Source organism: Durio zibethinus, chromosome 17 (genome assembly GCF_047325235.1).
Source record: "Durio zibethinus cultivar Kanyao isolate XHJ-2024 chromosome 17, ASM4732523v1, whole genome shotgun sequence".
Taxonomy (NCBI): Eukaryota; Viridiplantae; Streptophyta; class Magnoliopsida; order Malvales; family Malvaceae; genus Durio; species Durio zibethinus.
Window position 1 is genome coordinate 10075765 of NC_143178.1, and position 67690 is coordinate 10143454.

At 32.8% G+C, this 67690-nt stretch overlaps 1 protein-coding gene and 1 pseudogene across 12 annotated transcripts; one reads left to right on the forward strand and one right to left on the reverse strand.

Annotated features, from left to right (window-relative positions):
* Window positions 1-17154: 17154 nt before the first annotated feature.
* LOC111281629 (uncharacterized) lies at window positions 17155-46235 on the forward strand. 12 transcript variants are annotated; one of them, XR_016329200.1, is made up of 17 exons: window positions 17241-17620; window positions 19945-20035; window positions 20183-20267; window positions 20483-20567; window positions 23588-23657; window positions 24281-24350; window positions 25901-25946; window positions 26094-26343; window positions 26419-26624; window positions 26726-26800; window positions 30008-30077; window positions 30261-30341; window positions 30483-30562; window positions 31102-31287; window positions 31616-31693; window positions 35007-35149; window positions 36433-37254. XR_016329200.1 is itself a non-coding variant. In XM_089746450.1 (15 exons), the coding sequence occupies exons 1-14, from the start codon at window positions 17505-17507 to the stop codon at window positions 31674-31676; spliced, it is 1386 nt and encodes a 461-aa protein (XP_089602576.1). In that variant the 5' UTR covers window positions 17241-17504; the 3' UTR covers window positions 31677-31693; window positions 35007-35146. The 12 variants fall into 12 exon arrangements, 5 of the variants coding, with proteins under 5 accessions (XP_089602575.1, XP_089602576.1, XP_089602579.1 ...); XR_016329202.1 differs by having other exon boundaries at window positions 31108-31287; XR_016329201.1 differs by having other exon boundaries at window positions 31102-31256; window positions 36433-36813.
* LOC111274547 (leucoanthocyanidin reductase-like) lies at window positions 37842-47533 on the reverse strand (annotated as a pseudogene).
* Window positions 47534-67690: the final 20157 nt, after the last annotated feature.

A 67690-nucleotide genomic window follows, 5' to 3' on the forward strand; every position in this document is an offset into this window, starting at 1 on the left:
AACCAGAGGAAGCTTGCACCTTTTCATAACTTGGTTGCCTTTCTATAGCTTGTTGATTGAGGGCGACTAGATCGAGCACTTTTAAAGCCTTTGGTGGGGTTATAGTTTGCAACATTTGTTTGAAGACTTGTATTTGCTTGGTTAAAACTTAAAATTGTTCTATGGTTAGGTCAGCTTGTGTTGAAGCAAGTCAGTCCATGTGTAGGCTATTATGCATTTCAGTTTTGATCAAGATGGCTATCTCTCATTTCTCCAAAGCTCTTTTCCTAAACAGCATAACTTTAGGCTTGACTGATGAATGGAAAACCTCCTATTTAGCTCATCAAATGTTTGTGCTGAGCTTCGATCTGAGGGTATTATTGAGAGAATAAGAGAAAGAAAAAAACAGATAAATACAAAGGTAAAGAGTGTTCCCTACATTTGTACTCTGACACGTAAGTCAAAGATTAGAATAAAAAAGATCGAAAGGAGAGAAATATAAATAGTTAGAACAAAATGGAACTTGGAATGATATTACTTGGTTATCTATATTTATAAGTGAGAGGTAGAAGATTAATAGGAGATAAAAATGATGTGACTGAACTGATGTGATACTAAACACGTTAGGTTAACCTAACATGTCATATTAATGTAAATGTCTGAAATACCCTTGATTGTCTGTTGATAGCCTATCATAGAAGAAAAAGACCATAATGCTTTTTTACTACTAAATGCCCTCAACAATAAGTTTAGAAGAAATGAAAATAAATATAGATACCCATTTGTGTCTGGGTCTAATTAGACCTATTTGTGTTTGGGCCCAATTAGACCTATTGGTACCCGACCTAATTAGGGCTTATTGGTATCCGGGCCCAATTAGGCCCACTTGTGTCCGGGCCTATTTGGGTCGACTCTTTTTATTAACGTCACTATTATTTGATTATTATTATTATTATTATTATTATACTTTTATTTTTGTTTTTTTATTTTTATTTTTCCTTTTTTGGTAATTTTGTGTATATATTTATATTCTTATTATATTATTATGTTGTTATTCTTATTCTTATTATTATTATACTTTTATTTTTGTTTTTTTTTTAATTTTTCCTTCATTGGTATTTTTGTGCATATATTTATATTTATTATATTATATTATTATTATTATTTATTATTTTTTTCATTTTTTTCTCTTTCTTTTTTTCAGTCCTTTTGGGATCTAATCTGCACGTGAATAAGAAAATCAAAATCAAAATCTCACATAGTCATATTTTTTAATGCAGGATCATATCAATGTGATTGCTAAAATTTTGGACCTAAAATCTCGTCTGGACATAATGCAATCCCAAGATTTAAGCCTTGGATTGATTCTTTCTGTTTCCTAAAATTGTTCCTAAGATTGCCTATAAATTGAATTGATTCTACAAAAGATAGACACAAAAATTTTGATAGAAAATTATTAAAAAAAATCTCAAAAATTTTAGGCAGAAATGGGTTCTAGGAGTTTAATTTTGGGATTCTAGGCTCAATTTGAAATTGTGGATTTGATTTTAGGTTTCTAGGTTAGAATTAGGGTTCAGGACGATTCTAGGAGGTTCTAGGAGTAATCTGGGTAAAATTTGGAGAAATCTAATTTTTTCTGGAATTTTTGGGTTTTCTAGGTTTTGTTGAAGAACTTTGAATTTTTCAGTGAAATTTTTCAGTGAAGGTTGAAGTTTCTAGTGAGATTTCGGCAAGATTTTCAGAATCCGACATGTTTTCTAGAAATTGGTGAGTTTTTCAGTTTTTGGTTAAATTTTTTGGCAACATCCCCAAAAACCGGTGAGATTTTCAGTTTTTGGTTGAATTTGTTGGTTAGTTTTTTAGAGAGAAGACAGAGAAAATAGAGGATAGAGAAAGAGAAAGGCTCGGGTAATTCTAAAGAAAATGTTGAGATGCTGCCTTATATACTGCTCCAGAATGACAGCATTTTGGAAAGCTTAGGATCTGCATAAACTCAAGTCAGGATCCGCGCGCTAACTTTGGTACCAACCTTACCTAATCGCAGGTTTTTTTTTTTTTCCATTTTGTTTTTATCTTTTGATTTTATTTTATTTTAACCCTTTTTTGTTATTATTTTTATGTATTTTTTCTCTTTATATTTTTTTTCTAAAAACATAAAAAGAAAAAATTTTATTTCTACTAGTTTGTTTCTAAAAGTCAAAAAATATATTCTTATAAAAAAATTATCTTTTCAAATAAAGTTTTCAAGAATAAAAAAAATAAAAAAATCCCTTCAATAAAAAAAATAGTTTTAAATAGACAATAATAATTTTCATCCTCTAAACTATTGGAGGATTGCTTCGAAGTAAGCCCTACCAAACTATTGGAAGGCTTTACTAATTTTTTTGGAATAAAATAAATTAATAAATCTGACGACGTAGCCTCTTTAGAATAGGACACAAGTCTCTATGAATACTCTTGAGGTGAGAAGATTATCTTAAGTTGCTACCAAACTATTGGGACAATTTTGAGATTAATTTTCAATATTAAAATTATTTGGTAAAATCATAAAAATGGTCAAGGCTTAAATAATTTGAACCAAACTGGTACTATTCTTTGGATGGGTGCTTTAGGGGTGCTACATCTTTTTCCATGCATAGTCGACTCCCGAACTAACATCTATTTTCTCATATCAAAATATGTTTCAGGTAGCCAATCATACCTAAATAAAAAAGATTTGTGGTAACTCCTTTTAATCCATGTCTAGCGATAGGTCCACGAATCTATACGTTATGACAGTATGGTAACTTTACTAGGAATCTTGAGAGTCAAGCTAGTAAACGACTTCTTATTATCTAAGCCTTGCTTAATAAATTTGGAATTATTCCCTTTCATTGCTTATATATGTTTTATTATTTATTTTCCTTGTGTATACCTACTTTTTTATTTGTTCATATTTGCTTGATTATTTATTTATTATATATATACCTGTCATTCATTTGCATGTGCATAACATAAGCCTTCCATCAGGGCTCTACCCTTAAGAATGAGTGAAGTATCTATGCCCTCGTTAGATTTCGTATCTTCGCATGAGCCAACGAAATACTCTCACTCAAATTGAACCCTTTCTGCTTGTAGCTTATGATGGGTGAGGACTGAGGTGTCTTACTAGTCTGTAATGGACCATGATATTGGGAACAATTTGGGGACCTTTTAGAATTAACCCAAATGGCATATAGTCAACCTTAGGAGCCCAACCATAGATAGAGCCTTATCTTTCCACCCTTTGTAGATAATCCAAAATTTAAGGTCATGTTATTATCTTACTTGCTATGTGATGTTTATTCTATGTTTTATTGAAGTGACTAACTAATATCTTTGTCTTTTTTTATTTCTTTTCTTTTTGTGCACATTTATAAACATGTTTACAGATTGCATAGTTTTCCTACCCCAAAGCTATTTCAACAAAAGCTCTCATCGATTCTATAGAACGTCAAGTTTGTACTTTATCTACACTATTTAAATATGACTCTCCCATAGATGTAAGGATGGAATCAGAAAAGAGGTAGCTAGAAAAGAGAGATTGTTTGCAACCTGGTCATGTCCCTACACTATTAGAAAAAGTTCGCCTACTCTTCAAACATAATGATCTGAAAAGCCTATCAAATATATAAAATAGTATGACCCCTTTAACTCAAGAAGTTTTGTGATAAGTTTGGGCATATTACATATCTCATGTCAGTGGAGGTTGATACTCATTTATCAAAGTGATGGTACAGTTTTAGGATCCTTTCTACCGATGTTTCATCTTTAATGAGGTTGATCTAGTACCAATAATAGAGGAGTATTCAACCCTAGTGGGTAAGTATCTACTATATTCATATAGAATATACATGAAAAAAAACAAATCAAGAAGTCGCAGAAAGCTAGTTCAGATTCTAAGAGTGGGAAATGAGACTATAGATTCATACATTTGAGAGAAAAGAGATCATAAGGGTATTCCATGAAAGGTTCTCTGAGATTTCATTATTAAGCATTCAAATGATAATTAGGGAATGAATGCATTTGCTCTAGCCATATATAGGTTGGTCATTTTCCCCAAGGTCTTAAGCCATATTGACATAGAAGTGGTGGATTTATTTGAGCAGATTGAAAGTGGGTGTAATTTTTCACTAGCTATCTTAGCAAAAACCATCAAATCTCTGAATTTTTATAGGCAGAATGACAAAGCACGCTTTATGGGTTGCATACCTTTATTGTATGTATGAATGAAAAGCCATTTCGAATGCAAAAAAAGTGCTTTTACCAAACTTTATTTCTATACTCAGAGTCCGATTAAGAAATTTTGTCAAAGCATTTGGCTAAAAGCAAATACTTAAAAGAAGTAAAATGTCTGCTGCAAGCGCTCACAGCTAGCCAGGTAAAATTGTGACCTCTGTGGATGGACAAGGAATCTATGTTATATTAATGTGGAGATGAGATAGGGGTTCCACTTCTAAGTCTATGAGGATCAACGAGTTATGCTCCATTGATGGTAAGGAGATAGCATGAAGCTAAACAATTTACTCCTATGACTTGCAATTTCAGCTAGTTTGACTATTTATATAGAGAGCTTGAAACTTTTCAGAAGATTGATAGCATGATTAAGGCCTAGAAAAAGCCCAGGAGAGTAAGCCTAGAGCCATTCACTGATAGAGTCACTTAGAGGTATTTGATTTAGAGGAATAAAAGGGATTAGAAGATTACATTTATGTCTTAGGATCATCACCTGCCAGTGGGTCAAGAGTTAGACAAAAAACTTTCAAAGTTAGAGCATGAAATGGAAAAGGAGAAACTAAAACAAGAAATTTTGAATTTGGAGGAAAAAAAAGGGCTAGTGGTAAAATAAAACAGAAAAATTAGAAATTCAAGTCCATAGGATTTTCAAGGAATACAGTAAGGCCTAAAAAACTGCTAAAGAATGGGATGATACCTTTAAGGAGCTAAAGGAGTTGCGACAAGAACATAAGAGACTACATATACAGGTATAGGCCAAAGAAATAAATAACATAGAGTTGGTTCATGAGAATGAAAAGTTGAAGAAAGAGCATGCCCAAATAGAATATGACTTTATGAAGGTTAAGTAGGAGAATCAGATGCTTGTTGATTACATTTTAACTCTAACATTAAAGTTAAATGAATAAAAAAATCATGTCAAAACCCTTACAAAAAGACATAAAGAGCTATCCTATTAGGTGTAGTACGACAAAAGAAAAGGGTTGAAAAGACAGAGATACATAAAGCATCTCACAGCTCAAATAGGTAAGGTCATGATCAAGATAGGTGAGATGGCAGAAAAAGTTGAGTCACTGAGAACTTCAATTACACTAATAAGAGAGCATGGACAAAGGCTGCTAAACTTTATTGAGAAGGCTAAAGATCAGTATGAGTAAGTTAGGCATTTCTATAAAAAGATAGTATTAGAATTAATGTAAAATAGACTCTTATGAAATAAATGAATGTTTTCTTTTGTTGGTTTTTTTTAGGGGTAAATATTTTCTTTTTTTTTTCTTTTCTGTTCTTTTTCATGCATTTGCATCACACTCATTCATTCATTATCATAACATCATCATTGAATCTTCAATTGTGGTACTAAGGTGTAAAAATAGCTACACATCCATACAATACCCAGGCTCAAGCTAGAAAAATGGAACAGGACAATACAAGTTGCCTTGAAAGGATAGAAAAAGCTTAAGAAACACTAAAAAAAAAGTTGAACAAGATTCTAGAAGCCTTAGAAAATGTGAATAGAGGAAAATCGATGGAAGAAGATACTTCACAAGAAGCCACTGAATCAACATATCCTCCAGGCTCTGGTCTGCAACAAAGTTAAACTACCTTGATATTCCAACCTTAACAGGTAATTTTTCCAAAGTACAATTACCCGGAAATGACTTATGCACCCAGTCATGAAAATATCTAGAGTTATGATAATCCTATTTATGCTAAAAAGATAACTAAACCCATTCAACTCCCTACTGCAGATAAAGCAAAAGAGAAAGAAAAGTTACAAATAGCTGTGCCCTTAAAGAGTTCTAAAACTGATCAAGCCATAAGCAGGCTTGAGAAAAGATTGAGGGCTATAAAAGGAATGGGTTTCTATGGATCCATAGATGCAGTGGGACTTTGCTTAGTACTAGACGTAGTGATGCCACCAAAATTTAAAGTATCGGAGTTTGAGATATATGACAGTGCTAAATGTCTTATCACACATATTACCATGTATTGTAGTAAAATAATAGTTCATGCTAGCAATGAGAAACTGCTTATGCATGTGTTTCAAGATAGCTTAACTGGATCCATAGCGAGGTGGTATGTTCAATTAGATGGAACCCGCATAAAGCATGAAAGATCTAACTAGATTTTTTATTAATCAATACTGCCACATTATTGATATGGCTCTTGATCGTTTTTCTTTACAAGCAATGAAAAAGAAAGCATTTGAATCCTTTAAGCAATACACCCAAAGATAGCAGAATGTAGCTGTCTAAGTACAACTTTTTTTTATGAAGAAAGAAATTACTGTGTTATTTGTGAGCATTCTAAAGTCACCTTATTATGAGAGGATGATCAAAAATACGACTAAAAACTTTGTTGATATAGTGATTTCGGGAGAGATTATCGAAAATACCATAAAAAATGGTAAGCTTAAAAAAGATGAGTCTTCTAAAAGAGCACTTACAAAAAAGAAAAGTGAGACTCAAACTGTGAGTCTTGAAAGGCAGTAATTTAAAAACTACCCTCTACTTACCTATCTTACATACCATGATACAGTAAACCATACTTCTATATCTCTTTGCTAATTAATCATTTGACCATCTTATCCACCTTTACCAAGATCTCTTGCTCACCTAATCAGTACTATAAGTAATACTAGAGAACCACAAACTAGGGAAAAACTCATTTTTGATCCTATACCCATAAGTTACATTGAGCTATATCAAGAGCTCTATAAAAACCATTTAATTACTCTTGTCCTTTTTAAGTCGTTTAAACTTTTTTACCTTAAATGGTATGATTTCAATGCTCATTGTGACTATTATTTTGGAGTAGCAAGACACTACTAATAATTATGTGCTTTTCAAGCATAGGGTACAAAGTTTAATCAAGAAATAATTGATAAGCTTTAATACCAGTGAAAGTTCAACATTCAATATCAGTGGGAATCTCTTGCCCAGTCATACCATTAAGCTTTGGATACAGGTGAAAGCATATGAAAAGAAGAGTAGAGGAGCTTAAGATGCCATTTAACTAGCTATATGAAGCTTTATGTAAAGCTAGGATGATACAACCAGTGACTTCAGGTACTTATGTAGAGAAATGCATCTCAAATCAAATATGTAAGTATCATGGTAAGGCACTAAGACATTCAATTGATATCTATAAACAATTTATTGATGAAGTTCAGAAGCTAATGGAATCTTACCAAATAGAGTTATATGAAGAGTTAAGAGCCTCAGAAGACATTGGGGGTGGTCATGATAAATAGGTAGGTGCCAAAACCCATCACTATACGTTATAAGAAGAAGCCACAATCAACTGGGAATAAGTTTATTCCTAAGCTAGTAGCTTTCAAAGTTTCACGTCCATTTTCTTATAAAGATAACAAAACGGTGCCTTGGAAATATGAGTGTAAGGTGGTGACTTAGGGGTAGCAAAAAGATATGCCAAAAGTTGAAACTATCCATATAATAGGTGTAGGAAGCATAACTAGAAACGAAAGATGTTACACTCTGGAAATTTTAGAAAAAAGAAAGAAAAAATAGATTGAAATAAAAATTCTAAAAAAAGATACCTTGAAGTCTATGCCTAAAAAAAACCTATGAGTTTTTAAAGTTAATCAAGTACAGTGAATATTTTATAATGGAGCAATTGAATAAGATGCCAGCTAAAATTTTTCTACTATCACTTCTCCTGAATTCTGAACCACATTACAATGCCTTGTTAAAGGTATTGCATTACGTTTATACGGCCCATAATGTATCTATGAAGTATTTAAATCACTTGACAGGGAATCTAATAGTGCCACATCATATCTCTTTTAGCAATGATGAAATTTTGCCTGAAGGTAAAAAAAGTACCAAAACGTTGCACATCATTGTCAAATATAAAGGTCATATAGTAGCTAAGGTCCTTATTGATAATGGATCAGCTATTAATGTTATACTTGTGTCCACTCTAGCCAAGCTACCCTTTGATATGTCTCATATCCAAAATAATCAAATGATGATTTGAGCATTTGACAGGGCTAGACGAAAGGTCTTTGGAGGTGTTGAGTTGTCTATACAGATTAGGCTGTATGTCTTCAATATAAAATTCCAGGTCATGGATATTTTTTCATCATATAACTACTTATTGGAAAGATCATGGATCCACAAGGCAAGTGCTGTCCCTTTCTCATTGTATCAAAAGATTAAATTTAATATAGAAAGATAACTAGTGATTGTGGCTGAAGAAGAAGATCTACTAGTAACCCAGACCATAAATGCCCTATATATGAGAATGATAGAAGAATCATTGGAGTGCTCTTACCAATCTTTTGAACTTATTAATGTAGTAGGCGAAAGGCTCAAGTTCAGTCAGATTGTGATCAATCAGATGATTAACAAAGGTTGGAGTATTGGGTTTGATTTGGGTAAAAGCCTTCAAGGGATAAGAAAGCTTTCTAAAATAAAAGATCACAGCTGTAGATCGGGATTAGGTTATGAAATGGAAAAATGGTATAACAACATCAGAAGAGTACATAGTGGGCTAATGATATTCCCTTGATTAAATGAAACTTTCATTTATGGAGAATACATGTACCAAAGAGTTAAAAAAAAACACAAAAGAAGAACCAGAATAGGAGGAAGCTTTTGTTAAGTTATCCATTCATATGAATTACAGAATTGAAGGGTCAAAATGAAGAAGCCTTAGTTTATCCCTGCCCATTAGGATATGAATTACAGAATTAGAAGGTCATCCAAATATCTATTGTTTCCAATTTTTCTTTGATATAATCATATCTCCTAATTACTTACGCCCAAAAACATTAGAATGAACTCTTATGTTTGGGCCTTTTATTTTTCATTATGTAAATAGAAGTAAAAGCATGCATTTTGTTCATTTTTTCTATTCTATTCATCACCCCATCAAAATTTCTTGCCAATATTTCCTATTCCATTAATTTCAGGTCCCCAAATGAATATGAATGTAATCATGACAATGATTTAGGGTCTAACTTTGAAAATTCAATTAATACCGATAAACTTGATACTGAAGAATATTTTGAAGAATACACTTTATCTTCAAATTTAATGAGGCTAATTGAGCAGAAAGATAAAACCATTGAACTTTATCAAGAAGTTGTTAAATTGATTAATTTGGGTGATGTCAAAACTAAGAAAAAAGTCAAGATTGGTACTTCACTCTCAGCGATTGATCGATAATGGTTAGAGGATTTGCTCCGGGAGTTTATAGATGTATTTGCTTGGTCCTACCAAGACATGCTTGGACTCAGTACTGAAATAGTGGAGTATAGGATACCATTGAAGCTAGAATGCAAATTGGTGCAGCAAAAACTAAGAAGGATAAAATCGAAGTTGCTATTGAAAATCAAAGAGAAAGTTAAAAAGCAATTTGATATAGGTTTTTTACAAGTGGCTAAATATCTTGAATGGGTAGCTAATATAATACCTATTGTAAAAAAGAATAAAAATGTTCAAATATGTGTAAACTATCAATATTTGAATAGAGCTAGCCTAAAAGATAATTTTTTCTACCTCATATAGATACATTGGTGAACAATATAGCCTGACATTGAATGTTCTCATTTATGGATGGTTTTTCCTATTATAATTAGATAAAGATGGCATCAGATGATATGTAAAAGACCACATTTATCACGATATGATGAATATTTTACTACAAGGCTTTTCAAACTGAAAAATGTCAGGATAACTTATCAAGAGCTATGGTGACCCTCTTTTATGATATGATGCATAAAGAGATTGAAGTATATGTGGATAACATGATTACTAAGTCTCAAAAAGGAGAGGATCATGTGGTCAACCTCAAAACATTATTTGAGAGATTAAAGAAGTTTCAACTCAAACTGAATCAGGCTAAATGTATATTTGGAACCAGGTCAGGGAAGTTACAGGATTTATAGTCAGTGAAAGTGGAATAGAAGTTGACCCAGACAAAATTTAGGCTATTCAAAATTTAACCCCTCCAAGTACACAAAAAGATATTTAAGGCTTCTTAGGTAGATTGAATTATATTTCTCGGTTTATTTCTCAACTCACTCTTAAATGTGATCCCATTTTCAAACTCCTTTGAAAGAATAATCCTAGGGAGTGAAATCAATAATGTTAAGAGGCTTTCGATAAAATTAAACATTACCTATCAAACCTTTCAATATTAGCACCCCTTGTTCCAAAAAAATCATTGATTCTATATATAGTGGTACATGAAGGATCAATGGGATGTGTGTTAGGCTAACAAGATTAATCCAACAAGAAAGAGAAAGCTATTTATTACCTGAGCTAAAAATTCATAGAGTATGAGTTTAACTATTCATCACTAAAAAAAATGTGTTGTGTTTTAGCTTGGACAGCTAAAAGACTCAGGTAATATATGCTTTACCATACAACTTGGCTCATAGCTAAACTGAATCCCATCAAATACATCTTCGAGAAACCATCACTATTAGAAAGAATCGTAAGATGGCAGATGATACTTTTTAAATATGACATAGTATATATGAGCCAAAAAGTAATCAAAGAAAGTATCATTATTGAATTCTTGGTAGATAGGGCCGCTAATGATTATGAGCCCATGAATCTTGATTTTTCAAATAAAGAACTAATGGCCATCTCAAAGTTAGAAGAAGATGATAAGGAGGAGATATGGAGGTTATATTTCGATGTAGTCGTTAATGCCATGGGACATGGGATTAAAGCAGTTTTAATATCTTCAACAGAACATTATTATCCTATTACAGTAAGATTAAATTTCAACTGTACCAATAATATAGTCGAATATGAGGCTTGTGTTATAGGCTACATGCTACTTTGGATAAAAAAATTGAAATGTTAAAGGTGTTTGAGACTCAGCTTTAGTCATTTATCAACTAAAAGGTGAATGAAAAACAAGAAATTCTAAACTCATCCCATATCACAAATACATCTTAGCGCTATGCAAATAATTCAAGACAATTCAATTTAAATACTTACTTCATAAAAAAAATTAGGTTGCAGATGCCTTAGCTACCTTGATCACAATGGTATAGATTGGTGATATTGTAAAAATTCAGCCTATCAAATTAAATATCAAGGACATGCCAATACATTGTGTCAACTTGGAAGAAAAAAAGAATGGCCACCCTTGGTATCATGATATTATGCGATATTTAAAGAATCAGTAATACCTAGATCAAGCAACTAAAAATGATAAAAGAATCTTGAGAAGGTTGGCTATGAGATTCTTTTTAGATGAGAAAATTTTGTATAAAAGAGGCAAAAACCAAGTGTTATTATGTTGTGTATGTGTCTTTGAGGTCAAAAAGATTATTGAGAAAGTTCACAATGGTGTATGTGAAGCACACGCAAATGGACATATGATGGCAAGATAGGTTATGTGAGCTAGATATTACTGTTTGACAATGAAAAAGGATTACATCAATTAGGCTCGAAAATGCCACAAATACCATATTTATGCTGACAAGATTAATGTTTCGCTCAGTGCTTTATATGTTATAGCACCACCTTAACCATTTTTTATATGAGAGATGGATGTCATTGATCCTATCACACAAAAACTCTCAAACGAAAATAGATTCATTTTTGTGATGATTGATTACTTCATTAAATGGGTCGAAGCTACCTCATTCAAACTGTGACAAGATTAGTGATTTATAAATTCATCAAAAGAGAAATAATCTGTAGATATGGGCTCCCAGAAAGAATTATCTCAGACAATGCAAAGAATTTGAATAGCAAGATAATACAAGAAGTATGTATTCAGTTCAAGATCAAACACCATAATTCAGCTTCATACTATCTAAAAATGAATGTGGTAGTAGAAGTTACAAACAAGAACATCAAAGTGATTCTGGAGACGATGACTGAAACATATAAGGATTGGCATGAAAAATTACCTTTTGCTTTACATGCATATCGAACTTTCGTACGCACCTCTACTGAGGTAACTCATTTTTTCTTGGTTTATAGAATGAAAGTCGTACTGTCAGTAAAAGTAGAGATCCCATCCTTAAAAGTTCTAAGAGAAGTGAGATTAGAAGAAGCTGAATAGATTCAGGAACGCTATAAGTAATTGAACTTTATTGAGAAAAATAGATTAACAGCACTTTACCATGGCCAGTTATACCAAAAGAGAATTATGAGAGCTCATAACAAAAATGTTAGACCTTGTCAATTCTGGGAAAGAAAGCTGGTATTAAAAAAAAATTTTCAAGTCAACATGACGATAGAGAAAAATGAACTCCGAATTGAAAAATACCATATATAATAAAAAGAGCTTTTTTGAGATGAGCTTTAATCCTATAAAAAAATGGATGGAGATGAACTTTTCAATCCTATTAATTTGATGCAGTAAAGATGTACTTTGCTTGATTCCAAAAAATAAAACAAAACAAAAAAAGAGTTCAAGTTAAAAACTCGAAAAGACGAATTGAATAAAAAAAAAGGGTTCAAGTTGAAAACTCGAAAGGACGGCTTGGATTCAAAGGGAAAGGTTCGAGTTGAAAACCTTGAAAAGTAGCGTGAATAGAATATAGTATCACATGGGAAGGCACACTAGGGATATTGAATTTCAAAAAGCTTTGAAGTGTTATGGCGTCATGTTTTGATTGAGTTTTTAAAAGAGATATGAGATTTGTTGTCATGGTTATCTGATTATTTGTCTAGGGCATTGCTATCCCAAATAGCTACTCTTGTACATCTTTTTTTTTATATTTATACCATTATTTATAATTTATTGCTTATCTAAATAAGTGAAAGTCATCTTATTATTCTCTCTTAGTCCTATACATTGCTAATACATTTGTCCTTTCTCTTATACCTTGCCATAAATGGAAGAAGTGCATAACTTGCATCCCACACTTTGAAATTAAGATAATGATTCATAATTGAACAAAGTCATAAAAAAATTATGCGCTACTTTAAAGAATTAAAGGAGACAAAGACCAAAGATGAATTCTTTCAAAATAAGAGCAAAATAGCTTCCATAGCCCTCTTGAGGATAAAGATAAATATTCAGGCTAATGAAAGATGATTTCTTTTCCAAAGATGTGCATTCAGGTTGATAAAAGATGATTTTTTTGCCAAAGACATGCATTCATTAGGGTTTTTTTGCTAAAATATGTAGTGAAAATAAATATTCAAGGTAATGAATGATGGTTTCTTTGCTAAAGAGGTGCAGAAATGAGAATACGGATGCCTTAGTACCACAATTGATGTTTCATTTACATTTTAAATAGGACATACATTTGCATTATCCACTCATCTAATCTTGGTTCAGTTTAGATTATTTCTTATGATTCATGGTTTTCATCATGATAATTTATTTTCGACCTTGACTCGGTCCTGGTCATTGTATTTTGGCTTATGGTTTCATTCTGGTCACTTAATCTTAGCTTAGTCCATATCATTTCTTATGATTCGTGGTTTTATCTTGATTATTTATTTTTAACCTCGACTAGGTCCTAGTCACTGTATTTTGACTCACGGTTTTGTTTCGATCACTTGATCTTGACTCAATCCAGATCATTTCTTATGATTCATGATTTTATCCTGATCATTTATTTTTTACTTCGACTCAATCCTGGTCACTGTGTTTTGACTTGTCGTTTCGTCTCAATCACTTGATTTTAGCTCAGTCTAGATCATTTCTTATGATTTGTGATTTTATCCCGATTATTTATTTTTAACCTCGACTCGATCCTGATCATTGTATTTTGACTCGTGATTTCATCTCAGTCACTTAATCTTGGCTCAGTCTAGATCATTTCTTATGATTCGTAATTTTATCCCAATCATTTATTTTTGACATCAACTTAATCTTGGTTGTTGTATTTTGACTCGTGATTTTATCCCGGTTACTTGATCTTTGCTCAGTCTAAATCATTTTTTATGATTCGTGATTTTATCCCGGTCATTTTGACCATTGACTTGATCTTGGTCATTTTATTTTGACTCATGGTTTCATCCCGATCATTCAATCTTTGCTCAGTCTAAATCATTTCTTATGATTTGTGATTTTATCCTGATCATTTATTTTTGACCTTAACTCGATCTTGATCGCTTCATTTTTTCACTCGTGGTTTCATCCCCTGTCATCTTATCTTAGCTCAATGCAGATCATTTCTTATGACTCATGGTTTCATCTCGATCATTTATTTTTAATCTCAACTTGATCCTGGTCACTTCATCTTAACCTATGGTTTAGTCCCGGTCACCCGACCTTAATTCAATCCAAGTCATTTGTCAAACTCGAAGATTATTTTTTATTCAACTCGAATAGAGTGTGTGTCTAGGTCTTTACAATATTCTTGTCTTACAAAGATGTGCAAAAAGAGACAACTATAAATACCTACTTATGTCCGGGCCCAATTAGACCCATTGGTATCTAGGCCCAATTAGGGGCTCATTGGTATATGGGCCTAATTAGGCTCACTTATGTCCGAGCCTATTTGGGTCAACTCTTTTTATTAACGTCACTATTATTTGATTATTATTATTATTATTATTATTATACTTTTACTTTTGTTTTTCTATTTTTATTTTTCTTTTTTTGGTATTTTTGTGTATATATTTATATTCTTATTATATTCTTATGTTATTATTATTATTATTATTATTATAATTTTTTTCTTTCTTTTCTTCAATCCTTTTGGGATCCAATATGTATGTGAATAAGAAAATCAAAATCAAAATCCCATATAGTCATACTTTTTAATGCAGGATCATATCAATGTGATTGCTAAAATTTTAGACCTAAAATTTCATGTGGATAGAATGTATTCCTAGGATTCAAGCCTAGAATTGATTATGTTTGTTTTCTAAAATTGTTCCTAGGATGCGTATAAATTAGATTGATTTTACAGAATACAGACACACAAAAATTTGACAGAAAATTATTGAAAAAAATCTAAGAAATTTTAGGCAAAAATGGGTTATAAGAGTTTAATTTTGGGATTCTGGGTTCAATTTGAAATTGTGGGTTTGATTTTAGGTTTTTGGGTTAGAACTAGGGTTCGAGATGGTTCTGAGAGGTTCTGGGAGTAATTTGGGCAAATTTTGGAGAAATCTGGTTTTTTTCTAAAGTTTTTAGGTTTTTTTTTAAACTTTGAATTTTTTGGCAAATTTTTCGGTGAAAGTTGAAGTTTTCGACGAGATTTCTGTAAGATTTTCAAAATTCGATATGTTTTTCAAAAATCGATGGGTTTTTCAATTTTCGATTGAATTTTTTGACAACATCCTCAGAAACTAATGAGATTATCAATTTTCAATTAAATTTATTGGTGGATTTTCTAGAAAGAAGACAAAGAAAACAGAAGGTAGAGAGAGGCTCAAGTAATTTTTAAGAAAACACTGAGGTGCTGCCTTATATAATATTCTAGAATGGTAACATTTTGGAAAGCTTAGGATCCGCGTGAACCCGAGTTAGAATCCACGCGCTGACTTTGGTACCAACCTGACCCCATCGCAGGTTTTTTTATTTTATTTTATTTTATTTCATTTATTTTATTTCATTTTTAAGTTATTATTTTTATATATTATGTTTTTGGCTTTATATTTTTTTCTAAAAAAAATAAAAATAAAAAATTTTATTTCTACCATTTTGTTTTTGAAAGTCAAAAAATATATTCTTATAAAAAATCTTTTTTTTTTTAAAATATCTTTTCAAATAAAGTTTTCAAGTATAAAAAAAATAAAAAAAATCCCTTCAATAAAAAAAATTAGTTTTAAATAGATAATAATAATTTTCATCCTTTAAACTATTGGATGATTGCTTTGAAATAAGCCATACTAAATTATTGGAAAGTTTTACTAATTTTTTTAGGATAAAATAAATTAATAAATCCAATGATAGAGCCTCTTTAAAATGAGACACTAGTCTCAATGAATACTCTTAAAATGAGAAGATTATCTTAAGTTGCTACCAAACTATTGAGATAGTTTTAAGATTAATTTTTAATATTAAAATTATTTGATAAAATCATAAAAATGGTTATGACTTGGATAATTTAAAACCAAACTAGTACTATCTTTTGGATTGATGCTATAAGAGTGCTATAACATTCTCAATACGTAATCGATTCTCGAACCTAACATTGTTTTCATAGATCAGAATATATTTCAAGTGGTCAATTATACCTAAATAAAAAAAAATTAGTGACGATTTTTTTTAATTTATGTCTAATGATAAGTCTATAAATCTATATATTATAATACTAAAAATTTCAAAAATCAAAATAGAAAGGTTAGTGATCATATCCTAGCAATAAAGATATTTTAGTAAAGGAGGATGAACGGAGAAAATTACAAAAATATATTAAAAAAAAAAAAAGGGAGAGAAAAAATCCAAACACATGGTAACAACTAAAATATAATTAAACCTTTATTCTCCCGTGTAACTCTAACTACAGCCAGATAAAAAGCCAGCTGTCGGCCTTTGGATTTTGCAACACCTGAGCCAAACTAACTCATTTCTTCGACTGTTCCTTTTGATGACAATCTTGTTACTTTTATCCATAAATAACCACTCATGTCTTGCCACGTGTTCATGGAAAACCATATGCTGCAAACCCATTGCACCTTCCTATTACAGTCCCGAAGTCGACCTGTCAGCGGATTCCTTTGTTTTATTCCAAACGCTTTCAGAATTGCAGATATAATAACCGAAAAAAATAAGTCTTTGGGGTAATTAAATCGGTTAATTTTAACTACGAAAAGACAATACGGTAAAAACTATAAAAAATGATAAAATTTAAAATTTTAATTATATATGAATTTATTAAAAATAAAAATATATTATAATTATTTTTGTATTTGATGTATAAATATAAATTAATTTAAAATTTTAAATAAAATAAAAAGAGAGCTTAATGAAGTAGTAAAATATATTAAAAAAATAGAAAGAACAAATCGAGGCATCGGCACGTTGCTTTGGCGTGAACGCAATTTGTTTTTTCTCCAAGGAATAGCGATAGATTAGAGAGTAAATGCGTTTTGCTTTTTACTCATCAATTGGAAAAAATAAAAAGGAAAAAAAATCAGAATTGAAGAGATAGAGAGAGAAAGCAAAAGAAAGAAAATTAACGTAAATGGGGTTATTGGCGCCCATCGAAATCTCCGAAGGAAACTCTTTCCTTTTCCCTTTCAACTAAAGATTCTATTTAGTGACAACTCCAAACAAAATCTACAGAAAAGAGAAAAGGGATCTCCTCTCTTCTGCCTCTGCATATGAATTGAAGTTATTGCTTTGGAAATTTGAAGAAGAAGATGTGTTGGAGACGTGTGTGGAAGTCGGCGCAGGCTTTGGCAGCGCATAGCCTTCTTTTTTGTTTCACGCTTTTGCTCCTTCTTAAGCTGGATCATGCCGTTTCTAACACTTGGTGGTCAGTTTATTTATCTCTCTTTCTCGTGTATTTTTTATTTATTTTTTCATGTTTTTGTTTCAATTTGATTTTGGTTGAATTCGCTTAATTTTGAATTGAACCTTTTTTTAAAAATTACGTAGTCCTTAGAAAGACAGTTTTAGATTTTTTTTTTTTTTTTGGTTCTGTGAGTATTAATTAAAAGTTTTAATTATTATAAAGGAAACGCTTGCTATTGCTGGAAAAAAAAAACTTTATTTTTAACGTTTTAATTTAATATTTTTAAGGAGAGAAAGTGATTTTGCTTGCAAAGTTGGTGGTAGAAAGGGGAGGAATTTTCACAAAAAATGAATTGTTTTGTTGACAAACAAACGATGGATTTGTAGTATAGTTTTGATAAATTAATGATTTTAAAATTAATATAATTTGTAAAGAATATGAGGTTTTCTTTTCAATCTGTAATTGGGTGCATTGGATGGATATTGTTATGTTATTAGAGATGAAATTAATGCCAAACATTTAACATAAACCAAAGGTGCTGAGGAATTGAGGGTTCATGTTGAAAACTAAAGCAAGAAAACTTGGAGATGAATGCCAGAAAAGTCACTTAAAACGTTTGAGGGTAATTTGTCAGTGGAGTTGTTGAACACAGTTACAGTTTGTTTGCCATCGAAACTTACAGTTGCGTGATCTCTCTAAGTTGAAGCTCATTTTGTCTATTATTTTAGCAGAAGGGGATTCTTACTGATGGTTGTACTATGACTCTTTGGGAAAGGAAAAAGCCTCTGGACCAGAAGGGTGGAGGAAGTATGGAATTCTTTTCCACTCTCTAAATTGTTTGTGTGTGAAAATGGTGTATGAGTGAAGGCTTTTTTGGAAAAAAGTGGTAAAATATACTACAAGACAAGAACACAAAGTGAAATTGAATATTATTGGAAATAGGAATTATGTTATGAACTTTCTTGGTAATATTCAGCTGCGCATTGTTAGTATTTAGAATAGTATGAAATTTTACTCTGTCTGGTCTGTCAGTGCTTATTGGATAGCATGTCCAGATATTTTACCATATTATGAATAAAGAAAAACGGATGACGTGCACCTGCTTGCCTCTTTTGTTGTTGCTATTAGCTTCTAAACAACAGTATTATAACAATTCTCAGACTTGGATTCTAAGGTCAATCTTCATTCTTCAGGTGGAACTAGAGGGCTTCCTGTGAAACTATGGTTTGAAGTTCACGTTAGGATCTTGTTGAAATCTCAAAATAAAATTACTTTTTTATTTAATATAGTCCAGTTATGAATGTCAGCTGCTCAAAGCCTCAAACTGCTATCCAGATCAGAAGGGAGAGTGAACTTTATTAAATTCAAGAATATTCAACAACTAGACCAAATATATCATCAAAGTAAAGGAGAGAAGCTACTGTTCTTCCTATCGAGTTTTCTATGCAGTGAATTGATATTAAGACATTCAGAATTGTATAAACTATATTCAAAGTCAATCATTTGAACTTCATAAGTTGGGAATTCAAGCTTTTTGATTTTAACTATTGAAAAATGGTTGGAGATTCAGTATTATTGGGTTTTTTTGCAACTTATTACTGTATTTGTGAATTCATGGCTGAAGAGGGAGGTATTTTTGTTGTGATTGGACAGTAAAGAAAAGCTAGGGGTGTGGGGCACCAGGGATGTCATGTGGATGCTGGTGAGATGGATTAGTGAGGATATCAGATCCAAGGACTGTTCATTTTCAAGAGCTAGTTTGACTTCACCATCACTCTACATGTCAATGGTGAGGACTTGGAGGCTGAGGGTGCTCAAGTTGCTAGGTGGATTCTTTTCATTCAAAGAAGAGCTTGAAGAATTGATCATCTGGCTGTTTGAGTACAGAGCCTTAGGTTTTAATTAGTATTGGATTTTATCGCTGTTGCAGATTAATATTACATGATGGTCATCATCTCCTCAAATGAAACGTGAAATGCTGAGGGTTGTCATGTTCTGCTATAAATCTGGCCTTTCAGCAGAAAGTTTTAAGTTTTCTTTAAGTCTTTTTTTTTTCCCTAATCTTGCTTTTCTTTCCTCCTTTTACTGTTTTGGATCAATTCTGCATTACCAAATGCTCTTGAAGAGCACAGAACTAAAATTTTCATGAGTGAATTAGATTCATTTTCTTCAAGTTGTGGCTGATTCAACTTGAACTTGTAGATTTATGTGCAGTAGTTTTTGATTTAAATGCCAATAAATATGACATCCCATACACTGGGCATATGGATTTTTATCTTTTACTTATCATCTCTGTACTTTGGCTTTTGGTATTAATTGCTTTATTTAATGGCTTTGGATCGCAGGGTAATCTTTTTCCCACTTTGGATGTTTCATGGAGTTGTTGCGGGTGGAAGGTTTTCCTTACCTGCTCCATCTGTCCCCCATAATCGCCAAGTATGTCTAGTTGTTACTATGACCCTCATTTTACTTGAATTAAACTTTGACAAACTAAAACACAAATTTTGTATTTCTGATGTGAATGTTTCAAATTCATAATCAAGTTTTATGGCAATAATTGTTGAGGTTTTTTTGCTTGGACAGTGGGCACCATGTCATGCCATTGTTGCGATACCACTACTCATTGCATTTGAACTGCTTCTCTGTATATATCTTGAGAGTGTAAATGGTATAAAGCCAACACTTTTTTTCCCTTGTTTTCATGTTTATGGGGTTTGAATTTTTTTTTTCATATCTCTTAGTTAGGTTACTTCACTTCTATGATCAATATTTCAAAATTTTAATTCTTAGTCATAGGTAAAGTAAAACATTAAATTGTTAGGAATGTTTAATTCCTTCTTTGATGGGGCTTGTTCATGAACTTTATTAATTCTTTTGTCACAGTTCATGGCGTTGCTGCTATAAACTTGAAGACTGTCTTTCTTCCATTGTTGGCTTTTGAAATACTTATTCTAATTGACAATATCAGGTACTTTAATGTAAAAAACTTTGTAAACTTTTCATTAATAGTCTGTCAAATCATGGACTTTACTTATTTAACTGAACATCATTGCTTGTTAACTCTTTCTTATGCATTTTCTCATTGTTATTGTGGAACAATATAAGGCTCTGATAAATAATGCAGGGAGTCAGATAGTGTTCTCTATCTGTGGATTTGACAGATTGGGTTCCAAGGTACCAATCTGAAATTTTGGAATGTGTCTGTCCTCGTCAACAGTTGATTTGGTCATTTAGGTTTGGCTAAATGCTAAATTTAAGACCAAGTGTTTGGCCTCTTGCTCATATCAGGATCAAATCTATTATTTGTTACAAATTAGTATCTAAATTTTTTGAGATTGACATATTAGGACTTTTTGATCGAAATGACCTGTGAAAGACACACTCTGTGAAAACGCATGAACCATTGAAATAATAAGCTGACATGTTAAATTTTAGCCACATGGCATGACACATGGCAAAATTAATTTTTTAAATATAATGTGCAAGTTTCTAACTTCAAGTTGAATTTTTTTTGTCATCAGGTGTAAAATCTTCAATAGTAATCTTCAATCTCCAAACCTAACCTCTAAGTAAAATCTTCAATAGACAAAAAAATAACCACAAATATTTTTTTTGTGTGTTCCAAACAAGAAGTTTAACCTTTAGACTAAAAAAGGAGGGTGATTACTGACCTCCAGCTCGACAATGCCAACACCGAGGTTACCTTTAATACCCCTTTTAGTCTTCTTCTTCCTTGGCTTCTGCTGCTGGTTACTATTCTTCATTATAGCCATATCTTGATCTGTTGGAGGTAGTATATACTTCTAGACCCATTGGTAAAGGAAGACTCCCCAATTTGAAGTTAGGGAATTTGAAGGTGAAGGGAGGAGCTTAGCCGGGACCCTTGACCAAAATAGAGGTTAGGTCTTGACTCTTGAGTATGGTTTGCAACTCAAAAATCAATTGCTTGCCTTAAGAGCCCAACATCAAAGGCAAAACATGTCTGGAAATAAATCCAAAGAAACCCAAGAGAAAAAGGGACTATATTTGCTTGTATGGAATCTATTACATCGGATGAAGCAAGGTGTTCAACTCCGGATTTGGTGTTGCTGGGATTTGAGATCAAATAAGCCTATAAATCAGGCGTGTTAAGAATTAAGCTTAGCTGCCCTTTGTCCACTGATTTTCTAATATTAAGCCTTTCTCCATGGATAAAGGGATGATGGTACGAAAATTTTGGGGATTTCTGTTTTGGACAGTAAAGCTTTTGAGAAGAGATTTGGGGTTTCTATTTGGTGAGGAAATGAATTTCTTTTTAAATTTTGAACAAAATTTTAAAGAAATATGAAGTCAAGAGGAGCTGAACTATGAAGAACCATCTGAAGAATTTTTAAAGGAATTTGCAGCAAATTTTGTAGAACAAGCTGAAAATTTTTCTTTTTTTTTGTTGTATGTTCTTTTTAATTAATTTTTTTTAATTTCGACTTCCTGTTTTCATTTAAAAAATAAGTATTTTTGTTGTATTTTCCCTTTAATTAAATTTCTTAATTTTTAACTTTTTTATTGACAAAAAGCAGCATTTTCCATGTATGATTACTCTTTAGCATCATGGTGCCATGTTCCATTAACATCTGTCACAGTTAACAAATTAACGGTGCATGTGGTTCAAACTTGAGTTTCCATAAAAAAGTCCTAATATGTCAATCTGAAAAAATTAAGATACTAATTTGTAACAAATAATAGATTTGGTCTTGATGTGAGCAGCAAATCAAACGTTTGATCTTAAATTGAGCATTTAGCCTTTAGGATTTAGCCAAGAAGTGGCGTCACTCGGTCATCAAGAAACAATGTTTACTGGCGTTCTCCATGTCGTTAGACTTGTCTATTTTAAAACTTGACTTCATGTTAGGAAAGGAACGCATCCAAGTTTTTTATTTAATTTTTTTACTATTTAGTTTTATTCAGGGATCAATAACAAATATAGAAGGCTGAGAACAGTAGCATTATCGTCTCATAGGACATAGGCAAATATCCACGTTCACCTTTACCTTATTGTGTATTATAATCATGGGTTTACGTGGGCTGTTAGAATTCTGTTTCACACCTTCTGCATTAATTGCATTAGCTCAATTTGTCAGTAGCTTTGGTGAAAAGCCTTAGGCAAGATGGTGAAAAGTTTACATAAGGGAAAAAAAAAAAACTTTCAAAGTAAAGAATACAAACTATTGCATTAGCTCAATAGTCAGTTGCTTCTAAAAGGTGAAATGCCCTAGGCGAGATGGTGACTTTTAATGTAAACTTTTCAGAGTAAAAAAAGGTATAGATTGAAGTATATAAATTCATGTTAGACAAAAAAAATATTTGCTTCATTTAGTCAGCCAAAGAGTATGACAGCCAAACCGGAAACTAGCTGGTAATAGTGATGAATGGTTGATAAGTTTCCTGAGAGTTACGTAAGAAAGAAGATTTACTGTTTCTGCTAGGCATCCCAGCTCTCATCATTCTTTGTCATTACTGGTTTTACTTTTATATAAGGACCAAAAAAAATTTAGTATGATATCATCATCAGGGGATGAAGCCTGCTGAATTGAATTGTTTGTGCAGTCCCTTCTAGACTGAGACCATTATATTTCAGAAAAAATGTAAAAGCGAGAAAAGTATTAGTTTCTGGTGGCTTCGTGACTTCTGAATGAACGGAAATAGCTAAGTAGTTAGTATTTTATGGATATTATATTTTTTTGCCTTTTGTAGTAACAAGTGCAAATGGAGCCTGCGATGTCTTAGGTATGTGCCATAGGAATATATCAGATTTGCCTTTCTCCTTCTCTTTGTTATGCTTCTCACTTTAGCACTGCATACTGAAAATTTGGATTAGGATTAGCTTCAGCATTAAATGATTGAAATTTGAAGCTTTTTTTTCCTGTCCTTCCCTTGTTTCCTGGTAATTCAATTTTCTATCATGTTCTAAGCCATTATGTTAGTTATTGATGTTATTTTTTTTTTCTTCAGAATGTGCAGGGCTTTGATGCCAGGAGATGATGAAAGCATTAGTGATGAAACAATTTGGGAAACACTACCCGTAAGTTCTACTGAACTCACCAAAATGGTGGTCCTCTTTTTATGGGGTTCTTTACTGAATTACATATTAAGTATTCTAAGAGAATTCAGAATAAAAAAATGAAGATTCTCTTCACATATTTGATCCTGTGGATTCGTTTTGAACCTTAAGCACTTTCAAGCTATCCATAACGTTCAGATTTAAGCATTTTCATGGACAAAGTGGATAGCCCTGCTATTCTTTCTTTTTTTTTCTTTTGGTTATTTTCTTCTTGTTTTTATTAAATATCATGCAGACAATCAAGAAAAACTATAAAAGGCTTTGAATAGAAGGGACTTTGGGGAATGGTGAAATGGATATTAATAAATTGAGTCTATGAATTAGTGGATAAGATTGGAAGTTGTAACCCCTTAGTGCCTTTACTGTTTTTGTTCTCACTTATCAAAAAAAGAAATATTTAGAATACCTTATGATTTTTTTTATGTGTGGCTACTGTGTTATGTTTATGTATAAAGGCAAACATCTGGAGCATTTTGAGAAACTTGGTACTTGTAATAAAATACTTTTATTATTATTTGGGATGTAAGCCTGTCAAGTAGATATAAGATTGACTGTTAATTAAGCTCCCTATTTATGATATGTAGCACTTCTGGGTTGCAATTTCTATGGTCTTCTTTGTTGCTGCTACAGTCTTCACCCCTCTGAAGTTATGTGGTAATTTCTTTAGTCTGTTAACTTTAATACAATTATGAGCAGTTGCACACAAACTAACAAGGAATGTTATGCTTGTCTATTTGAGGTTTATATTCTATTTCTTCATCCAGTTACCTATATCATTCCAGAAAAACACATCACTCTTGTATAGGCAAAGTGACAAATTACTTAATACCATTTTCTGATTCTTTAAAGGTATATGGATTGGTAAAGTTCATGTGGTTCATGACTAGTATTGGATAAACTGGAGTGATCTGTGTAGTTTCTAACTTTCTATAAGAGAGAAACAAAAACAAGAACATTTTAGTCCTGGAGTTTTCAGAAGCTTGAGTGTTTTTCTTCGTAGATTGGATAGTGTATTTTGCTTGAGACCAAATGAAATTCTCAACCCTTTAGGGCAATTTGATACAGGTGATCATTAGTGTGTTTTTCAGTTTCAGAAGCTGTAAATTTTGATACCATCATGTAGACCTAGTTTGCTGAGTTGTCACCTTAGGAGTCATTTAGTCTGTTGTTCTTATTGTTATTGTTGTTGTTGTTGTTGTTGTTATTATGGGATATAAGGCTTAGTTTGTTGTTGTTGTTGTTGTTGTTGTTATCATGGGATAGAAGGCTTAGTTTTTTGTTGTTGTTATTATTATGAGATATAAAGCTTTGTTTGTTGTTATTGTTGTATTATTATTATTATTATTATTATTATTATTATTATATAAGGAATAATCTTGTGGTATTATAAAGGCCTTTGGTTGTCGGTACTTACTGTATTAGGTCAATCATTTAGAGTGATCTCTTTATCAAATCACCATCTTAACTATCCTATTAATGCAGAGTTGGCATGGGTTGTTGGCTAAATTGCTCTATATCATATCAATAAAATTATAAATCCGCCTCCATTATAGAATGGTGTACTTCCTTGCATACTGATCCTTGATTTGCAGTGGTTTTCTTATTGAGATGTTTCTCTAGCCACAACTTCTGTTTCTTTAATCTTCAAAAATTCTATGAAGTCTTGGCCTTTATGAGAGAGAAGGGAAAAGTAGAAGGTATTTCTTCATATAAAGTGGTGCAAACAAAGGGATTCATGAAGATCCTGTTTTCTTGGGGCAATAGCATGTTTGAGTGTGTTTATGGTTGGTACTAGTATACTTCAGAATCAAGTTGTAATATCTTTTTTTTTTTTGGTACATCTAATCTTTCTCTTATCACTCACATGTATGTGTGTGCTTGCATGCATGCATTTTGTGCTTGCATGCATGCATTTTGTGCTTGCATGTTTCCATGCTCACAGAAAATCTGGAAAATTGGGGTCCCAGAATTACAGTTTGGAATCTGCATCACTTCTGAAGCCCCAAAATTTGATTAATCTAACTGCATGAATGGGTGCTTTGGTTCCTTTTTTTTGTTATGACTATTGAAAATTTAGTTGCTAGACTTGTAGTTTGGAGTTTGCAGAACTTTTTGAGGCCATAAATTGATTGATCTAACTTTATTTTTTGGTTAAAATTTCCTTCTTGATTACTGTTTGTGGTTTGCCTCTACAAATATTACAGGTGATTTTGGTGCTCTTGGCTGGTGGGTCTTGTTCATAAATTTTGGGTACACCTTTGTAGCTTTTAATTTCACTCTTTTTTTTTTTTTTTGAGTATTATTTACCTGTGTTCCTGGAAATAGCACCATGATAGTCTGCTTGAGCTTGAGTGACTAGAAAAAGGTGATGAATGCTAACACATTTTTTTCATGCAGTATTGCTGAGAGCTTTGCTTTTCTTGTCTGTACAAAGTGGTCCAATCCAGTAATTCATAGAGAATCCCCAGTATTAGAATCTGGTTCACCTAGCACAACTATCGGATATATTGACTGGAACAGTGGCTTAGCAGGTATGCCAGAAGAAGATCAGCATCTGGATACAATGTGTAGCCTGCAAGAAGTTGGGGGTCACATCATGAAAATTCCAATAATTGGTTTTCAAGTCCTTCTTTGCATGCATTTAGAGGTATGTGTGTTATTGGTGGTCTTGGCTGTGATTGGTATATGTTATCAATAAATCTAAGATTGTTTCAAATTTTAGGGAACACCTCCTGGTGCTAGACATATACCGCTTCCTATTTTGTTCTCTCCTCTTTTCCTACTGCAAGGTGCTGGTGTGCTGTTTGCTGCGTCAACGTTAATAGAGAAAATTGTACTTTTACAACGGTGTGGGGCTGGCACAGGATTATACTTAAGAATTTCATCAAGAGCCCATGATTGCTTGGGATTCTTGCACCGTGGTTCTAGGTACTGATTATTTAGTTTCTAAATAGGCAGACAATTTTGGTAGGCTAGATCTTGCTGTTTATGAATTGACACAACTTAATCTCTGTCTGTCTGTAAATCAGGTTATTGGGTTGGTGGTCGATTGATGAAGGAAGTCAAGAGGAACAGGCACAGCTTTACCATGATGGGGCTTCTGGGTAAGTATAGTTTTAGCTTCTTCTACCTTTTGTAGATGCATAAATTGTATGTAGGTTTTCTTTTTGATTGCTTTTTAACTCTCCCTACATCTTTGAGTGGTGTACATGCCTGTGTCTGAAAAAAAAAAAAGGTGAATTCTGTTGCATAATGTGGGAAAACACTTATTTACAGCTGGTTGTAATCTTGTAATCTGTATATTTATATTTGTATCTCTAGAATTAAGTATTTGTATCCCTAGAATTAAGGAAGATTTAGTTTCCTAGTTTAACCCCTAGTTAGTTGTATATAAACCTAAGATTTTGTATAATTGTATATAAGCAGTTTTTCAATATACATTCAGTTTTCACATTGTATCAAAGCTTTAGGCTCTTCTTGGGAAGAAAAATTTTCAGTCTTCATTGCCGACTTTTTTAGGCCTTCATTGCCGAATCTTGTTTAGGCCTTCATTGCCGAACCCTTTCAAAGAAAAATATCACTATCACCCAATTTGAGGAAATGTTAACTGGGAAAATCACTGGAGTACTACAGATGTCTCAGAAACAAGGAGAGTTCAACAGGGAAGAGATTGAAAAGCTGAGAAACTTATTGAAAATCCTTGAAAAGCCTACTATGGTATGTTCTTTGGGTAAAGTTTTTAGTTCAGGTAAAGCTTCCGGTTCTCATGGATTAAATGTCTCGGCTAAGCCTATTACGAGTTCTTGGGTCATTGACTCAGGAGCCACAGACCACATGATTTTTTGTATAGATATCAGATTAGTAGACAATCCAGGAACATGAAGAACATTTTTTAGAACAAACGAGTGATTAACTTAAACATCTCCTAATCCTGCCATTGTGGTAAGTGAACTATCAGCAACAACAATTTTCTTGTGAGCCTAAACACTATTTCTGTTCCAACTACATTATTCGAGGCATTATCCAGTGAGAAATGGAGGCAAGCCATGAAAATAGAAATGGAGGCCTTAGAGAAAAATCAGACATGGGAATTGGTAGAGTTGGCTAAAGGAAAAAATCCAGTGGGGTGTAAATGGGTTTTCACTGTAAAATACAAGGCAGATGGTACTATTGAAAGGTATAAAGTCAGGTTAGTGGCTAAGGGCTACACTCAGACCTATGGAGTGGATTACCAGGAAACCTTTGCTCCAGTTGCCAAGATGAATACAGTTAGGATTTTGTTATCATTAGCTGCAAATTACAATTGGCAGCTTCAACAATTCGATGTAAAGAATGCTTTTTTATATGGTGATTTGGAAGAAGAAATATATATGAAGGTTCCACCGGGATTTGAAGGTCATCTAGAAGCAAACAAAGTATGCAGGTTAAAAAAGGCTTTATATGGCCTTAAACAGTCTCCTAGAGCTTGGTTCGGGAGAATTGCCAAAGTGATGCTAGCAATGGGATATAAACAGAGTCAAGGAGATCACACATTGTTTATCAAGCACTCTGATTCAGGGAGAGTCACAGTTCTATTAGTATATGTTGATGATATAATTGTAACTGGAGATGATGAAAAAGAGAGAGAATCTCTAAAACAGTGTTTGGTTAGAGAATTTGAGATAAAAGAGCTAGGGAGATTGAAGTACTTCCTAGGAATTGAAGTAGCTCACTCACGGCATGGTATTTTTATCTCACAATAGAAATATGTGATGGATCTTCTGAAGGAAACTGGGAAGCTTGCATGTAAACCTGCAAATACCTCTATAGATCCTAATCATAAAATTGGAGAAGCTAATGAAGATGCTGCTGTAAATAGAGAGATGTACCAAAGATTAGTTGGAAGACTCATTTATCTCTCACATACTAGACCTGATATAGCATATGTTGTGAGTGTGGTAAGTCAATTTATGCATAGTCTTAAAGAAGTGCACCTACAGGCTATCTACTGTATATTGCACTATTTGAAGGCCAATCCTGGGAGAGGTATCTTATTCAAAAGAGATTCGGGGTTAGTTTTAGAAGCATATACAGATGCTGATTATGCAGGTTCAGTAACTGATAGAAGATCTACCTCGGGCTATTGCACTTTCTTAGGTGGTAATCTTGTGACTTGGAGGAGTAAAAAACAGAATGTGGTGGCAAGATCAAGTGCTGAAGCAGAGTTCAGAGCAATGGCTCAAGGAATTTGTGAACTACTATGGTTAAAGATTATCCTAGAAGACTTGAAGATCAAGTGGGATGGACCAATGAGACTCTACTGTGATAACAAGTCTGCAATAAGCATTGCACACAATCCTGTGCAACATGACAGAACAAAACACATTGAAGTAGACTGGCATTTCATAAAGGAGAAACTAGACAGTGGGTTGATTTGTACACCTTATGTATCAATCAAGGGTCAACTTGCAGATGTGTTGACTAAAGGTCTCAGCAGTGCAACATTTCAAGAAATTATTTTCAAGCTGGGAATGAAAAACACCTATTCACCAGCTTGAGGGGGAGTGTGGGAAAACACTTATTTACAGCTGGTTGTAATCTTGTAATCTGTATATTTATATTTGTATCTCTAGAATTAAGTATTTGTATCCCTAGAATTAAGGAAGATTTAGTTTCCTAGTTTAACCCCTAGTTAGTTGTATATAAACCTAAGATTCTTGTATAATTGTATATAAGCAGTTTTTCAATATACATTCGGTTTCCACACATAATATTCAAGATGATAATGACGAGGCTATCGTAGTAATTAAGAAAATTAATAAAAAAAAAAAAAAAAAACTGACCTTTTGACATTGTTGAACCCTATTGAATAAAACTGAACCACGCTACATTGAACATCAAGGTTTTTGGCCTTTTAGTTTTTGTTTTTATTTTTGGGCAATTCTAGTTTGAGTGAGTTTTGCACCTTGATTGAGGACTCAAAAAGATGCAAACCAAGGAATTGAACATGTTGTTCATTTGAGTTTTATTTGATTTTCTTTTATTTTTGGGGGGCACTGGAGCTTCCAAAACATGCTTATGGTTTAAAGAAACTAAAACTCAAGAAAAGACTGTAAGAGAACGGCGCAGATGACAATTTCATGGCGTGGCAAAACTTCTTTTCAGTGTTGTTCATTGTTATTAATATTTTTTTTTCCATTTTTAACTGATCGTAGATTCTGATTGCTTTTTTGAGTTTACTCTTAGTAGTCTGGCTGTTGGATTATTCTTTAGGCTCTCTCACTAGTCACTACCTTTTTTCCTAACCTTTTTCATTGGACTGCTCCATGCAGGTATAACACCTTCTCTGGTTATCCACCTGAGATAGTTAAGAAAATGCCTAAAAAGGATCTAGCTGAGGAGGTGATTATAGTTTTCATACTTTGTAGTTTGTACCACATTTTCTTACATGTTTCTCTTCTCTTTCATGTGATGTTATGGTTTTTCTTTTGACCTTGTGTCAGTATGATATGCTTGCAATTCCAAGAATTTTAATGATCCTGCTCCTGCCTGTACATATATTTTATATGGTATGTTTCATTTCAGGTATGGAGGCTTCAGGCAGCTCTTGGTGAGCAAACAGAAATCACAAACTTTAGTCAGCAGGAGTTTGAGAGACTTCAAAATGTAAATTATCAACTTACCAATGTGACTATGTAGTGTGAAATAGTTAATTGTCAAATTCTGCATTATAAGCCTAATGAAGGTGGATTGAATTTGTTCTATTGTGCATTGCTGATGTGTGCGTATTCTTGATGTAATGTACAGGAGAAAGTGTTATGTAGGGTTTGCTTTGAGAGAGAGATTAGTATGGTTTTGCTTCCCTGTAGGCATCGTGTTCTTTGCAGGTATAATACGGTCATTCTGTTAATGTGATTGCATTTTTAGATGTATCTGTGGGAAAACACTTATTTACTGGTTGTAATCTTATAATCTGTATATTGATATTTGTATATCTTGAATTAAAGTATTTGTATCCCTAGAATTAAGGATAGAAAATTAGAATAGACAATCCTTCTATTATAGGATCAGTTTTAGGAAGATTTAGTTTCCTAGTTTATCCAGTAAGTTTTTGTATATAAATTTAAGGTCTTTGTATAATTCTTTAATGAGCAGTTTTTTAATATACATTCAGTTTTACTTTTAGTTTTTCACACAGTTTTATTTCTTAGTTTGTTCACATGGTATCAGAGCTTTAGGCACTTCTTGGGAAGAAATTTTTTTTCAGCCTTCATTGCTAAAGTCTATTTCAAGCTTTTATGGCCAAATCTTGTGAAATCTTTCAGTCTTATTTTTTCCTTCTTTGGCTTTCATTGCCTAGAATCATCTCTAGTTAAATCTTTACTATCAAAACTCATCTTAGTCCTGAGAAAGATAATTATGCTAGAGACAGCAGAATTTGCCACTACTACTCGAGTTGACGAAGTGACAACTAGTAAAACCACTGGAGTACTACAGAAGTCTCTGGAACAAAGAGAGTTGGATAGAGAAGAAATTGAGAAACCAAGAAGCCTATTGAAAACTCTTGAAAAACTTACTGGGGTATGTTCTTTGGGTAAGGTCTTTAGTTCAGGTAAAGCTTATGGTTTTTATGGATTAAATGTCTCTGTTAAGTTTATTATGAATTTTTGGGTCATTAACTCAGGAGCCACAAATCATATGACACATTTTTCACAGAAGTTTAGTACATATATTGTGTGTTCGAGGAATAAAAAAATTATTGTTGTAGATAATTCACTTACTACAGTGGCAAGATTAGAAGATTTTTAAATTAATCCCTCATTTGTTTTTTAAAAATGTTCATGTTCTTGGATTGTTTGCTAATCTTATATCTATACAAAAATTTATCAGAGACATGAACTGCAATAGTGATTTTTTATCTCTCCTAATGTGAATTTCAGGACCAGAGTTCAAGGAAAAGGATTGGACTTGCCAAGGAAAATAATGGCTATACTATTTTAAGACATCAAACAACACAAGTAATATCAAGAATAGTTTACCTTTTTCATTTCTTTTTGAAAAATCTCATAAATAAAGGCAAAATCTGGTTTTTATCATTTTTGTCTTGGACATTTTTCTTTTGGAATTTTGAAAAACATGTTTCCTTCTTTGTTCAAAAGATTAAATGTCAAAAATTTTCATTGTGATGTTTGTGAACTTGCAAAGCATAGACGTGTTTTTTTCAATTTGCAATAAAAGTTCTATTCCTCTTTACTTGATTTATAGTGACATGGGGTCCCTCTACAATTCTTAATATTTCTGGTGCAAGGCAGTTTGTTTCTTACATAGATGATTGTACCAGGGTCTTTTGGATATTTTTACTTAAATCCAAATATATGTGAATAGTGTGTTTTTAAGTGTCCAAAACATGATCCAGAATCAATTTGGAGTGAAAATCAAGAGATTTAGGTTTGATAATGCAAGAAATTATTTCAACGAGAGTTTATCTACTTATTTCCAAAATGAGGGGATTATCCATGAGTCAACTTGTGTTAATACTCCAGAGCAGAATAGAGTGACAGAGAGGAGAAACAACCATATACTGGTCACAACCTGAGCTTTACTTTTTAAAGCAAATGTACCTAATATTGAGGGAAGTTGTTCTCACTACCACACATTATAAATAGGTTACCTTCAAGGGTTTTGGGATTTAAAACTCCTATGAAACTAGTCTCACAATTCTATCCTAACTTTAATATCACAAACAACTTCACACCTAGGATATTTGATTGTACATCATTTATTCATATTCACAGTCATAATAGGGAGAAGTTGGATCCTAGAGTAATTAAGTGCATTTTTATGGGGTATTCATCAACTTAGAAAGGGTATAAGTGCTATCATCTTTCTGCCAAAAAATTGTCTGCAGATATTACTTTTGAAGAAAGTAAACCATTTTTTACTCAACCTTATCTTCAGGAGTAGACTTTATTCATGAAAGATAAGGATAAAGACTTCTTTTTGCTTGACTTGTCCTCTTCTTCAACATTTTCACCCATTAATTCTTCTTAGTCTAAACCTGTCTTTTCTGAGTCCAAGTCAAACACTAAATTTAAGTCTAAACCCATTCCAAACACAGAAGATGTGATAAAAGATGATATTGTTCTTGATTCTATGAAGGAATTACAAGTGTACTCAAAAAGGAAAATTTCATATCCTGAACTAGTGCAAGTCCAAGAACTTGATCCTAATTCTGGAAATGAGGTAACTACAGTCTTTGACTTTGTTTCTCAAAATGAGTATGAATCTCCTAAAACTATAATTAGTGATTATGATCTAACTATTGTCATTAGGAAAGAAACCGAAGAATGTACCAAGCAATCACTATACCCAATCTCTAATTTTGTGTCATTTGAAAAATTCTCACTATCCCATAAAAATTTTCTTATGAGCCTAAGCACTATTTCTATTCCAACCACATTATCTAAAGCATTATCTAGTGAGAAATGGAGGGAAGCCATGAAAATAGAAATAGAGGCCTTAGAGAAAAATAAAACATGGGAACTAGTAGAGTTGCCAAGAAAAAATCCAGTTGAGTTTAAATAGGTTTTCACTGTAAAATACAAGGTAGATAGTATTGTTGAAAGGTATAAGGCCAGGTTGGTGGCTAAGGGCTACACTCAAACTTATGACGTGGATTACCAAGAAACTTTTGCTTCAGTTGTCAAGATGAATACAGTTAGGATTTTGTTATCATTGGCTGCAAATTACAATTGACAGCTTCAACAATTTGATATAAAGAATGCTTTTTTACATGGGGATTTGGAAGAAAAAATATATATGAAGGTTCTACTGAGATTTGGAGGTTATCTAAAGGCAAACAAAGTATGCAAGCTGAAAAGGGCTTTATATGGCCTTAAATAGTCTCTTAGGGCCTGGTTTGGGAGATTTGCCAAAGTGATGTTAGCAATGGGATATAAGGAGAGTCAAGAGGATCACACACTGTTTATCAAGCACTCGGATTCGGGGAAAGTTACAGTTCTGTTAGCATACGTTGATATAATTGCAACTGAAAATTATGAAAAGAGAGAGCCAGAGAATTTGAGATAAAAGAGCTAGGGAGATTGACATACTTCTTAGAAATTGAAGTAGCTCACTCACGACATAGTATTTTCATCTCATAATAGAAATATGTGATGGATCTTTTGAAGGAAACTGGGAAGCTTGCATGTAAACCTGCAAGTACCCTTGTAGATCCTTATCTTAAACTTGGAAAAGCTAATGAAGACGCTGCTGAAGATAGAGAGATATACCATAGATTAGTTGGAAGACTTATTTTTCTCTTACATACTAGACCTGACATAGCATATTTTGTGAGTGTGATAAGTCAATTTATGCATAGTCCTAAAGAAATGCACCTACAAACTCTCTATCATGTACTATACTATTTGAAAAATAATCCATGGAGAGGTATCTTGTTCAAAAGAAATTTGAGACTGGTACTAGAGGCATATACAAATGTGGATTATGCAAACTCAGTAATTGGTAGAAGATCCACTTTTCTTAGGTGGTAATCTTGTGACTTGAAAGAGTAAAAAACAGAATGTGGTGGCAAGATCAAGTGCTGAAGTAGAGTTCAGAACAATGGCTCAAGGAATTTGTAAACTACCATAGTTAAAGATAATCCTAGAAGACTTGAAGCTCAAGTGGGATGGACCAATAAAACTCTGCTGTGATAACAAGACTGCAATAAGTATTGCACACAATTTTATGCAACATGATAGAACACATTGAAGTAGACCGGCATTTCATAAAGAGGAAACTAAACAATGGGTTGATTTGTACGCCGTATGTATCAACCAAAGGTCAACTTGCAGATGTGTTGACTAAAGGTCTCAACAATGCAACATTTCAAAAAATTATTTTCAAACTGGGAATGGAAAACACCTATTCACTAGCTTAAGGGGGAAGTGTGAGAAATCACTTATTTATAGTTGGTTGTAATCTTGTAATTTATATATTTATATTTGTATCTCTAGAATTAAAGTATTTGTATCCTTAGAATTAAGGATAGAAAATTAGGATAGACAATCTCTCAAGTATAACATCAATTTTAGGAAGATTTAGTTTCGTAGTTTACCCACTAGTTAGTTGTATATAAACCTAAGATGTTTGTATAATTCTTTAATGAGCAGTTTTTCAGTATACATTCAGTTTTACTCTTAGTTTTTCACATAGTTTTATTTCTTAGTTTTTCCATAGTATCCAAATAAAGTTCGATCCTTTTTGCTCTTAATTTTCATATTTCTTTTATTCTTTGGTGTTATGCTAACCAGTTCCTTTGCATTGCAGTACCTGCTGCGAGAAGTGTAGAAAATGCCCAATTTGTTGTGTCTCCATTGAGGAACGCTTACCTGTATACAATGTTTAATTTCCAAGTTGGCAACCTTTCTGCAAAAATGGTAGTGCATGGCAAATATCAATTAACTTAACAGGTCAGTTGTTTTTATAAAGTTTTCACACTGGAGAGTGTTGCTTGTATGAATTGACATGAGCCAGTATAGAGATTTAGAGAATGAACATGCTATAATTACCACAAGATTTTCTCCCCTTATTTTCTTTTTAACCTTAGGAAATGTAAATATATTTCCTGATAGGAATGGTCTTCTGACCTGGGGTTGTAAGACATGTCTGTTAACTGGATTAATAGTGCAGATGACATGTTTTCATGCTTTTTCCTTTTTTGGGGAAAAACTGTAGAATTAATTCCACTCTCCAGTATAGTCATTATATTTCCTTTAGTTAGTTCTTTTGCAAATAACTTTTTCCATGCATTAATAAACAGGTTAGAAATTTTGTTTTAGTAGGCTTATATGGTAAGCACCATATAAAAACACAAATATTATTAAAATAAAGTTTTAACAAAATTTAAATTGTTTAAAATATAAATGTTAGAGAAAAAGAACCTCGGCAGACTGTCTAATTACTGTAACATAATATTATTATGATGATGGGATATTATTATTATTTCATAATCATCCATATTAACATAAAATATGAATATATACTGAATAGCCTCATATCTAATTGATATCTTCAAGCAAATATTTCTCAACATATGTAACTAGACATATATTTAACCATTTATTAACCATTCAATTATGCACTCAGGTATTAATAATTAGTTTTGTTATAAAGAAGACCTTTATCTACAATTGCAGTTTCATGTGGTAGAATCAATTTTAATATTAGAAGCAATTAACTAAATGTAAACATAGAAATTATTCAGACATGTCAACAAGTAATTTAATTACAGAGAATATGCTATAAAATTCAATACTAAAAGTTACTTAACCAAAATTATTTTGACTAGTATCAAGTCAAATTGTTTTTGTTGCCTCAAAATTGAATACAGTTACAATTATTAATCTTGTAAAAGCTATTTCAAAATATAGAAACTTCAAATATGTAATGGTACTTTAACTGAAAACAAACTTTTTGGGTATTATTTAATTGAAGAACAAAGAGAGTTTGAGGGTCCCTGAGTAGTGGTTTAGAAAAGGCAAAGAACAGGCAAATAGGTAAACATGGTTTTGAAAGTGCTGTCAATAGGGCAAATGAATGCCAATATTGACCTATTCAAATTTCCCAGTGAAGATTTTAAATGGTTAGAATTTGAAGTGATCGTGGATATGACTTAATTTTTTTTTTTTTAATTTTTTTATTTAAATTTTGATGGAGTCAACGTGAACTATCTATTCTTTAAAACTTAATGCAGTTAGTTGACTCCAGAAAGTGGCTTCGCTCTACATCTGATGACATTTGGCTTGCCTTAATTGGTTCTTCTCCACTCTATCTGATTTTGTGGAATATTTAACTCCATTAGCATGGACAATTCTAAGATTTATATTAGCCTCAACACAAAATTATTAAATGGTCTACTTACACAACACCAACAATAGTTCACTTGAAATTCTTCTAATTCTTTCCATTCCACCCAAATCCTGTCCATAGTCTCAATCCTAGCAACTCTGCTCAGAACCTCTCCTAGGGATTTCCTTCTCATGTATTTGTCTTTCAACAATTTGGTTTTGTCAAGAGCCACTCAACATAAAACCTTTAAGTTATTAGGTGAGAATTCAAGAATAAATTTTAGTCATTAACATGCTGCCCTCTTGCACATGCCCCATTGGGTTGAAAACTCATATGTTGTTCTGAAATTTAATATTTGGTTGCATATAGATAGTTGAGGTTCTAACTTTTGATCACTTTGGTGAGAAAGACTAATACCATGAGAAGAATCAAAGGACTTAAAAGCCTAAGCTGTTACTGTTAGGTGAGGTGAAAATAATTTTATTCACCAAAAGTTTTGAATTGGCAAATGTGTCCTACCTTATCATGTCATCCAGAATTTCACACATCAATTTCAGATTGTATATTATTCACACAGGCAGTGTTAACTATGTTCTTGCATTGCGGGGCCAACCCCTAAAAATTTTAGTTTGTGGATCTCTTGATTTAATTTTGCCTACTGGACCAAGTAGATCAATGTCCTTGGATAAATTTCGAAGTGCTTGATGGTTTGATGGATGCTTTTGACTATCTTCAATTGCCATATATTTTCAATCTGCTTTTTATATCAAAATCAAACGGAATTGTCTTGTTTATAGTGATAATAACTCTGGTTTGCACTGGAAACTTAGCGCATCAAATATCCCAAAAACATTTCATTCACATGCTCGAGGCATAGGGGATTTGGAAGAGTGGTCAGACGTTCCTTTCCTTGTTAAAGGGAGCCAATAAATGGATGAAAATGAATATAACACTAACCAGATTGTGCTGATATGAGATTACTTAAAACATTTGTTGCTAAATATGAGATTACTAAAATTGAAATTAGCAAGATACCATAGAAGTCATAAAAGAATTATTGATATGAAAACGGATAGAGTGAGATCTCTCACGTGCATATCGTCGTGATAGCCATATGCTTCGGGTTTAGCAGCGGGCACAATTATGGCATTGTTGCTAGCTGGCTTGCTCATTGCTTTGGCATTATCGAATAGCTTCTTGGCAAAGTCGTCGAAGCACTCAGAGATAGTTCGAAAAGGAGTGTCTGGATAGAGAGAGCGGACTTCAACATCAGTAGGCTTGTCCAAGCTCAAGGTTTTTTGGCAGCCATTTTTGAAAAATATCACGAGTTAGCGCAGCAACCACGCTCTGTGGAATCCGCATTTCTGCACTGTTAGGCCAGAAAATTAATGCTTAATGGGGCCATCCTTGAAGAAATCAGGTTACGTGTACCAAAACTTCTAAGAAATGTGAAATTAAGATAAAACCTTCGGCCCTGTGGAGCAGAACTTCTGTAATGGTGACCCTAGGAAGCATGCAGCCGATCTTCTCCTCCAATAGTGAAGCCATCTCGTTCATGTTTAGTAGGATGCTTGGAGGCTGAAAATGGACAGTTTTGTTGAGTGTTCGATCATCGTTTATGCACATCATAGTGAACTTTCCGATATCAGTTCCCGCCACAAAGTATGCTTTGCATTCAACACAATATGGTTGAATTAATGCCTATTTAGATAATGTAGACGAAAAATGATGAACAAACGAGAACAATATTTATTCAAAATTCTAAAAATGATGGTGAATTGCACAATCAAGTTTCCTTCATTAAAACTTTTGGTCATAGACTTTATTTTTACTACTAAGATTTAACGCAAAGATGCTGCCAAGTATGTGCATGCAAAACTCAATTAATTCTTTTTCGTTTGTTTGTTTTTCATTTTAAAAATAGCAAACTGTTGAGGAGTAGGTTGGAACTGGGCAGTGCCGCTCTCAATGACTGGTTTGCTCAATTATTAGAAGGGTAGTGCTATTTCTTTGACCAGTCCAACGTCAGAAAAATCAAGAGCAACATCCCAAGTCCAATATCTTTGTTCTAATAAACCAGTAAATCTATTTGGAGGCAATAAATCTGACGGTGGTCGTGTCTTGAGAATAAACTTTATATACCAATTAGTTGGGATTTCTTCTCTTTCCGATTAGTTTTTAAGAAAGAATTATAAGTATTATGATTTGAATTTAGATTTATTGAATTATTTTTTAAAAGAGATTATATGAATTAATTGAATTATGTTCCACACTATTTAAAAAAAAAACAAATGAAAATTGTAAATATTTGTCATTTTTTTTTTAATTTATTAAATCATACTCAGTTTGAAAACCAAAAATCATAATTGACAGGATCAAATGTTTAAATTTACCAAACTCAAACATGACAATTTCAGTTCTGAAAATTTGTATTAACTCTGTTTTAATGTGATGTTTCAAGCAGCTAATAAATGCCAACTCTTTGCGTTGGGGGTTGAAAGGAAGCAGAGGTTTAGATAAGTGTTAGGAGAGGATGCTCATGTGATAATGTGCTACCTAACCCAACATATCAGTCAATTGCCTCTTTGCTACACTTGACAATTAAACTGAGTAACCGACTAGTGGCTCAACAACAACAAAGAAGAAGCAAATATCATTCTATCAGCTTGGGAATGTAAGGGAGAGGTTCATTGATTCTTACGACTTTTCCTCTTAATTGGGCCATTAAAATTAGATCCCTCAGACACTCACAAATTTTCCAAGTAGCCAAGCTGCAAATCCTATGAAGAAGTGGGTTAAACTCCTACAAATTTATTAATGTAAATCATTAAACATATTCTTTACCTATTTCTTTTCGGCATTTAAGAAAAAAGTGTGGTGCATATATTTATGGTATTTACATTTTGACTAAAACTTTTTACCGATAAATGATAATATGATCATTGATTTTTATGATATCATACTGTTTATGCATGGTAGAATTTTTTTTTCTTTTTTCGGATATGTGTCCGTTCCTTCAAATTTAGTAGAAATATCCATTATGGCTATCCAAGAAGGTTCAAAGCAAATTTTGGAGGAAAAGTCACTGAGGGAGATATGTTTTGAATGAAATAATTGCATTAAGCAAATTAAAAGTAGATATCATTATATTGACTACTAAAAGGGTTGGGAAAATATTACTTGGGCAGATTTTTAGGTTTGTTTTAGGCTATTTTGAGGAGAAAAACGGCTCAAGATTTTTAAGTAGAAATACTTAGGTAAAATTAGTTGTTTTTTAGTTAGATTTCTTCAAGATTTGTGGCGCTTGACTTAAATTAAGATTGTTAATGCCGAAAACCGTGACCGATGGCAAGTGTCAACCAGCAGCCAACGGCAAATAAATTATGTGAGCTGCTGGGCTAGGACCATTTTCAATATGTTTTCTTTTTTCACTTTATAACACTTTGACTAAGTGCCCATTTTTATCATTGTTTGTCCATTTATTTACTTACTGTGTTTCGGGATTTGCAATATTTCAAAAACTCATGTCCCTATTTCCTGTGACCTAAACTCTCACAGTCTCTTCCTCTATCAGAAAAAGCCAGCAAAATGGCGAGGGAGTAGTAGGTAGGCACAGAATGCACTAATTTACTTTTAAAAATATAAGATTGCTAAGGAGATCTGCCACCCAAACTAAGAAAATTCACCAGTATTTATCTTTTTCAACAACCCAGAAAAACCACTAATTAACTCAAATTGTTTGCTTTGCCAAACTCAACCAATGACAAGAATTATATAAGTTGCAGGCAACATTCATTTCAACCATTCAAAACATTTCCCTGTTCTCAACTCTAAATGAAAAATAGATTAAACTCAAGTAAACAAATACAAGCAATCTATGTATGCCTTTGATACGATAAGATAAAGTGTTATAAAGTGTACATATATATATATACACACACATTCATATACATATATATCATATATATATCATATATATATATATATACATATATATCAGAGACATTAGCTTCAAAAAGACACCCATGTGGGGGGTTAATTATTTAATTACTCAAATGAAAGATTAGGGGACATTGAATTTCTTGAGAAAACTAAAGTCTCAGGGTCAAGGCATCGATCCTTCTTATACCATTTGTCTATACTATATTGTTTTCAATTACCAACCACATTAAAGTCAAGATAAAAAAATAACAAGAAAGAAAGAAAAGCAGGCTGAGGTACCTTTCACAGTGCCGCTGAGGTACCTTTCACAGTGCCATCACCGTAGATTTGGAACCTATCAAGGGGTGGGAGCACATCTGCTGGGTAAGTGTTGTCATGGTAAGGCCAGGCAGCAATGGAATTGTAGCATACGGAAGTGTCAGGAATCCCAGACATCTCTATCTGCCTCCTTATCCTCCTCTTTTGGTCATACATCGTTAGCGCTGGCTCCACTGGGTCAGCCCAGTCTATGTCGTGCCCGAATTCTGACGGTAAAAACCTCTGCAAATATTTCAGGCTTTGATAAAAGATCACAAAGATAATGCTAGCTATAGCTTCAATTGACATTTCAAATGAGTTTTTATCTTAGGTCGGTTTATAGGATAACAAAGTATGAATGTTAGTTGTTTTTTGTAGCATACACCTAGACAGTGTCAACATTCTTAATAGCCCCTGTCAGATTGAACTGGTCCAAGATGCTCTCCCCTCCCACTGTAGATATTACAACTTCTATCTTATATTCTCTCAAAACCTTCTCCATTAATTCTTTGTCCATGATAGAACCCTGTTACAACATTTTTGACGCTCATAGTTTTTTACAAAGGATATAAGAGTTTGAGAATAAAGGAAAAAGTAACCGGTCGAATTTATGTATATATATATATATATGTGTGTGTGTGTGTGTGTATGTATGTGTAAAAATGTATGAAAACATAAAGATAAGTATGCATGAAGAGATGTTGAGGAAGAATAGTACATACATAAACAATGGTGGCTCCTTTGTCTTGAAGAAACTTGATGGTGGATGCTTTGGAGGGAGAGTTCAAACGAGACCGGACCATGATGTATGTAGGACGGCCTAAGTCTAGGCCAGCTTCGGTAACGAACCGGCCTATAAACCCACCCAAACGGATAACTATGGTCCTACTGGTCTGCGATACATTTGGAGAGGAACCATTCAAGTTTTGTTAATTTCATAATGTTTGGTTTTATTTTAAGCTTACAAATTTAGGCGCATAAAGGCAAACGGAAATAAAAATTAATAATAACAACAATGGGAGAGCGAGGAAAGATGCGAGTAAAATTCATATCGACTTGTGTTTAAGTAGAGGTAAGCACTATACAGCAGACAGCCAACGCAATGGCGCAAATTAATTGCAATTGTAATAACATCTGCCTACACATATAAATCCAATTTTTATTAGGTAGTTAGTAATTTGAAGAGAGAAGATAAAATTATAGATAATGAGATTTAAATTTTATACTTGTCAGATGTTTTAAACTTTATTTTCATTAAATTTAAGTAAAGGTGAGTGACATTTTTTTAATTAATGACAACCTTTCAAGTATTTATTTAACTCATTACTTCTAAATTGTTTCCTTTTTTAGTTTTAGAATTCGTTTCCGGAAACGTAATAAGAAGCAATTATACCATATAATTTTTTGGGAGCAATTAATTTATTTATACTGGTTATGTACTCATTGTACAGTATTATATATTTTTTATTATTTTATACAGTTAAATTTCGTGTATAAAAATATGGTTGTGTCTATTATTTTGTAGATTAAAAAATTAAGGTCCGTTTGGTTTTAAAAAATAGAACCATTTTCTATTTTTCTTTTCATGAAAAATAAAAAATATAAGTGAAAATATGTTCGGAAAATAATTTTTAAAAAATGAAAATTTTCTTAAGTCAAAATTAAAGAACACAAAAAAAGATGATTTCATTGTTTTCAATGAAAACACTTTGGAGAAACGGAGAAAGTGAAAACACGGGGATTTAAGAATTTTTGCCATTTTGAGACAAAAAAGCAAATGACATGGGTTTGAGTTGTGCCATCCACAAAAATGCCTTTTTAATTTCGTTTTGGTGTTGTCCCATCTTCTTCTTATATTGTTCTCTCTTCTTCTGCTCTCTATACTCGACTCAGAGCCCCCAACAGAGTTTGTTGCCATCTTTTGTCTTTTCTTTTTCACTGGTTTTCCATTGCCTTTTCCTCTTTGTTCTTTTAAAGTAAGTGGAAAAATTTAGTCATCTGAACGTTGAGAAGTTCTTTGACCAAGAGTTATGGACCAGGTATTTGGGGTTGGTAACTCATCTAGAAAATTTCTTATAAAGCAAAATACAATCCAAATCCAATGTCTGAAATAAGTAGTGAAAAGCTTCGGCATGAAATGAGATGAATTTCATTCAAAATTCCCATTTCAATGGAATATTAAAGCTTTTATTATTTAGTTGAATCCCCTATTTGGTAGGATGTTACTTCTTCATTTCTGTAAAGGGACCACACTCTTTCATTTATCTCTTTCATAACTGTGAATCTTATTTTATACAAAGCCATGACAATTCTGATAGTAAAAATGTACTATGGCTATTTAAAAACAACATAATAAGAAACAAACAGCTTACTCGTTTCAACATGCAGTTAAAAAAAGGCTTCACAATTTTAACAACTTATCCTGATCAACTAAAACATGTACAATATAAGTTTGGACTCGAGAACAAACATTTATTAGTGTTACTTATAAAAATAAAAATCTCTCTTTGCCACCATCTTTGCAACTCAAACTCACATGAAATGTAACTTTCGTAAGAAGAACCAAACCTATTTATTCAAACTCAATTCACTCTTCGTAACTCAGATAAACAAAGATTTCATAAACAATGGAAGGGCGGAAAAGAGAGATAAGTAAGAGAAGACAAAAGGAAGAGAGGCTCTGCTCACCAGCAACAAAGCTGGTACCTCTGCAGGAAGAAAATATATAGATTGAGATCTTTTTGAAAGTCAGGGAAAGAAAAAAGAAGGGGAGGGGTTTTGCATGGTTGAAAGCGTTCATTATGCTATCCAATATATTATATTTTATTTAGTTATCATTTTTTTTTTCAAAGTAAAGATACGAAACACATTTTCACAATTTTTATGTTTGAAAATAAATTTTCATTTTAATGTACCAAACATTTTTTTAAAAATTCAAAAAACAAAAAAATAAAAATTATTTTTTAAAAATAAAAATACAAATACAAAATATTTTCTATAACCAAACTGAGCCTTAATCTCTCATTTTTTGTAAACACTATAAAAATAATAAAAATAACAAAATGAAAACAAGTAATAGTAGTCAGGGAAGAATGATTGTTAGGTATTGGTTAAGATGTAGTTTGACAGTGATCACGTCCTTAAAGGGTAGATAACACCTTTTCATTTCGGATTTTGGTTTCTTCTAGTCAACTTAGCAAACAACTAGGGTTTCTAGCTACTCAAAGAGTAATTATTAATTCAATATATCGATATTTTAAGTAAACAGTACAATTAGTCTATGAATTTTAAGTGAAATATCATTTAGATTCTCCTATTATCAGAAGTTACTTGTTGGTTTTTATATTTATAAAATCATGTCTTTTTGTCATTGTTTTCATCAATTGAAACATTAAGTGTCATTGGATGTTTGCCGTTGAAGGAAAGATGACCAATAAAGTTATTGCTCCATCTACAACTTAATAACCCTAAAGAAATAAAAAACACAGTGGAAAAGCACTTTTCGAAACACTTCAGGAAAGACCAGGGTCCATCTCTTGTATTCTTCTATGTATTCCCAAACATCGTTACCCCTAGCTAAGCTCTTCAATTAGAAGTATCATTTTCAGAGAAGGAAGTGTTGGATGCAATTATGTCTTGCGATGGGGATAAAGCTCTAGGTCCAAACGGTTTCAACATGAATTTTGTGAAAAAAGTGGAACCTCCTAAAGTTGGAAATCATGGAGTTTTTTCAAGAGTTCTTCAACATTGAAAAGCTCACGAAACGGATTAACGGCTCCTTTATGGCTCTATTGGCAAAGAAATACTGTGTGGAATTTCTAAACGACTTTAAGCCAATATCATTAATAGGGAGCATTTACAAAATCCTATAAAACGCCTTGGCCAATAGATTGAAACAAGTAGTGGGTTCTCTCATAAGTCCCTCCCAATCAACCTTTTTGGAAAGTCGCCAAATTATTGACAACATCCTTATTGCTAATGAGATTATTGACAGTCTCAAAAGATTAGCTAATGGACGTGTTCTGCTCAAGTTAGACTTTGAGAAAGCTTTTGATAAAGTTAGCTGGAACTTCTTCCTGCACATTACGAGTCTTATAGGCTTCGGGAATAAATGGATTGGCTCGATTAAAAGTTATATCTCTTCAACATCAATATCAATTCTGATTAACGGATCCTCAACTAGTCCTATTGCAATGCAGAAGGGTCTTTAATAAGGTAATACCCTATATCCGTTCTTGTTTATAATGGTTGCAGAAGCGCTGAGTCTTCTTCTTAGTAGGGCTGTAGACTTGGAGCTTATTAGAGGAATAAGTGTAAAGAATAGCGGTCAACAGATATCTCATCTCCAATTCATAGATAACACAATTATTTTCTATCAATCCAATTTTGAGCATCTTTTTATGATCAAAAGGATCATCTGGTGTTTCCAGCTAGCAGGGCCTAAAGTCAATTTCTCAAAAAGTGCTCTGATCGAAGTTAACATTGATTCACAAACTCTACTGGAATGGCCTAGTAACATTCATTGCAAGATAGAACATTTACCCACAAAATACCTGGGGCTTCCTTTAGGCACCAATCCGAGGCTAATAACTACATGGCAACCAGACATTGAATCGTTCAGGAATAGGCTAAGTCAATAAAAGAGTAAGCTTTTATCTTTGGGTGGGAGAATTACTTTCATTAAGTCAATTATAGCTAACCTCCCAATATATTTATGTCCATTTTCAAAGCTTTAAGAGGGGTTCTATTAGAATTGGAGAAAATGGAAAGATAGTTTTTGTAAGGAGATTCAGAGAATAAAAAGAATATGAGACTGGTGAACTGGAACTTAATATGTAGAAGTAAGTATTATTGAGCGTTGGGTATCTCTAAAATGCTTCATTGTAACCAAGCCATGTTGTTGAAATGGCTTATGAGGTTTGGTAATGAGCAAAAAGCTTTATGAAAGGTTGTAATCTGTACAAATATAATTTCCCTGTTAATGATTTGTGGCTTGCATCCTGTCCTCCTCATTCACTTTCTCGGATATGTAGTAATATTTAAAACACATAGGATGGGGATATTTTACTAACATTACACAATCTAGTCTATGTTTCTATGCAGGTGATGGTGCAAATATTCATTTTTGGAGCGATAAATGGATTCAAGGACTATCATTGAAGTTGGTTTTCGGAAGGATGTACTATTTGCCATTAATAAAAATGGTTTCATTAAAGATTATGGTGAATGGGACAGGCACAAATGAAGATGGCAGATCCTCCTCCGACGGAACCTTTTTGATTGGGAAATAGAATTTTTGAGGCAGTTTACAGCTCTACTCAATTCTGTGACACTTTGTAACCAAGCTCAAGACTATCTCATATGGGCGTATACGACTAAGGGCGTTTATCAACCTAAATCCTTTCGCAAGTAGTTGGAGAAAGTCACATATATTACTGTCTTTACGGAAAAACACATTTGGAAAGGTATTGCCCCACCCAAAGTAGAAGTCTTTTGTTAGAAAGTTTTAAAAGGTGGCATTCCTATGATAAAAGTGTTGCATAAACGAGGATGCTTGATGAACATAAAAAATAAATGTTCCTTTTGTGGTGAAACGGAATCTATAGATCACCTTTTTGTCTTTTGTAACCTGACATATATTGGGCCTGAAACAATAATTACAACAATATAGAAGTAATATATCGCAATAAATTCATAGTAATAGATAATAATCAATAATCAACAACACAGGAAAAATAAAGTACATACCAAGATTTACATGAAAAACCTTTCAATGTAAAGAACAAAAATCATAGACTATCAGAAAAATCTCTACTATCAACTAATAAATATACAAAGTTTTTCTCTAACTAAAACTAGAGTTAATCAACAACTAGAAAGATAATTAGAAAAATCTCACCAAATAAGTGACTCAACAAATACACCTTGAATTTGTTCATAGAGAATTTCAAATCCGATCTTCACTGTTCAAAACGTAGAACTCTGAGTTATAAATTTATTGACAAAATTTCAGCTCAATTGGACCACAGATCGATTTCTGTTCAACCAATTCTCTCTTCTCCTTTTTCTCTCTATTTTCCTGGCTTCTTTTTTCTCCTTTCTTTTCTTAGTTTACAACGCCACCTTCTTTTTTTCACCTTAAAATAACCTCACCTCTTTTTATTAAGTAGCTAGGGCTCTCTTAAAGAAGCCTAAAAACACAAGGCCCATGGCTTTTGAATAGTAAAAAAACCTGTGAGATTGGATCCCACTTTCCTAACAATCTCCCTCTCCAACCCCATTAAGAGGAGATTCATCACCATAGTAGTTTTATTTAGAATTTACCTTGGCCAAGGAACCCATTCTAATCAAGTTACTATAAAGCTCAAGCTTCTTCTTGGGAAGTATCTTAGTCAATATATCTACTACATTCTCATCTGTGTAGACTTTCTTTAATAGCATCTGTTGTTTTTTAATCACTGAACATAACTGGTAATATCTAACATCAATATGCTTGGTTCTAAAATGGTACATAGCATTCTTACTCAAATCTAAAGCACTCTGGCTATCACAGAACACCGTATACTCTTTCTGATTCAACCCCAATTCAAGAAAAAAAATTTCATCTTAAGCATTTCTTTACCTGCTTCAGTTGCTACAATATACTCAACTTCTGTAATTGACAAAGTAACACATTCATGTAACTTAGACTGCCAAGACACAGCTCTTCCTACAAAAGTGAACAAATACCTTGAAGTGGATTTCCTACCATCAAGATCACCTGCCATGTTAGCATCAGTAAACCCTTCTAGAACTGATTATGAAACTTTATAACTCAAGCACAGTTTTGAAATGCCCCTCAAATATCTAAAAATCCATTTCACTGCTTTCCAATGAACCTTTTTTAGATTAAAAAGAAATTTGCTCACTACATTAATTGCATGAGCAATGTTAGACCGTATGCAAACCATAAGATACATCAAAGAACCGACTGCAAAAGAATAAAGAATACTAGACATAGCTAGTTGCTCTTCTTTAATTACCAGACAAGATTTTTTACTCAAATAAAAATGGTTGGTAAGTAGACTGCTAACTGATTTAGCATGTTGCATGTTAAATCTACTAAGCACTCATTCAACTTGTTTTTCCTATGACAACCACAGCTTTTCAACTCTCATATTCTAGATAATATCCATACCGAGAATCTACTTTGCTAGACCTAAATCTTTCATGTCAAAAGACTTAGACAATTATTCTTTCAACCTACAAACCATATTAGCATCTTGTCCGACAATTAATATATCATCAATATATAATAAGAGAATAATGAAGTTACCATTAGAAAATTTTTTGATATACACACAAGGATTTGCTACCATTCTTTTATAATTATGGTTCACCATAAAAGAATCAAACTTTTTGTACCACTATCACAAAGCTTGTTTCAAGCCATAAAAGCTTTTTTTTAGTTTGCAAACTAAGTGCTCTTTCTTTTTCACTTTAAAACCCTCAAGCTGATTCATATAAATATCTTTCTGCAAGTCACCATGCAAGAATACAGTCTTAATATCAAGTTGCTCAAGCTCAAGATTCAAACTAGCTGCTAATCTTAGTACCACTCGAATGGAACCCATCTTCATAACTGGAGAGAATATCTCATCAAAATCGATACCTGATTTCTGAAAAAAAAAATTTTCCCATCAATTGAGCTTTGTACCTCATTAGCTTGTCACCATCTTTTTTCAACTTGAACACTCATTTATTTTTCAACGACCTCTTCTTTTTCGAAAGTTTAACAAGATTATAAGTACTATTTTTTTTGTAATGACTCCATCTTTTTTTTCATTGCCTTTAACTAGTGCTCTTTATTCAGAGTAGCTTGCATATCTTGAAAGCTCTCTAGTTTTTCCTCACTAGTAACTAAAATAAAATCTAAATTTGGATACTTGATAGATGACATGTGCTCTCTAATGGATCTCTTAGGCTAAAACTCTACATCACCTAATGCCGAAGGTAGCTCCCCTTGCTCAACACTCTCAAGTGGAGAGGATTACTTTTCTTGCTCAAAACTGATTGCATCTGGCTCATCACTAACTGTGACTGGCTCATTCATATCCCCAAGTTCTGTTTCTTAGTCATTTTCATCATCTGTGACTCTTTCTTATGAAACCCTTATCGATGTTGAAACATCATACTTAATAATAACCCTTGTAGTTTTCTTATTTTTCTCGAGATCTGCTATGGTTTCTTTTTTATAGAAGACCATATCTTTACTTCTGATTATCTTTCTCTTCATTGGATCCCATACCTTATAGCTAAATTCTTCACTAGCATATCCTACAAACACACTATGTGACTTTACTGTTAAGCTTTGACTTCTATTTTTTTAGTATATACATGAATACTTTATACCCAAAAATTTTTAAGTGAGAATATGAAGTATCTTTCTCTGTCTACATTCTTTTTAGAATGTCAAAGCCCAAAGGAACTGATGGTGATATGTTAAACAAATAACAAGCTATATTGACTACTTCACCCCATAATGGCTTTGACAATTTTACCATTCTTAACATACATCTAACTTTTTTCACAATGGTGCAGTTCATCCTTTCAACTACACCATTATGCTACAATATTTCAAGTTCTATCATCTCATGCTTGATCCCATACTTTGAACAATACCTTTTAAAGTCTTTGGATATGTATTCTCCACCATTATCAGTTTAAATATACTTCAAAGGTAGCTCTGTCATCCTTTCCACTATAACATGAAATTTTTAAAAATACTGTAATACTTGACTTTTGTTTTTCAACATATACACTAAAATCTTATGTAAAGCATCATTAATAAAAGTAATAAAATATTTGTTACCTCCTAATGACTCAACCTTAATGAGATCACATACATCAAAATAAATCAATTCTAATCTATTTTCTTTTCTTTGAAAATTCTCATGAAAAAAACTCTACGATGCTTACCAAACAAACAATGATCACATGAATTGAGAAACATATGTTTAGTCAAAAAAATGAAAGATTGCCTTGTCAAAATCGGTAACCCCTTCTCGCTCATATGTGCTAGCCTCTTGTGCTATAAGTTTGCCAAAGTATCATCCATAATGACATTTATCTGGTTGCCATTCAATTACATCCATGTCTTATACATTATGCAGCATAGTTTTTTCATTACAACTACTATAGATCATTTGAGAAGTTTTCACTATCCATTCTTTTGTTGACTCTCATATCCTTCCTTATCAAGGATATTAATAGCAAGTACGTTCATTCTCATATCTGGAATGTGTCTAACATCCCTCAAAGTTAACATGCAACCCATGCTAATTTGTATAACAATGTCACCAATCTTAATAATTTATGACATACTCTTGTTTTTCATCTTGGTGTAACTAAAGTCTCATACTTTGTAAGTTGTAAACAACTCCCTCTTAGGAACACAATGATATCCGATTCCTATGTCAACTATCCACTTAATGCTGGGATCACCAATATGATTACAATCACCAAGTGTATAAATCAAAATAACTGAATCACTATATGAATTCATTGCTGCAACATTGCCATCATCTGAACTCTCACCTTTATCATCTTTTTGCTTTTGTTTCAAGATTTTACAGTATCATTTTATATGACTTGTTTTACCATAATGAAAGTACTTCACTTTGTCTCTGAACTTGGATTTATGTTTAGACTTACTATGACCTTTTGAGTTTTGATCTCTGTCAATGTTTCTACCCCTATTCTATGTGACTAGAGTTTGATTTGTAAGGTTGAATCTTTTCACCTTTGTTTCTTCATTAAGCATACTATCATTTATCATCTCTAATGTCACCTTTTAATTATAAGCTGAATTAAGAACAGTTACAACTAGAGTATTCCAGCTGTCTGGTAATAAATAAAAAAAAAATATATCTTCATTTTATCATTCATCTTAAGCTTTATAATAGTCATCTGATTAAATATATCTTGAAAATCACTTAAGTACTCTATAATCAATCGTTCACCCTTGTACTGTAAAGTTGCAAGCCTTTTAACAAGCATAGCTTTATTCATACCTATTTTTCTTTCATACAATGCTGTCAATTTTTTTCACACAGTAAAGACATCTATCTCCTGCGCTACATGATGAAACATGTTGATATCAACCTATTTTCTAATTGTAGTCAGCATTTTTCTACCTAACTTTTTTTAGCTTTCATCTTTCATATGTGCTAGTTTAGTCGAATCACCAAATACTAGCTCGTACAAATTTTTACAGTATAAATGATCGTCCATCATAAACTTTCAAATTAAATAATTTGATGTTATTAATTTTATTATAAAATATGTATCACCCTCAATGATCTCAAATAAAATTTACTTCTGTCTTGAGCTGCTTTTGTATCGATGTCTTTAAATAACCTTCACTTTGATATCACTTGTTAGGCTTGAAACAATAATCACAACAATGCAGAAGCAATATATTATAATAAACCCACAATAATAAAAAATAATCAATAATCAACAACGTAAAAAAAATAAAAGCACACCAAGATTTAAGTGAACAACCCCTCTAGTGTAGAGAAAAAAAATCACGGACCACTAGAAAAATCTTCACTATCAAATAATAGATATACAAAGTTCTTCTTTAGCTAAAACTAGAGCTAATCAACAACTAGAGAGATAATTAGAGAAATCTTACTAAATAGGTGACTCAACAAATACACTTTGGATTTGTTCCTAGAGAGTTTCAAAATCGATCTTCACCATTCAGAATGTAAAACTTTGAATCATAAATCTGTTGATAAAATTTCAATTCAATCAGATCATGGATCGACTTCCGTTCAACTAAATCTCCCTTATCTCTTTTTTTTTCTATTTTTGACTTTTTTTTTCTCTTTTATTTTCTTGATTTATGGTGCCACCTTTTTTTTTCACATTAAAATAGCCCCACCTTTTTTATTTTAAATAGTTAGAGCTCTCATAAGGAAGCCTAAAAACACAAGGTCCATGGCCTTTGAATAATCAAGAAACCCATTGGGCTGAACCCAATTTTCTAACAACATAAAAAATCTAGTGTAAGTGTTGTAATTAGTGAGACATTTCATAACCTATTCCTAGTTCGCTTAATGATTTTCTTGATTCTTGAAGTTACCTTACTGTTAAAAACAACATCAGATCATATGGGATACATTATTCTATAAAGTAGTTTGGTTAATCTGATTCACTTGAAACAAAAAAGTCTTCAAGCAAAAAACCAACGCAATTGACAACATCTTCAACTTGATTTATACAAAACTTGCCTAGTGGATGAGTGTTAAATACCCAAATCTAAACCTTTTGTCATTGATTTGTGTATCCAATTTTCAGAGCATATCCATTCCCCGATGTAAACAAGAAAGCTAAAAGAATGTTGAATGGTCTTCTTTCTTTGAAAGGGTCTACAAAATCAATATAGATGGATCAACTTTTGATAAGCCTAGTCTTACAAAAATATGAGGTATTATCCACGACTAGAGAGGAAAATATTGTTAATGTTTTCTAAAACTGTTAGAGTCAAGGACTCATACTTGGTAGATCTACTAGCAGTAGTCGAAGCTCTCATTATTGTGGCTAACACCAACATTAACCTCTCTCTAGATATTGTAGACACCGAATTTGATCCAGGCCCGGATCAATTGGGCCTGGTTCAAATAAGTAAGTCTATTTTCTTTTTTTTCTTTATTTTATTTTTATTTTTATTTTTATTTTTTTTGTATTTTACATTTTTATTTTATTTTTATTTTTATTTTTATTATTGTTTATATATATATTTCTTTTATTTTTATCTTAGGTATTTACTTATTTATTAATATGTATATATCTTTATTATTTTTTTTCCTGTTAATATTTATGTATATCAGATTATGTATTATTTGTTATTTAATTTTAATTTATTTGTTAATTTTTTTGATTTATCTGATTTATTTTCATTTGATTTTTTTATATTTATTTTTTATATTTATTTGTTTATTTATCCGACTGAAAATTGGATTGGGATTCAATCAGAAGAGTCCATGTTGGATTCAATGATTGAATCTCGATCCAAAGAGAAATTGGGATTGATCATAAACTCTTCTGATCAATCCCTATAAAAGGGATCCTCAAGAACACAGAAAACATAGAAAAACAGTGAGGAAAGAAGCTACTGGTTAAGAGAAAAAGGCATATATAAGAGATTTGAAGGTTAAGAAAGGTTAAGAAGTGTTAGAACAGATTTAGGAATCGAAAACAAATTTTTTGGAGATTTTTAGTGAATTTTTTTCTGGAAATTTTTGGAAAATTTCCAAATTCTGGTGACTTTTTCGACGTACATTGAATTTTCTGGTGAAGATTTCGGCCAAGTTTGAAGTTTTCGACCAACTTCTTAGTTTTTGGTAATGTTTTCAAAAACCTATCAGTTTTTTTATGAACTTTCGACGAAAAACCCAAATTCTGACGAAATATTTCAGAATCTGATGAATATTCAATCGGAGTTTTTCAGGCATTTTAGAGAGAATGGAGAGAAAAGAAAGTAAGAGAGAGAGGGAGAAGGTTCAGTCTGCTGAAAAACGAAGGAATCAGCCTTATATACCCTCTCAAAATGATACCGTTTTTGCGTTAAATAACCCAAAGGATCCGTGCATTTTACCAAGACCCGACCCGACCCGAGCATTGATCTTCTTTTTGACCCGCGCATGTTTTACCTCCTCGAGTCGTTAGTCGAGCTGAGCCGACGTCCTGAGTCACTTTTCTGAGCCGTTTTTCTTCCTTGAGCCAAGCCGAGCCGAGTCGTTCTCCGAGCCGCTCTAGGTTTTTTTTTAATTAATTAATTAATTAATTTATTTATTTATTTGTTTTTTTATATTATTAGATTAGGTTTATTTAATATTCTTTTATCTTTATTTTATTTTTATTTTTTTTACTTTTCTTTATTTTTTTATTATTTTCACTTTTATTTTGTTTTATTTTTTTTAAATAAAAATAAAAAAAAAATTTTAGGAAAAAGTTGAAAGTATCAATTTTTCTTAAAAATAAATTTTCAAAAAAGGGTTTTTTGAGGAAAAGTTGAAAGTATCAATTTTTCTTGAAAATCAAAGTTTTCAAAAAATATTTTTGAAAAAAATTGAAAGTATCAATTTTCCTCGAAAATAAAAGTTTCCAAAAAATATTTTTGGAAAAAATTGAAAGTATCAATTTTTCTCGAAAATAAAAGTTTTCAAAAAATATTTTTTGGGGAAAAGTTGAAAGTATCAATTTTCCTCGAAATTAAAGTTTCAAAAGAATATTTTTGGAGAAAAGTTGAAAGTATCAATTTTTCTTAAAAATAAATTTTCAAAAATAACTTTTTGAGAAAAAGTTGAAATTTTCTTAATTTTTTGCATACTCTTGAGGTGAGAAAATTTTCTCAATTTTTTGTTAAAAGTATTAGAGTCAATTGAGAATAATTTTCAATAATTAATTACTTGGTAAAATTTTAAGGCTCATTGGATAACACAAATTTAAGCTGGTACCATCTTTTGATGGGCGTTGTGAGGGTGCTTTAACCTTCCTCACACGTAACTGAACTCCCGAACCCTATTCTGATTAGTAGACCTGAACCTATTCTTTTAGGGACCCTTAAACTTAGGTGTTCCCTGAAAGGACAGATTCCTTAGGTGACCAATCGTACCTAGATAAAAAAGATTGGTGGCGACTCCTAAAAGTCAATGTCTAGCGATAGATCCCCGGATCTAGATGTTATGACAGCTTGGCAACTACACTGGAGACTTTGAGAGTCAGGCCAGCAAATAATTTATGTTATCCAAAAGCCTAATAAAATTAAACCTTTTTGTATATATGTGTTATTATTCATTCATGTTTATTTACCTTGTTAATTATGTCATTCATATACATGTGCATAACATGAGCTCTACACCCGAGTTTCGTCCCTCTAGGAGAGAGTAAAGTACCTATTGCTTTCGTGAGGTCTAATGCCTCCGTAGTGGCTAGCGAAATACTCCCACTCAAATTGAACCTTTTTCGCTTGTAGCCTATAATGGGTGAGGATTAGGGTGCCTTACTAGTCTGTAATGGACAAGGATGTAAGGAGCAATTTGAGGACCTTTAAATTTGACCTTAAAACCGCATATAGCGAACCTTAAGAGCACCTAACCTATAGATAGAGCCATTATTCTTCCCTTTTAGAATTGACTAAAAGCATATGATTCATCCTTTTTACTCTATGTGATGTTTAAATTTACTTAGTTATTTATTCTTTTTCTGGGTATACTAACCTTTTTCTTTTTTTTTTGCATTGGTTCATACGCATATCATAAAGTTGCATAAAGAACATTTGCTTGAAAAACGGTCTTCAACAAATTTTTTTCATGGACTCCACTGAACGACTAGTTTGTTCTTCATTCGTATTAGCACCTTGTGGGACACCCAATAAAGTAAGGGCCCAGTCAAAAAAGATTCAACTAAAGATGGAAGATTGCTTACCAATCGAGTATGATTCTATTCTGTCTCAAGAAACGTCTATCCTCCTCAAATAGAACAATCTAAAAGATTTGGTTGATATATGGAAGAAGATGAGTCCGTCAAAATAAGAGCAGTTTTGTTAGAGACACGGGTATATAGTACACCTTCTAGCAGTAGTTGTTGATGATCAACTAATCAGAGCTACAACATAATTTTGGGATCCTGCATACAAGTGTTTCATCTTTAATGAAGCTGATATAACTTCCACCATCGAAGAATATTCGATCTTGTTGGGTATACACCTCAAGACTCCTGACAAGATATATGTCAAAAAACATAAGGCAAGATTTCATAAAAGTCTGGCTCAACTCATGGGGATAGACAAGGAAATTATGGATTCTCATACAAAGAAAAAATAAGAACAGGTTTGCCTACCTTGGAAGTTTCTTCATGAGTTTTTGATGCAACATGCCAATGAAGATCGGGGGTTAGATATATTTGCCTTGGCCATATACGGACTGGTAATCTTTTTGAAAGTTTTGGGACATATTGAGATAACGGTGGTTGACTTCTTCGAGAGTGTGATCAATGGTTGTAATCTGTCAACGGTAATATTAGCAGAGACTATCAGATCTTTGAGTTATTATCATCGAAATGGAGGACGCCTCATAGGATGCATACAGTTATTGTACTTATGGATGAAAAGCCATTTTGAACAAAAAAATAGTGCTTTCTCGAAGCTTTATATCCGTAATCGTGTTTCGATTAAAGAATTCTAAAAAAATGGATGGTCAAAATGAAAGTCTAAACAAGAATGGATAACTTTCCTACAAAAGTTAAAAAGTGCCAGGGTGAGATGGTTGGCCCTATGGATGAATCGTGAGCCTATAATGTATCAATATGGGAATAGTACAGTGGTCCCACTTCTAGGTTTATGGAGAGTGACAAATTATGCACCACTCATAGTGAGAAGGTAATTTAGGGAAGAACAGTTCATTCCTGTGACTTATAGGCTTCATTAGTTAGATTTCTCTTACAGTGAGCCAAAAGCATTTTAGAGGATGAATGAAATGATTAAAGCATGGAAAAATCCTTGAAGAGTGAGTCCTGGACCATTTACTGATACAGTCACCCCAGGGTACTTGGTTTGAAGAACAAAAAGAAGACAAGAAATGGTATTCACTTATGAAATCTCTCAACCACCAACAGAAGAAAAACTCAAAGAGACACCATCAGAATTAGAGCTGACAACAAAAGAATTTGAGTCTGAAAAGGGTAAGTTAAAGCAAAAAATTCAGAAGCTTCAAGAAAAAAAAGCCTAGTGGAAAGATAGAGCCAAAAGTTATGAAGTTAAAGTTCACAAGATTGCTAGAGAACGTGATACAGCTATTGAAGATCTAACAAAGTTACACCAAGAGCACAAAAGGGTATGTGTAAGAGAATGGCCAAAGAGATAACCATTGTCGAGTTGATTGAGGAAAATACAAGATTGAAGCAAGAGTATGTTGAATTGAAAGAAGAAAGTACCGAAGCACAGGCAGAAATTAACATGCTAAACAGTTATTTGAGCAGGCTAAGTCAAAAGTTGGACGAACAAAGAGACCACATTGCTGCATTGGTTAGAGAACATAGAGAATTATCATACCAAGTCTGGTGTGGTAAAAGAGAGAACTTAGAAAGGTAGAAATACATTGAGCACCTAACGACCCAAATCTGTAAAAGGGTATGCAAGGCAAGAAAGATGGTGAAAGAGGCAGAAGCAATGAGACAAATGGTAACCCCAATAGGAGAATATGGATAGCGTCTGCTGAACTTCATCGAAGAAGCCAAAGCCCAGTATGAACAAATCAAACAATTTTATGGCTATAATTTTAGGATGATAAGCTCAATGTAGATAAAAGTTTTTTTGGAATAAATGAAATCTTTTAGTTGAATACCATTTTTGAGGCAAATGTTCTTTGCATACATGCATTTTTCATTCATTGCATTCTCATTCATTACACTTAACAAAGTAACCATGTGATAGTCATAGAAATTTACTAATTCTAAGATATGGTACTCAAGGTTCAAAGATAGCTCCATCTAGCGAAAACCCTACCCATCGATACAACATAAGATCCAGAACAAGGTAAATGGAGCAAAAAAATTCTAATAGATTTGAAAAGATGGAAAAGGCATAGGAGAAGATTAAAAGTGAGTTGAGCAAGATTTTGGATGCCTTAATAACCTGAATAAAGGAAAAGAAGTTGAAGAAAATACAAGCCAACAAGTTTCCCCGTTGCAAGAAGTGGCTGACCCTTTATATCCTCTAGGTTTTGGCCCACCTTAAGCCCAGTCTGCTCAAAAGGTCCCATAACAACACTTCACATATCCAACATATCTTGGAATACCGTCAGCTTCCAACCTAGGGCATTTTAATAGCTATGTAAATCCTGTCTTTACTGAAAAAGTAGCAAAACCAATTACTGATCTAGATAATTTAAAAGAGAAGGAGAAAGAGAAGATATGAGTGAAAACTCAATAAAGCTCTAAGATTAGTATGCTAGAGTAAAGGCTACGGGCTGTAGAAGAATTTAGTTTTTATGAGTCAGTTGATGCTGCTGGGCTCTACCTAGTCCCTAATGTGGTTATTTCTCATAAGTTTAAAGTACCAAAATTTGAAAAATATGACGGTACAAAGTACCTCAGAACTCACATCACAATGTATTACCAGAAGATGGCAGCTCATGCTCATGATGAAAAACTCTTAATGCATGTTTTTCAAGATAGCCTTACAGGCTCTACTGCCAGGTGGTATGTTCAGTTGGATAGAACCCGCATTCGCTCTTGGAGTGATATAGCACATGACTTCATCAGTCAATATCGACATATTATCGATTTGGCTCATGATCGTTTATCTTTACAGAATCTGGAAAAAAAAGGCAAACCAGTCTTTTAAAGAGTATGCCCAGAGATGTAGGGATATTGCTTCTTAAGTACAACCTCTTCTGACTGAAAAAGAGACTATAGTACTATTTGTTAGCACTTTAAAACTTTTATATTATGAAAAGATGATAGGAAATGCAATGAAACACTTTGTTGATATGGTAATTTTAAGAGAAATTATTGAGAGTGCCATCAAAAATGAAAGCTAGAAGGAAATGAAGCATCTAACAAGAGAGTCCCGAAGAAGAAAAAAATTGAAACTCAGGCTGTGAGCTTTGATAGACAGTAATTTGAAGGCTATCAACCCTACTCACCACCAGAATATCTGCCCTATTACCCTACTGTAAATAACACTTCCCTTCACCCATACCAACTATTTGTACAATCACCATACCTTCAAACATATCAAACCTCTCATAGACCTCAAAATACCATGTACAATCCTAACACTTAGCCTACACCAAAACTTTCAAATCGCCCAACTAACCCCATTGGTAGTTCACGGGAGCAACGAACTACCTATGAGAAACCTGTGTTTGACCCAATTCTAATGACTTATACAGAATTATATAAGGAGTTTATAATAGTCATTTGATTGCTTCAAGTAAATTGAAACCCCTCAAGTCACCTTACCCCAAGTGGTACGATCCCACAGCCCACTGTGACTACCATTATGGGATTGCTGGTCACTCCACTGAAAATTACACCACCCTGAAACATAAAGTGCAACGGTTGATCAAGGATGGAATGATTTGCTTTGACACGAGAGGAATGACTGCACCGAATGTTAGTGGCAATCTTTTATCGAATCATAATGTGAATGCTATAAGTGAAGAGCATGAGCGTTATGTGAAGGAAAGAGTGGCAGATATTAAGACACCTCTCAGCCAACTGTTCGATGTTTTACGAAGAGCTGACATGATACAACTAGTAAGTTCATATAGCTATTATGGAGCATATATAGCTGGTACTAGTTGTAAGTATCATAATGAGGTAATAGGTCATTCCATTGAGACCTGTGAACAGTTTCACCAAGAGGTGCAAAAACTCTTGGATTCACATCAGATGGAGGTCTATAAAGAAAGAGAAGACTTAAAGAATGTTGAGGTATACATGATTGATAGACCTATAAAACTGTTTTTAAAACCAGTGATAATTCAGTGTGGGAACAAACTGAAGTCAATCATAGATAAACTCATCCTTAGGCTAGTAACTTTTAAAGTCTCAATTTTTTTTTTGTACAAGGATGATAAAGCTGTACCCTAGAGATATGGTTGTGACACTATAGTTCAGGGGCAAGAAGAAGATGTCTCTAAAGCCGATGCTTTCAATATAACTGAGGTATGAGGCATTACTCAAAGTAGGAGGTATTACACTCCAAAAATGTTAAAGAAGGCTAGAAAGGAGAGAGTTAAAGAAGGAGAAAGATGAAATAATCCTGAAATAAAACCTAAAAAAGATCATCCGAAGCCAGTATCAAAAAGAGAGGTTTGTGAATTCCTGAAGCTGGTAAAACATAGTGAGTATTCAGTTGTGAAACAGTTGAATAAAATGCCAGCTCGAATCTCATTATTATCACTGCTGTTAAACTCAGAGCCACATCGAAACACCCTGTTGAAAGTGTTGAATCAGGCATACGTGACATATAACGTATCCGTTGAATATGTGAACCACCTAGCTGGAAATCTAGTCATGTCAAATCACATTTCATTCAGTGATGATAAGATTCTTTTGGAGGGAAAAAGAAATGCCAAGGCTCTGCATATCACAGTCAAGTACAAGAGCCATATCATAGCCAAAGTCCTTATCGATAATGGCTCTGCTATCAATGTCATGCCTATGTCAACTTTGGTAAGGCTACCCATTGATTACTCTCATATGAAGGACAATCAGATAATTGTGAGAGCCTTTGATGGGACCAGAAGAGAAATTCTAGGGGATATTGAGATGCCCTTACAAATTGGGCCATGCACTTTCAATGTAAAGTTTCAAGTGATGGATATCTCTTTATCCTACAACTGTCTATTAGGAAGACCATAGATTCATATGACAGAAGCTGTGCCCTCTACTTTACACTAAAAGATCAAGTTCAATGTAGAAGGTCAATCAGTAGTGATAGTTAAGGAGGAAGACATGCTAGTGACCTAACCATTGAACACTTCATACGTAAAGGCTGCCAAAGAAGCATTGGAATGCTCCTATCGATCTTTTGAATTGGTTAATTTTGTAGGTGAAAGATTTCAAAATCAACATTTTTCAAGGATAGTGATGAGCCAAGTCATCAACAAATGCTAGTATCCAGGACTTGGGCTAGGCAAAAATTTGCAGGGACTTGGGCTAGCCATTAATGCTGTTGAAGATGAAGTGGGGCTTAATCAAGAGGAATGGGTTCGCCTTTATCCATCAGATTATGAGCTGAATAATTGGAGTGCTATCGAGATGCCTGTGACTTTTAAGACTAAAACAATGTAATTGTAACATTCCAATAGCTATTACCCAAGGCATTGGGGTGATCTTTCTTGTTTGGGCCATTCATCATTTATTATTTTTAAAAAAATAGGAAGGATGCATTTTCATTCATTTCTTCTTGTGTCTTTATTTCTATCTTTCCAAGCACATCTTACCAACATATCCCATTTCATTCAATTTCAGGTCTTTAAATGAACATGAAGAAAATCATGATAACAATCAAGATGTTAGCTTTGAGAATTCAATTAACACTGATGAACTTGACAATGAAGAGAATTATGAAGAATATATTATGCCTCCGGACCTAATGAGGATGATTGAATAAGAAAATAAGCCAATTGAGCTTCATCAGAAGGTAGTGGACTTAGTGAATCTAAAAAATGAAAAGAATAAGAAAGAGGTCAGAATGGACACTTCACTTTCATCTAGAGATAGGCAACGATTGGTAGACCTACTTCAAGAATTTGTAGATATATTTACTTGGTTTTACCAGGATATGCCAGAGTTGAGCACAGAGATAGTGAAGCACAGATTACCTTTAAAGCCAGAATGTAAACTAGTTCAGCAGAAACTAAGACGGATGAAGCCTGAAATGCTACTAAAGATTAAAGAAGAGGTGAAAAAACAATTTGATGCAAGTTTTCTACAAGTGGCTAAGTATCTAGAATGAGTAGCTAATATAGTCCCAGTTCTTAAGAAAGATGAAAAGGTATGAATGTGTGTAGACTATCAGAACTTGAATAAGGCTAGCCCGAATGATAACTTTTTTTTACCTTATATCGACACACCGGTAGATAATACAGCTAAGCATTTGATTTTCTCTTTTATGGATGGTTTCTCAGGGTATAATCAGATAAAAATAGCTACAAATGATATGGAAAAGATCACTTTTATGACTATATGGGGAACCTTTTGTTACAAAGTCATGCCTTTTAGGTTTAAGAATGTTGGAATAACATATCAAAGGGCCATGATAACACTCTTCCATGACATGATACACAAAGAGATCGAGGTGTATGTAGACGATATGATGTAAAGTCTTGTGAGGATAAAGATCATGTCACTAGCCTCAGAAAGTTATTTGAGAGGTTGAAAAAATTTCAGCTCAAATTAAACCCAGCCAAGTGCACCTTTGGGGTAAAGTCAGGAAGTTGCTAGGCTTTGTGGTCAGTGAAAGAGGAATTGAAGTCGATCCCAATAAGATACGGGCCATTCAAAATTTGTCACCTCTCAGCATACCAAAAGAATTTCAAGGTTTTTTAGAGAGATTGAACTATATTTCTCAGTTTATCTCTCAGCTTACTTACAAATGTGATCCCATATTTAAGCTTCTCCGTAAGAATAATTTTGAGAAATGGAATGAAGAATGTCAAAAGGCATTTGATAAAATTAAGTAATATTTATCAAACCCTCCAGTATTGGTGTCACCTGTTCCAGGGAAACCTTTAATTTTATACTTAACTGTATGTGAAAATTTAATGGGATATGTGCTGGGGCAGTAAGATGAGGCTAGCTGAAAAAAGAGAGCTATTTACTATCTGAGTAAAAAGTTCACGGAATATGAATCCAAGTATTCTTCATTGGAGAAAATGTGTTGTGCATTAGTGTGGACTGTCAAAAAACTCAGATAGTATATATTCTATCATACTACATGGCTCATAGCAAAATTGGATCGAATTAAGTATATCTTTGAGAAGCCTTCCTTGTCTAGGAGAATCGTTAGATGGCAAGTAATGCTCTCGAAATATGATATTATATATGTGAGCCAAAAAGTAATAAAATGGGGCACTATAACAAAATTTCTTACAGATCGTGTTATTGAAGAGTATGAGCCAATGAAGCTGAAATTCCCTAATGAAGACCTAATGACTATTTCCTAACTGGAGGAAGGGGAGCATGGAGAAAAATGTTGGAAATGTACTTTGATAAAGCTGCTAATGCCTTGAGGCATGGAATTAGGGTAATTTTGATCTCTTCAGAAGAACAATATTGTCCTGTAATAGCAAGGTTAAATTTTAATTGCACAAATAACATCGCTGAATATGAGGTATGTGTCATAGGCTTACAAGCTATTACAAATAGAAGGGTGAAAGTACTGAAAGTGTTTGGAAAATCAGCTCTAGTTATATATCAGTTAAAAGGAGAATGGGAGACAAGAGATTTAAAACTCGTTCCATATCATAAATATATTCTAGAGTTGACGAAACAATTTGAAGATATCCAATTTGACCACTTACCTCGAAAACAGAATTTGATTGTTGATACATTGGCTACTCTAGCTGTAATGATTCGAATTAATGATAATACCAACATTCAGCCCATCAAGTTAGATGTTAAGGATATACCAGCTTATTGCTCTAATGTAGAGGGAGAAAAAGATGGAAAGCTCTGGTATTATGACATCTTACAGTATATTAAGGATCAGCAGTACCCAATTCAAGCAATAAAAAATGATAAAATGATCATCCGAAGATTGGCTATGAGCTTTTTTCTGGATGGGGATGTCCTGTACAAAAGAAGCAAGGATCAAATATTATTGAGGTGCGTAAATAAGATTGAAGCGAAAAAAATTATTGAAGAGGTGCATGATGGATATGTGGGGCACATACTAGTGGACATATGATGGCGAGACAGATCATAAGAGCAGAATATTACTGGTTGATGATGGAAAATGATTGCATTGACTATGCTCGTAAATGCCATAAATGCTAGATATATGTTGATAAGATCTATGCTCCGCCATCTGTTTTACATATTATGGCACCACCATGGCCATTCTCAATGTGGGGTATGGATGTCATCGGTCCAATCACCCTAAAGGCTTCTAACGAGCACAGATTCATTTTTATGATGATAGAGTACTTCATAAAATAGGTAGATGCAGCATCATATACAAGTGTGATATGCTCTATGGTTTGTAAGTTCATAAAGAAAGAGATCATCTGTAGATATAGACTTCTGGAGAGAATTATTTCAGACAATGCCAAGAATCTAAATAGTAAGATGATGTAAGAAATATGTACTCAATACAAGATCAAGCATCATAACTCAGTACCATACCATCCGAAAATGAATGGGGTAGTTGAGGCAGCCAATAAAAACATAAAAAAGATTTTGAAGAAGATGATTGAGACTTACAAAGATTGGCATGAGAAGTTACCATTTGCATTACATGCATATCGAACGTCAGTTCGCACCTCTACTGAGGTAACCCCATTTTCTTTGGTTTATGGGATGGAAGTTGTACTACCAGTGAAAGTAAAGATCTCCTCCTTAAGAGTTCTAAAAGAAGTTGAGTTGGAAGAAGTTGAATGGATTCAAAAACGTTATGAGCAGTTAAATTTCATAGAAAAAAAAAGATTGACTACACTGTGCCATGGTCAGCTATATCAAAGAAGAATGATGATGGCTCATGATAAGAAGATTCGACCCCGTTGCTTTCGAGAATGAGAGTTAGTCTTGAAAAAAATTCTCTCAATCCAGCACGATAGTAGAGGAAAATGGACTTCGAATTGAAAAGGACCGTATGTGGTGAGACGGGCTTTTTCGGGTGGAGTGCTGATACTGACTAAAATGGATAGAAATGATTTACCCCATCCTATAAATTCTGATGCTGTGAAGAAATACTATGCTTAAAAAAAATGAAAAAAAGTGAATGAAAAAGGAGGACTCAAGGCGAAAACCCTAAAAGGGCGGTTTGAGTCATAGGGGTTTGTCTAAGTTGAAAACCTGAAAAGGTAGCTTAGATAAGGAGAATACAGCATCGAATTTAAAAGTCCACTGACATGGAGGTTAGCAAATTCGGAAGAGTTCTAAGTTGTTAAGTACATCAAAGGGTTGGGTTTTCAGAAAAAACTTTGAGATGTGTTATCATGATCATCTGATTGTTCATTTTGGGCTTTGTTCACATACTTATCCTTGTAATTCTCCCTTGGCTGAAATTAACCAACATTTTGCTAATAAGAGACATTCTATTTTATTTTTTGTGTCTTTTTCTGATGACTGTTTCTTAACCATTCATATTCCTTTCTTCTTAGTACCCCGCCGTGGAAGAAATGTGCAAATGCATTCTTACTTTTTGAGTTTGAAATAATGATTGATGAATGAATAACAACATGCAAAGATTTTTACATTACATTGAATAAGTCAAGAGTGATAAAAGCAGAATCGAGATGTTCAGTTTCTGATTAGGACATTGAATCTGAAAAGAGATTTCTTACAAGAAGAATGCGAGTGGAAGAGACAATTAAGAGCTACACTAGCTCGATCTTAGAAGAGTAGTGTAATTAGATCTTTGAAGAATCAAAAGGCTTGATGCCCAAGAAAAAAAGCTTGAGAAACTTCAGTACAATAAATTGAATAGGAATTAATTGGCCAACATTTGCATAGCATACATTGAAATTCATATGCATTGCATAGCATACACTACTTTCAAGAAAGTATAGTGTATAAGTTCAAAAAGCAGGGGTCTTTCAAGATCTCACATAGAGAAGATAGATGTGAAGACATTTTCAAAATTGAGAAAAAAAACTTGTCAGGTAAGTTCCTAATCCTTGAAATATGATGTCTTTTGGTATCAAGGTTGATTTATAAGACCTTTAGGCATAATCTCCTGAAATTCCTTCAAACACAACTTTCAACTCCTTTGGACATGATTGTCAAGGAGCAATTTACTTTCCAAAGTCGTGGTGCCTCTGTTTAGAGGAGCAATTTACTTTTCAAAAGTCATGGTGCCTCTGTTTAGATGAGCAATTTATTTTTTTAAAGTTGTTGAACCTCTGTTTAAAGGAGCAATTTATTTTTTCAAAGTTGTTGAGCCTCTGTTTAGATGAGCAATTTATTTTTTCAAAGTCGTTGAGCCTCTGCTTAAAAGAGCTTTGATAAAAAACAAAAAACAAAAAAAAACAAAAGGTAAAAAGGTCGAGTTGAATCTCGATTAGGTATCTATGTGTTTGCGCAATTTTTGTTTCACAGAAAATATACAAAGAAGGGCAACTGTAGACATTGAATTTGGTCTAGGCCCGGATCAATTGGGCCTGGTCCAAATAGGTAAGTCTATTTTCTTTTTTTTTTCTTTATTTTATTTTTATTTTTATTTTTTTTTGTATTTTACATTTTTATTTTATTTCTATTTTATTTTTATTTTTATTATTGTTTTTATATATTTTTTTATTTTTATCTTAGGTATTTACTTATTTATTAATATGTATATATCTTTATTATTATTTTTTTCTGTTAATATTTATGTATATCAGATTATGTATTATATGTTATTTAATTTTAATTTATCTGTTAATTTTCTTAATTTATCTGATTTATTTTCATTTGATTTTTTTTTATTTTTTTTTATCCGACTGAAAATTGGATTGGGATTCAATCAGAAGAGTCCATGTTGGATTCAATGATTGAATCCCGATCCAAAGAAGAATTGGGATTGATCATAAATTCTTCTGATCAATCCCTATAAAAGGGATTCTTAGGAACACAGAAAACACAGAAAAACAGTGAGAAAAGAAGCTACTGGTTGAGAGAAAAAGGCATATAGAAGAGATTTGAAGGCTAAGAAAGTTTTAGAAATGTTAGAACAGATTTAGGAATCGAAAAAAATTTTTTGAAGATTTTTGGTGAATTTTTTTCTGAAAATTTTTGGAAAATTTTCAGATTTCGGTGACTTTTTTTTCGTACATTAAATTTTTTGACGAAGATTCTGGCCAAATTTGAAGTTTTCGGCCAACTTTCTAGTTTTCGACGATGTTTCCAGAAACCTATCAGTTTTTCGGTGAACTTTCGATAAAAAACTCAGATTTCGACGAAAAATTCTAGAATCCGATGAATATTCAATCGGAGTTCTTCGGGCGTTTTAGAGAGAAGGGAGAGAAAAAGAAGGAAGAGAGAGAGGGAGGAGGTTCGGTTTGCTGAAAAATGAAGGAACCAGCCTTATATACCCTCCTAAAATGATATCGTTTTTACGTTAAATAACCTAAAGGATCCACGTATTTTGCCAAGATCCGACCCGACCCGGGCGTCGATCCATTTTTCGACCCGCACGTGTTCTGCCTCTCCGAGCCGTTAGCCGAGTCGAGTCGACGTCGTGAGCCGCTTCTCCAAACCATTTTTCTTCCTTGACCTGAGCCGAACCGAGCCGTTCTACGAATCGCTCTAGGTTTTTTTTTTTAATTAATTAATTAATGAATTTATTAATTTATTTATTTATTTGTTTTTTTATATTATTAGATTAGGTTTATTTAATATTCTTTTATCTTTATTTTATTTTTATTTTTGTTTTACTTTTCTTTATTTTTTTATTATTTTCACTTTTATTTTGTTTTATTTTCTTTAAATAAAAATTAAAAAAATATTTTTGGGGAAAAGTTGAAAGTATCAATTTTCCTTAAAAAAAAAATTTTTTGAGGAAAAGTTAAAAGTATCAGTTTTCCTTGAAAATCAAAGTTTTCAAAAAATATTTTTGGGGAAAAGTTGAAAGTATCAATTTTTCTTAAAAATAAATTTTAAAAAAAAGGTTTTTTGAAAAAAAGTTGAAATTATCAATTTTCCTTGAAAATCAAAGTTTCCAAAAAATATTTTTGAAAAAAGTTGAAAGTATCAATTTTTCTTAAAAATAAATTTTCAAAAAGGGTTTTTGAGGAAAAGTTAAAAGTATCAATTTTCCTCGAAAATAAAAGTTTTCAAAAAATATTTTTGGAAAAAGTTAAAATTATTAATTTTTCTCGAAAATAAAAGTTTTCAAAAAATATTTTTTGGAGAAAAGTTGAAAGTATCAATTTTCCTCGAAATTAAAGTTTCAAAAGAATATTTTTGGGGAAAAGTTGAAAGTATCAATTTTCCTTAAAAATAAATTTTCAAAAATAAATTTTTGAGAAAAAGTTGAAAGTATAAATTTTCCTCAAAATTAAAGTTTTAAAAGAATATTTTTGGGGAAAAGTTGAAAGTATCAATTTTTCCTGCACAAAAACGATCATTCTTTTCTTTTTTTTTATTTTTTTATGTTAAATAATCCGACGATAGAGCCTCTGCAAGTGAAACAGTAGTTTTCTTGCATACTCTTAAGGTGA

Bases quoted from the DNA above. Each gene is read 5' to 3' on its own strand.
- LOC111281629 (XM_089746449.1), top strand. From the start codon at position 17,505: ATGTGTTGGAGACGTGTGTGGAAGTCGGCGCAGGCTTTGGCAGCGCAT. The intron at 23,658-24,280 runs GTAAGTTCTACT...TATGATATGTAG, and splicing joins CAATTTGGGAAACACTACCC to CACTTCTGGGTTGCAATTTC. The intron at 26,801-30,007 runs GTAAGTATAGTT...TGCTCCATGCAG, and splicing joins TACCATGATGGGGCTTCTGG to GTATAACACCTTCTCTGGTT.